Source organism: Sciurus carolinensis, chromosome X (assembly GCF_902686445.1).
Source record: "Sciurus carolinensis chromosome X, mSciCar1.2, whole genome shotgun sequence".
Taxonomy (NCBI): Eukaryota; Metazoa; Chordata; class Mammalia; order Rodentia; family Sciuridae; genus Sciurus; species Sciurus carolinensis.
Window position 1 is genome coordinate 1,336,162 of NC_062232.1, and position 69,946 is coordinate 1,406,107.

General features: G+C 56.6%; 2 protein-coding genes across 7 annotated transcripts in view; both read left to right on the forward strand.

Moving 5' to 3' along the window:
• The first annotated feature begins 9,632 nt into the window (after nt 1–9,632).
• Cd99 (CD99 molecule (Xg blood group)) lies at nt 9,633–37,887 on the forward strand. Of its 3 annotated transcripts, none has more exons than XM_047535808.1 (10): nt 9,633–9,762; nt 22,478–22,507; nt 23,858–23,905; nt 24,488–24,532; nt 25,280–25,348; nt 28,891–28,938; nt 30,077–30,124; nt 31,442–31,555; nt 36,794–36,850; nt 37,850–37,887. In XM_047535808.1, exons 1-10 carry the CDS (start codon nt 9,690–9,692, stop codon nt 37,873–37,875), a joined length of 558 nt encoding a protein of 185 aa, XP_047391764.1. In that variant the 5' UTR covers nt 9,633–9,689; the 3' UTR covers nt 37,876–37,887. The 3 variants fall into 3 exon arrangements, with proteins under 3 accessions (XP_047391764.1, XP_047391765.1, XP_047391766.1); XM_047535809.1 differs by having other exon boundaries at nt 36,797–36,850; XM_047535810.1 differs by lacking the exons at nt 36,794–36,850; nt 37,850–37,887 and adding an exon at nt 33,643–35,597 and having other exon boundaries at nt 9,634–9,762.
• An 11,112-nt stretch (nt 37,888–48,999) lies between these two features.
• The window catches only part of Xg (Xg glycoprotein (Xg blood group)), a 38,223-nt gene continuing 17,276 nt past the window's right edge, over nt 49,000–69,946 (forward strand). The window contains exons 1-4 of one of the 4 annotated variants that reach the window (XM_047536009.1): nt 49,000–49,363; nt 59,650–59,691; nt 62,150–62,173; nt 68,890–68,952. In XM_047536009.1, the coding sequence (XP_047391965.1) occupies nt 49,300–49,363; nt 59,650–59,691; nt 62,150–62,173; nt 68,890–68,952 (193 nt within the window). In that variant the 5' untranslated portion in view covers nt 49,000–49,299. The remainder of the gene's footprint in view (nt 49,364–59,649; nt 59,692–62,149; nt 62,174–68,889; nt 68,953–69,946) is intronic. The other 3 variants (XM_047536010.1, XM_047536007.1, XM_047536008.1) reach the window with 3 other exon arrangements.

Sequence of the window (69,946 nt, forward strand, 5' to 3'; positions counted from 1 at the left end):
GAGGAGGAGCCACGTGGAGACGGAGGCAGAGGCTGGAGGGCTGGGGCCACCAGCCCAGGGCCGCCTGGAGCCCAGGAGCTGGAGAGGCAGGAAGGAGCCTCCCTGAGCCTGTGGAGGCAGCTGGACACCATGGGAAGAGGCTGGTCCTGTCCACATCTTGACCCAGAACCTGGGTAGGGGACCTGGTGTGGACACGGAGCACAGGACTTTCGACACACAGGATTCATTTCTTGGTTCTGGAGAGAGTAAGTTCCAGGAGATTTAAGCTACTAGCTAGGTGGTTTGCTGTGGTGACTCCAGGACATTTCTACGTGGCCCCTGCACCTTGCTGGGGTCCTGTGGTTGGACATACACCTCCCAGGGGATGCAGCTCCGGACCCCAAACTCTGACTCCACCAGCCATGGTCGGGTCCAGCCCAGTGGAGCTCATCTGTCACCTCCCCATCTCCAAATGGCCTCTGTTGAAAGTCTCTGCTCACAGATCCTTATTGATAAAGCCAGGCTTCTCCCTGCCTCCTGGGTCTCCCCAGGACTCTGCTTCCTTCACCCCTGTCCTCAAACACATCCTGATATGGTGTGGCCCTCACAAGGCCATTTCACATCCACCTTTATTTGTGTGGCCCTCCCAGCAAACCACAGGTCGAGGCTGAAAGTGACCCAAGGGGAGGAGACCCTGCTCCCCATTGGAGAATTCACAGGAAATGAAGCAACAAGACCCCGGAGCATCCATGGACCAGGACTCCATAACCCACAAAATGGCGGACTTGGCAATGGCGTGTTCATCACGGAACGGGTGTTTTGCCCAGAACGCAGTGGAGAGATGGCACTGCATAAATGCTCTGCATGGGCTGAAGCATCACGGATCCTCTGGAGATGACAGAAGCCCGTGGCTCAGAGCCCACTGAATTGGCCAGCGGCCAGCGTGGGTCTGTGTGCTCCCTAATGCAGCAGAGACGATGCCTTCTTTGGACTTTGTCTTGCAGTCATAATGTGAGGAGGCCCGTGGGGGAGCAAGGAGTTGGACTCAGGGTTGGAGGAATTCTAGGGACTGATTTTGCAACTTCCCGGGGCGTTGATAATTATTTCAAAATGCAAAGTTTAAAAAACATCACCATGTGTAAAAATCATACCAAAGCCAGTCATGGAACCTGGGCCATTTTTCATTTCCTGCTACGTTTCAAAACCCAAATCCCATCTGATGTCCTCAGATAACACTGTGGTGTTTGCCACCCAAACTAGTCCTGTCCTCCTCTTTCAAGGTGATTGACAACGTTCCCCTGTAAAGGAAAGGAACTCTACTGTGTGGGGCAGAAGCTTCCTGCCTGCTCGGAAATCACAGTGAGCCACTGACTCAGACCCACCAGGGGTCAGAGTGAGCTGTGGGATGGGTGAACGGATGGGTCAGAACGCTGTTTATTTATTTGCTGATTGAGAGAACATTCAAGGAAAATATCCAGGCATCCTTGTCTGATCCTAGAGTGGAATACAGAGGGACTCTTCCAATTTCAAGTTCCAGGCCTACTGCTTTGGGTTCTGCTGCTTGCTTTTGTAATAGTTATGGTTAGAAATTGCTTCATGGAACAATAAGGGCCAAGGGAGGGAAGATTAGATAGATACATGCATACATACGTACATGGACACATGGATGGATGGATAGATGCATGGATGGATGCATGGATGGACAGATAAGTAGGTAGGAAGATACATGCATACATTCATGGATGGATGGATGGATGGATGGATGGATGGATGGATGGATGGATGGATAGATGGACAGATAAGTAGGTAGGAAGATACATGCATACATTCATGAATGTATGGATGGATGGACACATAGATACACAGATGCATAGATGGATGAATAGATAGGTAGATAGATACAAGCATGGATACATGGATGGATGGATCAATGGATGCACAGATGGATGGATAGATAGGTAGGTTGATAGATAGATGCATAGCTTCATGGATGGATGGGTTCATACATGCATACATACACGGATGCATGAATGGGTGGATGGATGCACAGATGCATGGATGGATGGATTCATATATACAGCATGGATGGATGGATGAACGGATAGATATATAGATACATGGAAGGATAGATGGATGCACAGATATACACATACATGAATGGATGAATAAAAAGATACATGAATACTTTGAAGGATGGATAGATATATATGCACATGCATATATAGATGCATAGATGGATGGATAAATGAATGGATAGATAGATAAACAGATACATGGATGGACAGATAGAAAGTTACATGTATACATTGATGGATGGATGGATACATAGATGCATAGATGGATGGATGGACAGATAAGTAGGTAGATAGATGCATAGATACATGGATGGATGGACAGATGGACATATAGATAGGTAGATAGATACGTGTATAGATGGATGGATGGATGAATAGATGATACATAGATGCATAGATGCATGGATAGATAGGTAGATAGATTCATGCATAGATACATGGATGGATGGATTTATACATGCACAGATACATGTATAGATACATGGATGGATGGATGGATATATGTAGGTAGATACATGTATAGATGGATGGATAGATGGATGGATGGATGGATGGGCACATAGATGTATGGATAGATGAATGGGTAGATACATGCATAGATACATGTATAGATGGATGGATGGATGGTTGGATGGACACATAGATGCACGGATAGATGAATGGGTAGATACATGCATACATACATGGATGGATGGATATAGGTAGGTAGATAGATACATGTATAGGTGGATGGATGGATGGATGGATGGATGGATGGATGGATGGATGGTTGGATGGATACATAGATGCATGGATAGATGAATGGGTAGATACATGCATAGATACATGTATAGATGGATGGATGGATACATAGATGCATGGATAGATGAATAGGTAGGTAGATAGATACATGCATAGATACATGGATGAATGGATAGTTAAGAAAGATAGATAAATGAAAGGAGATTTAGTAAGGTATTGACACCTGTAATTATGGAGGACATGAAGGTTCACAACCCATCATCTGCCGTCCCAAGACCAGGAGGGCTAAAGGTGGTCGGTATTTGCTGACCTTCCTAGATGCACTGGGCAGCTGGATAAGACAAAACAGTGGCATCTCCACCTGAGCGTGCTCAGCACCTGCCATAAGGTCTGCAACTCTCTTGGCTAAATAAATGTTCGCTGGGGGAGTGGACGTTACCTGCAGCAGGAGTGCGCTAGAATATGCTTTCACCAGCTCAGCAGATATGATGCTGTGGATCATCCATGAAAGAGAGGGGGCAATAGGACAGCCCGTCTCTGAATGCCCCTTTGTTCCTGACGTGCTGCCCAAGGGACCAACAAGAACAGGCACCTGGGCCAGAAAGTCCAGCCACAGTTTATCTCGAGGGACACTGACCAGCTCTCTCTCACACACACTGGGAACCAGGGCAAGGCAGGATTATCTCTAGGAAGCTACTTTCTTGCCCTGGGACACTTGCTCCCTGACCTTTCAGGACTTTGCCATTCACCATAAAGAGGACACATCTTGTTTATTTTCTTTTGAAATTGGGTGGATCTTTATTTTTGTAAAAAAGACTACTCTGGAGAAGAGGATCATGAAGTCTGAGATAGAGTCCCTCTGTTTTCCCTTCTTCCTCCTGGACAGGCTGGGGTTCAATCTGGAGAGTCCCCCAGTGGTTCCTGGGTGGAAGGCTTGGTCCCCAGCACAGCAAAGTCCAGAGCTTGGACCTTGGGAAAGTAAGTGGATCACCAGGACTCTGACCTCTTCAGTGGATTAATCCACTATGGAATTCACAGCTGCATGGACTATTGGGAGGTGTGGAAACCTTAGGAGGTGGGCCCTAGTTGGAGGGAGTGGGTCTTTGGAGACCTGATGCTGAGGACTGTATTCTGTCCCTGGACCCAACCTCTCTCTCTGCCTCCTGGTGCCACGTCCTGAGCTGCTCTCCTCCTCCAGGCCCTTCCGCCATGATGTTCTGCCTCACCTTGGGCCAGAGTCATGGAGTCTGCCCACCATGGACTCAACCTCTGACACCATAAGCCTCAATAAACCAGGTGGTAACTCAAGGCAGGTGGGGTGTGGCTGGAGGAGGTGGGTCACTGGGGACATGACTTGGGGACTATATCCTGTCCCTGGTTCCTTGGGGACTATATCCTGTCCCTGGCTCCTTGGGGACTATATCCTGTCCCTGGCTCCTTGGGGACTGTATCCTGTCCCTGGCTCCATGGGGTTTAGATCTGGTCCCTGGTGAGCAGAGCTCTCTCTGCTTCCTGGTGCCACGTCCTGAGCTGCTCTCCTCCTCCAGGCCCTTCCGCCATTTTGTTCTGCCTCACCTTGGGCCAGAGCCATGGAGTCGCCCACCATGGACTCAACCTCTGAAACCATGAACCAGAAATCTTCCCACCTCTAAGCTATTTATGTCGAGTATTTTGTCATAGCAATAAAAAGCTCACTCACCTTCTGGGATCCAACTGCGATCCTGTGAGGATGCCTGAGTCATTGTGGATGGACCGGCGGCAGCTTCCTCAGGTGTCTTATCCAGGACTGAGCTCCTGGCCTGGCCATCTTGGTAACCAGGTCTTTTCCCAGGTTGGCTGCTCATTCTTTGTTCCGCGCTCTGTTGCTGCCATCTTGAAATTCTTCATACCTGTTTGGACAGAGTCCTAGATTTTCCTTCTGCATGGGACCCTGTAAACTAAGGTCTGCATGGTTCTTATCTCAGCCAGCAGCCAGCCTCAACCTCAGAAACCAGACTGAGTAAGGGACTTTCACCCCAGTCGGTCTTCTGTTGGAGCAGAAGAGCAGCTCTAAGCTGTGCCCATGTCGGTTCGTGAGCAAAATACACACAGTCGCTATTTTAAACTGTTGTGTCTGGGAAGGTGTGTGACACAGGTGATCAGAACCCTTAGGTATTTTAGAATTAGTAGGCATATGAGTTTTGTCCAAGTACCATTCTTTTCTATTGGGTGTGTATTTGCTTTCTGTTACTGTAAGAAAATACCTGAGGCAGTGACTTATGAAGAAAAGAGGGTCATTTCGTTTACAGTTTTGGTGCTGAAACAGGTTCTCGTTGGCTGAATCACTACATGCCAATGGCTAGTCTCTCTGAGGACGATGCCCCCTGTAACTTAAGGACTTCCCACTGGGCTTCACCTCTCAAAGGTTGAACCGACTCCCATATTCCCACCCTAAGGAGCAAACCTCCAACACACAGCAGTGTGTGTATCTCTGTGAGACAGAGGAGATGATTAAACGGCTTTGTTATCTCCGTGCACAGTGCTGTGTCAGTTTTCCGATGCTATGACAAAATACCTGAGAAAACCAACTTGGAACAGGAAAGGTTTGTCTGGACAGGATCAAGACTCCCACCTGGGTGTGGCCCTGACTCCCCACAGCGCGCTGACCCACCAGAGGCTGACCGTCTTTCTAAGCAGCCTCAAAGGCCAACAGGACTCAGGTTTCCAACGCATGCTTCCGGGAAGTGCCGTCTTTCTTGATTCGGTGCCCGGCTACTGGTGGGGTTTGCTCTGCCCACAAAGTCCTCCGTTGGACATCCCAGAGCTTCTAGATTTCTACAGAAGATCCCATCTGTGGTACGCTCGAGGAAGAACACACCCCGGGGCCAGAAGTCAAGTTTCTGATGATTCATGATGTTACTGTTTTAAAGGTGGGTGGGTCCCGAGCACCAACAGAGACATTGATCCTATGCATGCTGCGATTCTGTGTTCATATACACTGTACTCTGCCTGCAGATAGAGATAGAGATGTACTTTATTATATTTTAGAATATAGATCTTGCATTAATATTATATCTGCAATTATATATACTATTGTACACACTAGATATGCGATATCCAGATATAAATATATACTGTGTCTACAGATAGAGATGTGGATAGACTTTATTATATATAAGATAAACAGTACCTGCATCTGCTTAACACTATATATTGCAATTTTATATATGCTATATCTATACTATGTATGCAATTCTATATATTATTATACTTACTGTGCAAATGCAATCATATCTATTAATATATCATATATATCATAATATATATGATAATAATCATATCTATTAATATATCTGTGTCCATAGAGATTTAGATAGACTTTATTATCTATCTTTTTTAATTTAAATTTTTTATGTTATTTGTCCTAATGAGTTGTCCCTGACAGCAGAAGGAATGGATGCATTTTGACAGATCAGACATAAATGGAGGGTCATCTCTCATTTTTCTGATTGCACGTGTTGCAGGATCACATGGTCATGCAGTCAGATAAGCACACGAGGTCAGCATGTCTGTTTCACCTACTGTCCTTCCTACCCCACACCCCTCCGTATCTCATACTAGACAAAGGTGCCAAAAATACTCGCGGGAGAAAAGATGGCCTCTTTTACAAATAATGCTGTGAAAACTGGAAATCCATATGCAGCAAATTGAAGAATTAAGCCCCTCTCTCTCACCCTGCGCGGACCTCAGCGGACTGTGGATCAAAGACTCGGGCACTAGAACAGAGACCTCGGGCTAGCAGAAGAAAAAGCAGGCCCCGATCTTTACCATGTGGGCCTAGGACCCGGCTTCCTTAACAAGACCCCTGAAGCGTGAGAAGTTAATTATTTATCTGTCTCTTCTATTAGCACTACGCGTATTACTATATTTACTAGGTATATGCAATCGATATGCTTTGCTATATGTGCTGTGCATATGCAGCTTCATGTAAATTCGTATGTACGATGCATGTGCGCTCCTCTGCGGATCCTCCGCGGATCCTCTGCGCGATCCGCACCCCGGGAGCTGCCCCGCTGTTCCGCACACAGCAGACCCGCAGGAGGAACCACCACACGCTGCCGTGGGGAGGTGCCTGGACCTCCCCTGAGCAGCTGCTCGGGCCCCTGAGCAAGGAGGCCCCGGGTCCTAAGCAGAGCAGCTGCGGGGGCGTCGCTCCTCCTCTCGGTCTGAGAGCGGAGTGGGGGGTTAATGCGCCTCCTTCTGCTCCCCGGGCCTCGACCTGGAGGCCTCGCCTGAGCCTCTCACGCTAACGTGGAGATGCAGCCGTTGGGGCTGCGGAGGCTCCATCTCTGGTGGGGACCCCGCTCTGCAGGCCCTGCAGGGCCTTGGTTTCCTGGGGTCTGAGAGGCTGTAAGCCCCAGGGCTTAGGGGTCTGGGGGTCACTCTTGAGAAGGATTCCCATTTTTTAGGGGGCAACTGTGGAACGTTCCAGACGTGGGAAACGTGCTCCGGGAACCCCACCTTCCCACCCTGGGGCTGTATGAACCCGGCCCTGGAAAGGCCCTGGGCTGGGCAGCCGGGTGGGAGACCTTCCGGGAGATGCTCTCGGTTGTCCACGAGGAGGAGAAAAAGGTCAGCGGGAAGTTTTCAGGGACCTTGGCCGCCTGAGAGCATCAGAAACTGCTGACATGCCAGGCACAGGGGCGCAGGCCTGGAATCCCAGGGGCTACGGAGGTTGAGGCAGGAGGATGGCAAGTTCAGAGCAGCCTCAGCCACTTAGGGAGGCCCTAAGTGACTCAGCCAGACCCTGTCTCCAAATTGAAGGTCAAAAGGGCTGGGGACGCGGCTGTGTGGTTCAGCACCCCGGGATCAGCCCCTGGTACTCCCCCTCCAACAACAAAGCGTCCTTATCAAAAGGCTGGCTCGCCAGGATGAGCTGATTCAGCTGGCTGGCACTCCGCGGAGAACTTTATCTTCTCAAGTGCTCTCTCTCTCTGTCGGGCTCCTTGCTGTTCTGCGGTGGCCTGAAATTGGAGCCTGTCACCACTCGATGAACGCCAATAAAAACAAATAAGCAGAGTAGACAGAGCTCTATCAAAATAAACCGTGCTCCGGAGGCAGAACCAGCCAGGGCTGCCCCATTGCCCCGTGGTAGCCCGCAGAGCCACACGGCATGATTGAGCCTGCTGAGGAATCCTCCAGATGCCGTGGGGGTGGGGGGTCCAAACTGGAAAACATGCAAAACAATTCAGCATCCCCCCTCCCCCAAATCATTATTTTGAGCCAAAGAAAGGTCACATTTAAGAAGAAGAAGAAGAAGAAGAAAAAAAAAAAGCCCAAGGCATCTAATCGTGAGGCAGGACAAGAATGAGTCTTTGGAATTTGCCATCAGCATGAAGCCCCTTTTCATTTCTGTTTCACTCTCTAGCTGATTTACCTCATGGCTCCAAAATGGCTGCAGGGCCTCCAACCTTCCCTTGCTCCATGAGGGAAAATCTTGAGGCCTTTAAGGACTACAGTCTCCATTGTTCCCAAGTCTGCAACCGGGGTAAGGTGCGCACTGCAAGAGGGTGAGGGCTCTGCAGGAGGAGGAAGGGTAGCAGGCAAAGGAGGGAGAAGGGGCCGCCCTGGGTGGTCAACCCAGGTTCACTGCAAGACTTCAGGTGGAAAATGGATGCCTTCTTCTGGCGCCTCCAAACCAGGGTCACATGGTTGGGCTTTTATGGGACCATAAAACGATCAACCGGCTCCCCTGGATGCAGGTGTTCATGGCCCGAGTCTCAGCCTCCGGAGATGTGCACCATTCAGACCCCAGAGGTGGGCCCTGAGGCCAGAGCCAGCCCCTCCGGCCAGGTGACAGTCGCGGCCAGCTGGCCAGGGTGGGGCAGGCCCCTGAAGACACATGTCACCACCGCGGGCGGGAAGGACACCTGACGCGGCCTGCCTGCGGTTAGGCTGGGACACAGCCTGGGTCTGGCCAGCAGATGAGGCGGGATTGCAGCGTGTGACTCAGGGATCTGTCACGCGGGGAACCCCACTCCGGGTGGGTGGCGGAATGTCACACCCCCGGGGACAGAGGAACTGAAGCGAACCTGTGACGAGGACCAAGGTGTTTCTAATCCGGGACGGGGCACAGCACTGGCCTGGGATGGGGGAGGTTAGGCTCCGAGCCCACCGTGGGGCTGGCGGCCAGGAACTGGGGCGAGCCAGGGTGGGGATGGCATTTCCTGCCCATCCCCCCAGTGATTGACAGGCCCCATCCCCAGCCATCCTCACCCTTGGGCGCCTGCTCCCGGAAGCCGCCCAGCACGGAGGCCCCTGACAGGGAGATCTTGGGTCCTGCGCAGCAGGAGCAACCGTCCCCGCCGTCCCCGAATCCCCCCACCTCTGCCAGTGTCCCCTCTGCAAGCTCCCAGCCCTGCGACTCCAGGAAAGACGTGGGTGGGGAGCTGCCCGGGCGGCGAGGGGCCCCCGCTTTCCGAGCAGGGCCCCTTCCTGCGCTCCAGGGCCGGGCTGTCCCGGTAGCGGGGCCCGGATAAGGGCTGGCGAGAAGGAGGCTCTAGGGGTGGCGGGGAAGGGCCCGCGACCTTTCCGGGAAGGAAGGAGGTTTCCCTTGGCTACGGGTCCAAGCCGCCTTGGGGACCGGTGGCGGGCGGGGCTGGCCCTGTCCCGGGAAGGACAGAGCGGGGTCCTCCCGAGGGGCGCGCGCGGTGCGGTCTGCAGGTCGCGCGGGCTCGGCGGCCCCTGAGGACTCCAGGCTGGTGCCGCGGGGTCCTGCCCGGGGTTTCCAGCGGCCCCGGGTCGGGGCGTCGGCTGGGCGGGGCGGGGCGGCCCCTCCTCCGCTGCGGCCCCGCCCCGTCCGCTCCCGGGCCGCCCGCGCCGCACTCGCCGCCCGTCCCCGCCGCTCCGCGCACCATGGCGCGCCGGGCCGTCCAGGCGCTGCTGCTGCTGGGGCTGCTGGGGCTGCTGGGGCTGCTGCAGGCGCAGGGTGAGCCGGCCGCGCGTCGGGCGGGGCGCGGGGTGCGCACCTCGGGGTGGAGGCCGGGTCTCCGGCGGCCCCGGGCCCGCGCGGGTCTGTTCCCGGCGCAGTCACCGCGCTGCCTCCCGAGGCTCCCGCTCCGACCGAGTTCCGAGGGGCCCCCGGCGAACTTCGCACGGTCCTCGGCCGGTTCCCGCCGCGCCCCGGCCACTTGGGTCTCCACTCCGGCCGAGGGGCCCGGGGCTTGGTGGGCCGGCGCCGGGAGGCCGCCCGGAGCGCGTCCCCGAGCCACGCCCTGCTCCCGGGCCTAAATTTGGACTCGGCCGGGGGAGCCGCGGGCCTCGGAGGAGCGGAAGGGAGGGTGGGAGGACTTGGAGCCCCGCCGGCGCTCGGGAATCCTGGGCGGGAACCGGCCGCGGGACCACAGCCTGGTGGAGAAGCGACGAGGGGCGCAGAGAGGCGGCCCTACCCGATGGGCAGGGGCCTGTCACTCGGAAAAGGCGGAAAGAGTAGCGGAGAAGGCAAATCCCCACGCCCCCGGCCTGTAGCCCAGCCTCGATCGGGGGAGCCCCGGGCCCTCTGTTCTCAGGGACAATGTGCTGACGGCGTCCACGCTCAGAAAACGTATTCCAGGCACCGTACTGACTGTGCTTCCGTGGGTGGAAGCGAGGCAGAGGACGAACGGAGCCTGCTTCTTCGTGGGGAGCACTCTGGGTTTACCGCTGGCCTGTCCAGCTCTTCCCTGGCTTGTGTCTGGCGTCGCTTTACTGCAGAATTGGCAGAATTGGCGGAATTGGCGGGGCGGGTCCTGCTTTTGCAGGATTGGGGTGGAGAGGGGGCTGCCTCCTCTTGTTTGAGCCCCAAATAAGGCGTTTCGCTGTGTCGGCTTGGAGGGCCTCAGTGATGCATACGGAGACCACGAACCCCAAGGCTGTGATGGTTTCGGCTGTGCGGTTTGGAGGATGTGGTGGCTTCAGGGTGGAGCAGGGACCTGGAGGGGAAGCCGCAGAGGCTGCGGCGGCAAAGCCCAGAGAGAACCGCGCTCTTCCTTCCGCTCCCCACCCCTCTTTCCCTTCGGATCCTGCTGGGGCTGGAGACAGGTTGTTCCCAAGACACGCGCGGGTTTTGTCACGAATGTCTGGCGCCCCGAACACACGTGCCTGTAGAGCGCGCCCTTGGCTTGGTTTCCATGGGGTCGACGAACCTCTGAACTCCAGAAGGGTGTTAACGCCCGCCGCTGGTAACCCCGGGCTCCACGTCCCCTGTGTGGGGACACCCGCGTTTCCAGGCTGGCGCAGTAATTCCAGGGGAGTAGATGCGGGTTAGAGAGAGACCCAAGAAGAGAGGGAAGGTCTACTTTAAATGTAGCACGGTTTCTGATTGGATGACGTTGCCCACTCCCCTCAGGGGGGGGCTTTGGGGTGGTTTTGCCCTCTGGGGTCTCGATTGAATGGTTTTGTCCCAGGGGACACTTGGCAATGCCTGGACACAATTTTGGATTGTCCCAACGGGTGGCGGTAGGAGTTGCTACTGGAATCTGGTGTGTGGGGACCAGAGAGGCTGATCAGCCTCCCAGAGCGCACAGCAGGAGGAATCACCTGCGAACACCCATCGCGCACAGCGGGTGTGGACCTACAACAGGCGTCTGGGGAGCAGCCACTTTCTCCAGTTAGGAGCATCCCATCCCGGGCTCCCAGCTAGCACCAGTCCCTGGCCGGTCCCTGTGACATGGGTACTCACCTTACCTCTGGGAAACAATGATGGTCACTTCAATTCTTGGCAGAAGTGGTTTGGCTTTGTCCTGGGCCTTGGCACAGTGGCCTGCGGGAATGGAAATTCCCAAGTCCCTCCTGCAGGAAGTCTGCTTCTCCTGGTGGTCCCTGTGCACGTCTGGACGGAGGAGACCTGAGGATGGCCAGCGTGTCCCTGGACACGTATGACCCGAGCTTTGGGCTCTGGCCGATAGTTCTGTGGCTGTCCCTTGAACTTCTTGCCCTGGCTGTTCTGTGCCCAGTGCCCGAGCTTCCAGAGAGAGCTGGACCCTGCGGGCCCGGCGGGCGCATCTGCAGCCAGGAGGGTCGGAAGCCGCCCGCAGGGTGAGCCTCGCTCCAGGCGGGACAGGAGCGGAGGCCTCTGTCCTGGTAACTCCACGTCCTGCTTCTGAGCAAACACAGGCCTTCCCGGACCCCTGGTCTTCGTCTCCTTGAGCTCAGCAATGCTTCATGTGTTGGGGTGGGCGACGGGCTCAGGTCTCTCTGCCACGGGACCTGTCAATCACTCAGGCTCTTATCTGTTCATGGAAGCAGCCGGCCACCCAGGGATGGGAGGGCTGCCGACCTGGCCCTGGTGGAGGTCCAGGAGACCCACAGGACACAGCCAGGTCTTGTCACTTCTCACGTGTTCTGTCCCTGAGGCCTGAGTGTCCGTCTACCTCAGGTGAGCAGAAAGGTTGCTCACTTGGCCAGGCGCGGTGGTGCACGCCTGTCCTCCCAGCAACTCAGGAGGCCGAGGCAGGAGGATGGCAAGTTGGAGGCCAGCCTCGGCAATTTGGTGAAGCCTTAAGCAGCTCAGCGAGATCCAGTCCCAAAATCAATCCGTCCATCAATCAATAAAAAGGGCCAGGGCTGAGGCTCAGTGGTAAAGCACCCCTGGGTTCACTCCAAGTACCAAGCTAAAACCCCATTTTTAAAAAATAGAGAAGGAGAGATTGATCCATCCCTGGCTCTTCGTTTTTTTTTTTTTTGTTTGTTTGGTTTTTTTTTTTTTTTTTGATTGATTCCTGTGATTGTCAGGGGAGCCCATGTTTACAGAGGGATCTGCCACAGTCCTAATGGGGACATTTCTCTTTCCTGTGGATAGAGAGACATTTTCCAAATGTCAGAGGATGACCTGTGTTTGAAAATTAACCGCCGGCCAGCAAAACAATCACGGTGCAACTCTGTAATCCCAGCTGGGTTCTGAGCTGAGGGCAGGTGGCTTTCCCCACGCCTCCAGGTCCTGGGTTGCTGCAGGGCTGCAGCTGGATCAGGATGCAGGCTGGGCAGCAGCCGGGTCAGGATGCAGGCTGGGCAGCAGCCAGGTCAGGATGTAGGCTCACCTGCAGCTGGGTCAGGATGCAAGCTGGGCTGCAGCTGGGTCATGATGCAGGCTCAGCAGCAGCTGGGTCAGGATGCAGGCTCAGCAATAGTTGGATCAGGATGCAGGCTCAGCAGCAGCTGGATCAGGATGCAGGCTCAGCAATAGCTGGGTCAGGATGCAGGCTCAGCAGCAGCTGGGTCAGGATGCAGGCTCAGCAGTGGCTGGGTCAGGATGCAGGCTCAGCACCAGCTGGGTCAGGACGCAGGCTCAGCAGCGGCTGGGTCAGGATGCAGGCTCAGCAGCAGCTGGGTCAGGATGCAGGCTCAGCAGCAGCTGGGTCAGGATGCAGGCTGGGCTGCAGCTGGGTCAGGATGCAGGCTCTGGGAGGCAGCAATAAATCTTGCATGTTAAAACAGCGGGAGTTTGAATGATCCGTGCACAGAGATGGGTGGCGGAGCTAAGGAGCTGCTCTGATTGTGACACACTGTGTCCACGTGCTACACTGCACCCGTCAATATGCACCGTTATTATGTGTCAATTATATTCACATATATATGTTTACATAGTCAGAGCTGGGGGAGGTGGCAGAGGCCTGTCATCCCAGCACCTGGGGAGGCTGAGGCAGGAGGATCTCAAGTTCAAATCCAGCCTCAGCCAAAGCGAGGCCCTAAGCAGCTCAGTGAGACCCTGTCTCTAAATAAAATGCAAAATAGGGCTGGAGCGGTGGCTCCATGCTCAGGTGCCCCTGAGTTCAATCCCTGGTGCCAAAACCTAACAAACAAACAAACATGAGGCATGAAAGTAAATAAACAATCATGTCAATTGAAAAATGAATTTCTGGGCGAAGACTGTGGTCTTAAAAAATCAGCTGCCAGTCCTGGAAAACCCCTCCACCAAGGTTAAAAGGGAAGAAAATCATCTTATTAAATAAGTGCAAACCAGACGGCAGGAGGAGTCTCAGTTCTCCAAGCAGGAGCGGGGCCGGCCCTTTTGCGGAGCCAAGCGGACTCCGCGTCCAGGGCTGGGGGGGCCTAGTTAGCTCTCCAGCCGGGGCCTTGGCCTGGTGCCGGGAGTTCATCCTGAGTTTCCCGAGCAATCAGGGAGGCCCCGGGTCCCCAGTGGGCTGCAGAAACCGACTTCCCATCTGGAACTTGGAGCAAAGTTTTGCAACCCGTGTACACGGAGGTGCGCTGGGTGCTGCAGGCGCCTCCTCTGGACATGCGCAGGCCTGCCAGCCTTAGGGCGGAGCCTCCGCAGGAAGTCCCGTTTCTAAATGCACCAGGTTTAAAACTTAGAGGTGCCGGGGAGCCTCCTCCCTGGTTTTCCAGCAGGAGAATGAACTTTGGATTTCAAACCTGGATTCACCCTTGCAAAAGAAAGACCCGGACCCGGCGCTGTGGCTCCGTCCGAGGGCGCTGGCCTCGCGGGTGAGGCCCTGGGTCCCATCCTCGGCACCACGTGAAAATAAACAGAGATCTGGTGTCCCATCTACACCTAAAATAATATTTTTTTAAAAAGACCCAAAAGCCAAACACACATTTCCCCCCCTAGAATTAATCCCTTAGGGCAAACTAAGAGTTTATTTCACTTTGACTTTTGTTTGTTTGTTTGTACTGGAGATATTTAACTGAGCCCCACCCCCAGCCCTTTTTATTTAAAAATTTTTAAAATTACTTTTTAAAATTGATTTTATCTGTTTTTTTCTTGGTACCAGGGATGGAACCCAGGGGGGCTTAACCATTGAGCCACAGGTCCAGCCTTTTTTAGTTTTTATTTTGAGATAAGATCTCGCTAAGTGGCTGAGGCTGGCCTCCAACTTGCCATCCTCCTGCCTCAGCCTCCCGAGCTCCTGAGCTGACAGGCACCGCACCACCGGGCCCCGACTTAACTAAGAGTCTGTCGCAGGGTCATCGCCTCCTTCCAGGAGCAGGTGGGCTGCGTAGACGGGCTGGTGGAGGCGACTTTGGTGGTGGCAGGGTCCTCGGGCTACAGGGGCAGCTATACGCCCTGGCCCTGGACCTTTGGTGCGTTCGCCGCGTTCCCTGGAGGTAGGGCGGCGCCTAACGGCCGCGATGGCCCTGCACTGATAAGGGGCACCGTTTCCACATTTCCAGGGACCAGCGAGAGTCTCTGGGTGCTTCCTGTGGCTTGCGCGTGGGTGGGGCCGGCCTCCTGGGTGACTCACTGGCCGCCCCTGCCCCTCCCCGGGCGTCCCCGGTTCCCCTTTCCCTTCCCCCCCGCGGGAGACGCAGCCCGCTCACCAGGGCCCTTGCGCGGCCCAGCGGAGGAGCAGCTCGGCCGGGAGCTCTGCTAAGTCAGCACCGGGGGGGTCGCTTGTGTCCGTCCCGGGCTGGGGCGCGAAAGGTCTCCGGCCCCGCGATGGCCTCCGAAAGCCTCTGCAAATCCAGACCTTGTGTTCTGCAAGGGGCGTCTGTCCATCTGCAAGGGGAGTCTGTCCGTCTGCAAGGGGCGTCTGTCCATCTGCAAGGGGCGTCTGTCCGTCTGCCCGGTCCCCCCGAGGCTGCAGCCCGCCACGGATCCCCCAGGAGGGCGTTGGTCTCAGCTTCCTCCTCAGGATGAGCTCGAGTCTGCTGAGCTGTTCGGTCCCCCAGGGGCTCTGCCGCCTCCGGGGGTCCCCAGGCCTGGGAGGCCCTGGATTCCCCGTCTGCACGTGGCTCCTGCTGCTTCTGACGGAATCATTATCTCCTGGCATCCTGGCAAACGCTGAGCCGTCCCGGGCCAGATGGAGACCAGGAGGTGCCGGCCATGCGGCGGGAACACGGTGGCCCCCTGAGGGATAAGGGGACAGAGGGGGACAGACGCAAGATACATGGCGTCGTCCTTGGGCCTGAGCCGAGTGGGAATGGTGGAGACCGATGAGACTAGGATGGAGTGTGATCAGAGAGGGAACTTCCGCCATCCACTTCCTGGGATTCTGCTTTTTCTCCAACCCAGCCCTGGCCTCTTGCCTGAAATGTCACTCGGTGAGGCTTATGTGGGTAATGGTGGAGAGATCAGGACTGTTGTGATGGGGCAACAGCATTGGATTTTATTCTCCTTAGCCTGCATCCCCTCCTTCATACCTATCTTTTAGGATATGACCCTTTGCCAGAGCTCAGGAATGGAAGCAGCTCCTTCCACTCCTGCCAGGTCCTTCTTCCTGTATCAGATCCCCTTAGCAAAACCTGTAGATTTAATCCCTTGAATTGCTCCCTACCCATCTCTCCCTCCCTCCCTCTCTCTCTCTCTCTGCCTCTTTTTCTCTTTTCATTTGGCCTCCTCGTTTGAGACTCAATCCTAGCCTCTTTCCAGGACTCGGAAAAGCCCTGTCCAGGGACCCCCTTAAATTCAGGGTTTTTTGAAAGCCCCGCAGTGGGTCTTAATGTGTGGCCTGGTTGTTGTCAGGAATCCTTGACCTTGACCTTTTGCTTCTCTGGTCCTTCTGTGACCCCTGCTGTGTGGATTTCTCTTGAGGAGCAGAAACATCCGTGTGTGGCTTCCAGTTTTCAAACCAGGTCCAGGTCTGTCACGTCACGTTAGTGGGAGCCTTTAAGCCCTTAAGATGTTCATCATAGCCAGACGGGATCCCGGGGCTCAGGAGGCTGAGGCAGGAGGATGGCAAGTTGGAGGCCAACCTCAGCAACTTAGCAAGGCCCTAAGCAACTCAGACCCATTCTCTCTCTAGATCAAATATAAAAAGAACTGGGGATGTGGCTCAGTGGTTAGGCACCTCTGGGTTCAATCCCTGATTTAAAAATAAAATATTTATTTTAGGCCTTGGTGCATGAAGTCATTTAGGGCAGAGGGTTCAGCAGCTCGCTGACGATCACATGGTCAGCCCAGGAAAGGTGCCAGTGGACACTGGCCTTCTGTGGATGGCAGGACCCGGGTGTTGCAGCCGCTGGGCTCGGGAACGTGCAGCTGTGTGAAGTTCAGAGGGGCCTGCAGACCACGGGGCAGGAGGAACAGCAGCCTGGGTGTGGGTGACAGACGGAAGGTGGCGCATGGGGGAGTCAGCACCCCAGGGGAGATGGCGCACGGAACCCAGGAGCAACCGAGCGACCGTCACCCACCAGGGGTCTCCAGCTCCTGAGGAATTATGTGTTCCCGCCCTTGATGTCCTTTTACAGACAAGCTGCCGTCCACCCACCTACCCACTCACTGATCCACCATCCATCCATCCACCCATCCATCCACCCACCCATCCATCCATCCATCCATCCACCCATCCATCCACCCATCCATCCACCCATCCATCCATCCATCCATCCATCCACCATCCACCCACCCATCCATCCATCCACCCATCCACCATCCACCCATCCATCCACCCATCCATCCATCCATCCATCCACCCATCCATCCACCCATCCACCATCCACCCATCCATCCATCCACCCATCCATCCACCCATCCACCATCCACCCATCCATCCATCCATCCATCCACCCATCCATCCATCCATCCACCATCCATCCATCCATCCATCCACCATCCACCCATCCACCCATCCATCCTCCCATCCACCCATCCATCCATCCATCCATCCACCCATCCATCCACCCATCCACCCATCCACCCATCCATCCATCCATCCATCCATCCACCTATCCATCCATCCATCCACCCATCCATCCACCCATCCACCCATCCACCATCCACCCATCCATCCATCCATCCACCATCCACCCATCCATCCATCCATCCACCATCCACCCATCCATCCTCCCATCCACCCATCCATCCATCCATCCACCCATCCACCATCCACCCATCCATCCATCCATCCACCATCCACCCATCCACCCATCCATCCTCCCATCCACCCATCCATCCATCCATCCATCCATCCACCCATCCATCCTCCCATCCACCCATCCACCCATCCATCCACCCATCCATCCACCCATCCACCCATCCATCCATCCATCCATCCATCCATCCACCTATCCATCCATCCATCCACCCATCCATCCACCCATCCACCCATCCATCCATCCATCCATCCACCCATCCATCCATCCACCCATCCATCCATCCATCCACCCATCCATCCTCCCATCCACCCATCCACCCATCCACCCATCCATCCATCCACCCATCCATCCACCATCCACCCATCAATCCATCCATCCACCCTTTATATTGATTGACAGCAACCACAGGGGCAGGTGACACTGCAGCCGAGCTTGCCAAGCCGCCGGGCACCGCGCTCTGCCCTAAGTGGCCCGGGCACCGGGGCGTCTGCGTCTCAGGAATCGCGCGCGCCGCGGGTCTGGGAGCGCGGCTGGTTCTGCGGCTGCAGAGCGCGCACGACTTTCCTCCGCGAGGGCGTCGGGGTGTCCCGGTGAGCGGGCCGCGGCCTCCCAGGGCCTTGCAGGATGAGTAGGAGTTCGTGGACCGCAGGGCCCCCGCAAGTGCTCTGGAAGCAGAAGCACAGTTTAAAAACGCGCTGCGTGTGCAGCCGCGAGGCCTGGGAGGCTCGCTCCGGGGGGCGCTCCTCCGCCTCGCTGGACCCCGGGACCGCCGTCTGACGCTGCGCAGGCGGTCAGCTTTGTACAACAGTGACTCCGAACTACCAGAATTGAGCCGGGTGCGGTGGCGCCGGCCTCTCATCCCAGGGACTGGGGAGGCTGAGGCCGGAGGATGGCAAGTTGGAGGCCAGCCTCAGCCACTGAGTGAGGCCCTAAGCAACTTAATGAGACCCTGTCTCTAAATAAAATATGAAAAAGGGCTGAGGAGGTGGCTCAGTGGTTAAGCCCCCTGGAGTCAACCCCCAGTGTTGAAAAAGAAACAGAAGGAGGGAGGAGGAAGAGGAGGAGGAAGAATGTGCCATAATTAGCTGCACAACTATTCAGTTCCCATTCGGGGCTTCAGAGCAGACTTAGGGAGGTACACAGAAGCCGGTGGGCTGACAACACTTAGGACTGGCCTGGATTTACAAGGCTGTGTCTTGTTTCCAGGGAGCTCAATTGGGGGTCGCGTGTGGCTGGAGATGAACTTGGAAATGGAGTTGGGGTACCACGTTAGGTGCTGGTGCCTACCCAGGAACGCTGAGCCCCGATATTCCCCCCCGGTGGGGTCCTTGAGCTCATTAACCACACCATCCCCACCCCAAACACAGTATCGGCCTCCAGGGGTGAGGCCCAGGTGTAGGTTCACACAAGTTCCCAAGTGCCGGAGATCCAACCCCAGGGCCTTTGCACCTGCTAGGCACGTGCTCGACCACTGAGCTACACTACCCAGGCCTGTCTGTGCTTTTATTTTTAGACAGGGCCTCACTAAGTTGCTGAGGCTGGCCTCCAACTTGCTGTCTTCCTGCCTCAGCCTCCCAGGTGGCTGAGGTGACAGGTGTACACACCTTTGCTTAGCAACACTGAGCGGGAACAGGTGCTGGCCGGCTCTGCTCCTCCTCCTTCCCCTCCTGCAGGGCGTCCTGGAAGTTTTTCGTGGGGTTTCAGAAGGGCTCAGCGCCTGTGAGGCCGGAGCGTGCTGGGGACTGAGGTGCTGAGACCGGGCTTGGTGTGCTGACCGAGCCCGCCATCGCGCATGCGCAGTGTAAAGCGACCTGCTGTTTGCACAGAGCCTACCGCCGTGTCCGGCGGACTAGACAACTGGTCACAGCCGAGGCCAGGCCGGTCCCTTTCAGGCTTGGTCGGGGGAAACCTGGTTCCAGTCACCGCGTTTTTCGGGAAAGCCTTGGCTCCGAGCCTGGTTGCATAGAGAGTTTCTCAGCGTAGAGAAGGTGACGCAGCGGCCAGGAGGCAGGGGAGCCTGCGGCGCTCGGCTGCAACATTGTTGCCACTCAGCGTAGAAACGGCGCCCCGGGAAAGCGGGACCTGGTCTGCAGAAGGGAGCTGCGGGGAGCCAAGCGCAGGCTCGGCGCTGGAGGAAGCGCGCTGAGCGGCCCGGTGCAGCGGCAGCCCTTCTGTTCTGTGCCTCCAGGAACAGGTGGAGCGCGCAGCCTGCGCCGCCCGCAGACCCCAGGCCCTGTGTGACTGATGGGACCTTTGCGCCCTGCTTCCCGCAGCCCAGGCGGTCCCCGGAATGCTTTTGCTCCCGTCCCAACCCCTGCGTGCCTGCAAGGAGCCAGTCTGCAGGCTCCAGATGCCCGCCCCTGGGGCCCGGCGCGCTTTGGAGGTCCGGGCGGCGCCCGCCCCGCCTCTTCTTGTTTTGCGAGTTTCCTGGCCGCGCGGCGGAGGAAGGATCTTTGAATCAGAAGGGCGTGTCAGTCAGGGTGACTCAGGGCCATCTGTTGGGACTCGCCCTGGATGAGTCATCCGCGGGTCCCCGGCACATCTGGAGGTGGGCGTGGGCGGGGCGGCGCAGCGGCAGCTTCTCTGCAAACGGAGGAAGGATCTGACCGACGCCTGGACAGTCCACGGGGCTCCCGGCGCGTCTGGGCGCGGTGGTGCCCCGAGTTTCGCGGTATTGAAGGGGCAGCGGGCAGCCTCAGAAATGGCTGAAAGGCTTGCAAATAAGGGTTTTCTGCAGACAGCACGCAACTCCCCTGCCCGCTGCCCGGCGCTCCGGGGAGTCTGACTCGGTTGCTTTGCTTGTGACGCATGGGGACTTGAGTCCCGCCGCCCCAGGGCGCAGCCGCGGGTTCCAGTGGCCACGTGGATTTAGAGCGCTCTCGGCGTCCGCGGGGGGTTCGGCCCTGGCAAGGCGCGGACGCCTGGGAGCTGGCAGGGCTCTGCAGGACGCCAGGCCCCGGGACTCTTGGGAAGGACCTTCCCTGCGCGTTGGGCCGGCGGGGCTTCCTCCCCTTCCTCTCGGGTGTGCGCGGGGCGGCGCCGGGCAGCAGATCCAGGTCCTACTCCGGTGGGTTTTGTAGGTGACGGAAGAGCCGAAGGTGAGGGCAGGGCTTTGCGTCTGCGAGGAGGAGGAACCTGGGGCAGAAGAGGAGACAGGGAGGCGGAAACCGAGGTCGGGGACCCAGTGGGCCGCGGGGTTTTCTGAAGGCCTTTCTGAGTCTCACTTTGCCGCGTCCCCCGTAAGATGACATGATCTGTGTGTCGGGTACGCCTGCAGCCTCAGCATCATGGCAGCAACACTCCCCATAGCCCAGAAGTGGAAACACCCTAGCATGAGCCCGTAGAGAACTCCGGGCGCAGAATGGAATAGTATGCAACCGTGAAAAAGGCGGGCTCTCCCTGTCTCTGGTGACAGCGTGGCTGGAACTGGAAGACATTGTGTGAAGTGAAATAAGCCGGTGCAGAAAGGCAGAGAAAAGACGTTCCCGCTCTTCTGTGCAATCCACAGAGTTGATCCCAGAGAAACAGGAAGTACAGAGCCGAGACCCGGGGTTTGGGGTGGAGGAAACAAACGGGAACAGAGTCTCGGGGAGGGATCAGTTGGTGAGCTGTGCTTGGAACCCAGCGGGGGGGGGGGTGACGATGTGCCTCGAAGGTGGACACCCCAGCTGGAGTCCAATGTCCTCCCGTGAAGCCCCTGAACTCAGCACTCCCCATGCGCCCCTGAAGGGGCCAGCCTGCTGTGGGGGAGCTGCCACGCCCGGCTGTCCTGCACCACCAGGAGCACACGCTACACCCACGCACACGCACGGACACACATGCACACACATGCACACCCACATGCACACATGCACAAGCACACACACCTGCACATACACACGCGTGTGCACACGCATGGACACACATGCACACACATGCACACACACATGCACACATGGACACACATGCACAAGCACACACCTGCACATACACACGCGTGTGCACACGCATGGACACACATGCAAACACACATGCACATACACATGCATGTGCACACACACGGACACACAAATGCACACACCCGCACGCACACACACATGCACACACATGCACACCCCTGTGCACACGTGCAAACACATGTGCACACACCAGCACACACAAACATACATATGCACGGTGCTCATGGAACCCACAGCACACACCCGGACCACACCCACACAGCTGCCCAAAGGCACACCACACCCACACGCCCACAGAACCACACAACACCTGCACAGAGGCACACACACTGCTACACGAACACGCGCCACACCCACAGAGCTCCACAAACACAGACCCAGCAGAGTCCTGCACCCCTGCACGCTCACACACACACAGCCACACGCCCGCGTCTACAAGAACTCTGTCTACACCTTGTCACCTGCCACCAGAATACACCCACACGCCTGGCCACGCGCACACGGCGCACACGGCGCACACCCACCCGGCTACACAAATGCACACACAGCCACGCAGCCCACCCAACCTCACCCCCGAGCCACCGTGCCCGGAACACACCTGCGCGCACACTCAGCCCCCACGGATGCACGTGCGCACACTCACGAGCGCACACGCACAGGCCCCTGCACGCGTGGACACACACAGTCCCACAGAAACCCACGCGCACCGTGGCCGCGGCCACCTGAGCGGGAGTGAGTGGCGCCTCCCCGGCAGGGCGACCCCAGGGGACTCCGGCTTTAAACCCGCCTGCTCCCCGGAGGCGACGCCCTCGGCCCCACACGGGTCTCCCTGTTGGGCGTGGAAAGCAGCGTCCGGGCCGCGCAGGGTCCAGGCTGCTCAGAGCCGCGGACGGCAGGGCGGGGACGTCCCTGCCCCTCCTGATGGCTGACCTGGCTTCCCTTTCCTTCTAGATCAGGGGTTCGACCTGGCCGATGCCCTCGGTGAGTAGCCGGCCAGCCTCACGGCAGCCGCAGGGACAGGCGGGGACGCGCGGCCACCAGGTCCACCCCGGCGCTGCCCCCGCTCAGGCCCTGCACACGGGGACCTGGGAGCCCTGCGCCTGCGGCCGGGCAGGGGAGGGGGCCACGGCCACCTGCTCTCTCTGTCCCAGGCCTGACGTCCCCTCGGCCTCCCGCTCTTCTTCAGAGACCCCGAGCTGGGGAGAGGCGTCCACCTGGCCCCTTGTCCCTGTGCTGGGCTCGGCTGTGGAGCCGGCTCCTGACCGTCATTCTCTAGGGCGGAGGCTGGGACCAGAGGCTGAGCCCTGCACAGGCTCAGGGAGGCTCCTTCCTGCCTCTCCAGTTCCTGGGCTCCAGGTGGCCCTGGGCTGGTGGCCCCAGCCCTCCAGCCTCTGCCTCCGTCTCCACGTGGCTCCTCCTCTGTGTCTGTGTCTCCTCTTCTGTCTCTTGTGAGGACACGGCCATGGCCTCAGGGCCACCCTGACCAGGAGGAGCTCCTCTCAGGGTCCTGCACTCACTGCCTCTGCAGAGACCCTGTGTCCACACCAGGTCCCCTGCACAGGTTCTGGGTCAAGATGTGGACAGGACCAGCCTCTTCCCATGGAGTCCAGCTGCCTCCACAGGCTCAGGGAGGCTCCTTCCTGCCTCTCCAGCTCCTGGGCTCCAGGTGGCCCTGGGCTGGTGGCCCCAGCCCTCCAGCCTCTGCCTCCGTCTCCACGGGGCTCCTCCTCTGTGTCTGTGTCTCCTCTTCTGTCTCTTGTGAGGACACGGCCATGGCCTCAGGGCCACCCTGACCAGGAGGAGCTCCTCTCAGGATCCTGCGCTGGATGCTTAACCGCTGAGCCGCATCCCCAGCCTTTTTTATTATTTTCAGACAGGATCTTGCTAAGTTGCTGAGGCTGGCCTCCAACTCACGATCCTCCTGCCCCAGCCTCCCCAGCTGCTGGGATGACAGGCGTGTCCTCCCACCCCTGGCCCAGCTTCCATTCTTAAAGGGGGCGGCCCCCTCTCTGTCCTGGGCCACCCTTGACCTTGAGGTCTGGAACCTCCAGGGGAAACGATGTTGAACGTGGTCTCCGGAAATTTCTCAGGAAACGAGTGGTCCTTCCAAAATAAAAGAGACTGTATCTATAAAGCTCAGTTAGAAATAAAGAGGTCAATGCACAGAAGGGAGGCCGGGAGAGCCAGGGCAGGGGAAGCCCTGGGGCCTGAGGAGCAGCCAGCCATGCCAGGTTCGCAGGGTCATGTCCGAGTGGTCACTGTGTGAGGGACGTGGTCGACTGGCCCGGGTTCACTCTCTCTGATTTTTCTCTTTTCTTAATTTCTTTTTAGGGGACGATGAGAAGAAACCAACTCTCCCTCCAAAAAAGCCCAGTGATGGTAAGAAGATAAAGTCCCCGTCAGGCAAAAAAAGAAAGAGGAGATTCTTGCTCCGTCTAAATTCTTAGATGCTTGCATAGGATCTAAGTGGCTGAGGCTGGCCTCCAACTTGGCATCCTCCTGCCTCAGCCTCCCGAGCCACTGGGATGACAGACGTGAGCCTGCCGTCCCACGGAGGCTGTGTGTCTGTAGGAACCACAGTCACCTGTCTCACGGTGTCATGGGGACAGAAGCCGTTAGGTCAGGACAAGGTACTGGGACCCTGAGAAGGTCCGGGCCTCCGTGGGGGGACGTGCTAGGGGCTCTCCCAGAACAGAGAGGCCCGCGCAGAGCTGTGTGCACGCGCGGAGCGCAGTTGCCGACCCACAGTCTGGCGTGCGCGATTGCTGCAGAGATGTGGCGAGCTCGGAGGCTCGTGAGGGAGGCTGGTAGAGGCCCGTCCTCCTGTTCCGGCCTCCGCTTTGGGGTTTGAGCCTGGTCGTAAGCGCTGGGTCCTGCTGCCCCGCCCCGGGTGACCCGCACATCTGTGCGAGAGCCCCGCAAGCGGGACTTTGGAATCGACCCCCTGTTTCTCACTTTTAGGGGACGACTTTAGTTTGGAGGACGCGCTGGGTGGCGGAGGACATGGTGAGTGAGCTCCCGTCTCCCCGTGTTGAAGCCTCGTGCCTTTGCTTTTTACCCTGTGGAAAGGCAGGGCCTCCCTCAGCGGCCGGGGGCTGCGGGTGGTGCGGGCGGCTGATTGCGTTTTTAACTTATTTGTTTAAAACTCCGCGCCCGCTTTTATTTCACCACGATTCCGGGCTGGGGTTTTCCCCCTTTTGTCGATGCTGTGCCTAAAGTCACAAGCAGAAGGACCGTGGAGGAGGTGGCACCCTCCATCTGGGGCCAGGCTCTCAGAGGTCCCAGTCCGTAGACAGCAGCCTCTCGATTCCTGGAGGCTCCAGGGCGAGGCTGGATAGTATGGAGGACGGTGTGGCCGAGGGAAGCCGCGCCCACGGTGACCGGGAAGCAGAGAGAGTCCACTCTCCAGCGGCAGGATGAACACCCCAGAGCCAGGACCTGCCCGCCTCCTCCACCGCACCCCACCTGCTCCACGGCACCCGGTTAATCGCATCAAGGATTCATCCGCTGGTTGGGTTGAGGCTGGGAAGGAGGCTTTGCGTCGTGCCAAGGCCCCGGGGTCGGGCTGCTGCTCTGCCGCCTGCTCGGCATCCAGGGAAAGCCCTGGCTCAGCAGCTGGGGACAGGTGACGGGGGACGTGGACAGGGGTGTCCCTGCTTCCTGGCTGCTGGGTGCAGCCTGGGGAGGCCCAGGAGCTTCCCGAGCCTCGGTGACCACGGGGACCCCGGTGACTCACGGCTGTGTCCTCCACAGATGAACCTGCGTCGCCGAACCAGCCCAGGCCCCAGCCCAGGCCGCAGCCCAACCCGCCGGGCACCTCGGGTAAGAAGGACCCCACCCCCGACCGTGCGCAGCCTCGTCCCAGCGCCGTGCGCGCTCCCGGCCCTTCTCCGCCGGGTCCGCTGCTCCTTGGGTCTGGGAAGCCGCCTGTCCCTCCAGGGGGCTCTCTGGGCTCGGGGTTGGGTATTTGCTTGGCTGCTGGACTTGGGAGACCCCGTGGGACCTTTTCTGGGGGGAGCGGGGGTTTGCAGGAAGCCTTTGTGTCCCAGGAGACCCTTCTGGCACCGCCGGGTCCTCAGGACAAACGGGTGAGCCCCGGTTTCCTCGCCTCAAAGGGTCACCGGAGCCGCAGAGTTTTACGGTTTTTTTTTCTTTTTTGGTGGTTGCCTAGGTATTTGTTTTGATTTTTAACACAGGAAAATATAGATATTGCTCAGAAGCTGGGCTTCCAGCTGAGTCAGACACACGTTTCTTTATTTTGTTGTTTTATTTTTTAATTTTTTGATGCTGGGGATTGAACTCCAGGGGTGCTGAACCCCTGAGCCCCAGCCCCAGCCCTTTTTATATTTCATTGACAGACAGGGTCTCGCTGAGTTTCTAAGGCCTTGCTGACTCACAGAGGCTGGCCTCCAACTTGCAATCCTCCTGCCTCAGCCTCCTGAGGAGCATCTCCATCACCTTGCACACGCTTGTATCGCTTCCGTGTTGGGTCCTGTGGGCATTTTGATAAATTCCAGTCCCCCCACCCTCCTGGCATTTTATGTATCAGTTTCAAGGGAGAAACTTTCAAGGAAAGTATCCATCTAGCTGGGCTCGGTGGCACATGGCTCTCATTCTAGCAACTGGAGAGGCTGGGGCAGGAGGATTGGAGGCCAGCCTAAGGTGGAGGCCAGGCTCAGCAACTGAGACCCTGTCTCAAAATAAAATAAAATAAATAAAAAGGGCCGGGGAGGTGGCTCAGTGGTTGAGCGCCCCTGTGTTCCATCCCGGGTACCAAACTCAATCGATCGATGGATCAATCTTTTGTTCAGCTGTGCTCACGTGTTTTCCTGATAGTCCTTGAAGCAGTTTGCACCTCGTTTTGTAGTTCATTGCTCACGAGTTTTAATCCCATGCTGCACTTATTACATAGTATAATCTGCTTAATCTCTAATTTGGAATATGTGTGCGCACCCACGTTTTTTTGAATACCAGGGATTGAACCCGGGGGTGCTCAACCCCTGAGCCACATCCCCAGCCCTTTTTTTATTTTATTTAGAGTCAGGGTCTCCCTCACTTGCTTGGAGTCTCACTAAGCTGCTGAGGCTGGCCTCCCACGTGGGATCCTCCAGCCTCAGCCTCCCGAGCCGCTAGGATGACAGGCGGGAACCATCAAATCCGGCTTTCTTCATTTTTTTTTTTGTATATTTATTAGGCTTCCCCGACTCTTGGGTGGCTGTTTATTTTCCCCCTTTCATTATAAGTCATTTTCTCCTTGACTCCCTTCTCTCTGGGGAAAAGAAATCCCCTTCTTTTTATTTTTTCAAATTTTCATTTGAATGATTGAAACTCTGAATGGATTTAGAGATTGTGGCCATGTTACCGAAAGCTTGGGAATTCCGTTTCCCCTTGGAATTCACTTCTCCCAACCTCTCTCCTTGTTATCTGGACACACGTATTTCTCAGTTCTTTTCGACTCCTGCTTTCTCAGGAGGAACACGTTTCTGTGTTATTTTCACTGAAGGAGAAAAAAAACACTCCATTAATCGTGAATAATATCAATGACATAATCATTGATAATGATCATTAATAACAAATAATATAATGAAATAATTGCTAATGATCCATAATGCGTAATAATGAAGATAAGGGAATAGTCTTCATTATTATTATCTCTACGTCGCTCACTTTTCTCTTTACGAGTCCGTAACCTGAAGAGGGCTGCCGTGCATTTTCCCGGATGATCCGCGTGATGAGCAGCTCTTATTAAATCCTGATGGTTTTCTCCCCGTTTCTCAGCTTCTCTGAGAAAACGGTCAGTGATCTTCAAAGTTTTTCTGTTTTTTTTTTTTTTTTCTTTTTTCTCCTAATTTCTCATTTCAGGAAGTATCTTTTCCTTCTTTTCTGGTTCTCTTTCTTTTCCTCAGCAGGACTACCCAGGAAACGTCATGACGGGCCCGTGTTGAGGTCCTTTGTCCCCGCTCCCGGGAACCCCGGGGATGTGACCGAGTGTCTAGCTACGTGCTTTTGTCTGAAACGCACCCTCGAATCCGTGAAAGCGGAGTCTGCGTAGGCGTGCTCGGTCTCCTTAAACGGGTGGATGAACTTCGTGTGTATCAGCTAGCTGTTTGCTGCGTAACAAACATCCCCACGTCGTCATTTCCTGTGATTAACCCGTCGATCCCCACGAGTCCGCGCCAGGCTAGCTGATCTTTCTCCTGGACCTTTCTGCCATTGGCTTGTTTGGGGTGGGCTCTGCCTGAGTGACAGGGGTCTTCTTCCAACACTGTCCACTGACTCACCTGGGACCATTCTGAAAGGGCAGGAACACAAACCCCCAGCGGTGCTTTGCTAAAATACCTCCACGTATCCCACTCGCTCACACCGTCGGCCAGAGAGAGCTACGAGAGGAGAGTGCACTGAGACACATCAGACGTGATGGAGTCTGACTTCTCCTGCCTCTGGCTGTTCGTGATGTAGAATCACACAGGTCATGTGATCATGTATGCACACAGGGTAATAATGTCCAGTTCACTCTACTGTCCTTCCTGCCCCACACCCTTCCCTCCCCTCTGCCTAATCTAAAGTACCTCTATTCTCCCCTATCCCCCTCTTATTGTGAATTAGCATCTGCATATCAGAGGAAACATTCAGCCTTTGGTATTTTGGACTTGGCCTATTTCACATAGCATGATAGTCTCCAGTTCCATCCATTTACTGGCAAATGCCATCATTTCATTCTTCTTTAAGGCTGCATAATATTCCACTGCGTAGATGTTCCACAGTTTCTTTATCCATTCATCTGTTGAAGGGCACCCAGGTTGGTCCCATAGTTTAGCTATTGTGAGTTGAGCTGCTATAAACACTGATGTGGCTGTGTCACTGTAGTGTGCTGATTTTAAGTCCTTTGGGTATAAACCGAGGAGTGGGATAGCTGGGTCAGATGGTGGGTCCATTCCAAGTGTCCTGAGGAATCTCCACACTGCTTTCCAGAGTGGCTGCAGCATTTTGCATTCCCACCAGCCACGTGTGAGTGGACCTTTTCCCCACATCTTTGCCATCAAAGGCACTTTTATATGGTGATTTCAGTGCTTCTGCATTTCAGCTGTGGCCTGGTCCCTGCAGCCGGGTATGGAATTTTCCGTGTGTTGTGTGATGTCCGCACTCAGGAAGTTTTGCATTTGGAATCTTTGTTTTTGGATTCGGGATGCTCAGCCTGAGATCGGACATTGCAGAAATGGCTTCCGTGAGGGGGTCCCTCCGTGGGGTCCGGCTGATCTGCATTTGATTCTCGTGAGGTTCTCCCTTCCCTCCAAGACATCGGATGCTCCGGTCAGTCCCAGCGTGACCCAGCTGCTCTCTTTTCTTTCTGTCTTTCTTCCTAGGTGGATTCTCAGACACTGACCTCTTAGACGGGACTTCTGGAAACGATGGTAAGTTCCTCTCTTCGTCCCGCCCGGCACCGGGCACCTGCCCAGCAGACCCTGGGTATGACCCTCGGTTCTCTGGGGCGTCTCTCTCAGATGCACAGACACCCCTTTGGGGCTCTGGCGTTTGCAGGTGCTTCCGGGGCACGGGACACGAGGTCGGATCCCTGGAGGCACTGGCTGGAGGGAGCTCCCTCTGTTTTTGAGGCTCCCCTGCCTAGGGTGGGGGTCTCCCGATCCATCTGCCCACCTGTGTTCTTCCAGACTCCTGAGCATTGCTAATGAAATCCCATGTGATTAGATGGTTGGATACAGTTTAATCACTGTGGAATTTGGCGTCCCCCCAAAATGAAGTGATGTGAGTCGTCCAGATCACGCCAACTGGCCACTGTGACATTGGAAAAGTGTCCTTATAACCGAACACCTGTCAGAAGTCAGCTTATAAAAAGGTTTATTGGGCTGATGGTTTGGGAGCCTCCAGTCCAGGGCTGGCTGGCCTCCTTCCTTTTGGCCTGTGGTGAGATAATCCAACATGGCGGGTGGCTGGTTGGCCCCTTGCTGGCCTGTGGTGAGAAAATCCAACATGGCAGGTGGTTGGTTGGCACCCCTTTCTTTTGGCCTGTGGTGAGATGATCCAACATGGCAGGTGGCTGGCTGGCCCCTTGCTGGCCTGTGGTGAGAAGATCCAACATGGCGGGTGGGTGGCTGGCCCCTTGCTGGCCTGTGGTGAGATGATCCAACATGGCGGGTGGGTGGCTAGCCTCTTGCTGGCCTGTGGTGAGATAATCCAACATGGTGGGCGGTGGGGGTTCAGTGGTGGAGCCGAGCTTCTCAGCTCATGGACAGGAAGCAGAAATGGACGGGTGGAGAGGTTTGGGGTCCTGGGTCCCCTAAAAGGTCATGCTGCTAATGGCCAGAGACCCTGCACCAGGCTCCACCTCCTCCAGTTTCCACCCAAATGGGGACCCACTGGTTGGCCTGTGGGACTTCAGGGAACATTCCGGATGCATGGAGAAGGGAATGGACTGGCCCTTTCCACGGCAGAAGGGATCTTCCTGTCCTTCCGGTTGCAGGGCCGATCTGGGCTCTGCCTCCCGTCCTCCTCCCAGCGCGAGGGTTCAACAGCCTTGGTCTTCTTTTGCAGGACACGGCGGTCCGGACGGTGGCAGCCACAGGAACGAGGGGCAGGAGAGTACGTACCTCGAGTCGCAGCCCTCTTTCTTCTCCTCTTGGGTTCAAGGGACGTGGGACCTGGCGTGGTGTGGTGCTTGCACGACCCCTAAGGATCTGGGCAGGAGCCCTGGCGGCTGCCTGTCAATCACGCTCAGACAGCTGGGCCTCCGTGGTAGCTGCTGAGATCCGGCCCTCGAGGCAAAGTCCCCGGCGGAGTCCCGTGGCCACTTGGCTCTTTTAGCAAATAAGTGAACGATCGTATCTCTCCGTCCATCTGTCCGCTTTTAGTTCTTTATATTTTCTTTTCGACGGACGCATCATAGTCGGGTGGACCCTGGGGTACGGTGTGGTAGGTCCCCGGCAGAGGCGGGTTGCTGAGGTCATTGGAACTCCATGTCCTTCCGCGTCTCTGCTCTCTGCTGGGAAAGCTCGAGACTGCCCGGCTCTGGCTCTCCGCCGAATCCGAGGACCCATTTCCGCTGCCCAGCTGGACGTGGCTGCTCAGACTCCTTCCCCTTTCTTCTCCGTAACGTTTCCCGGCCTCCGGGAACCCCCGTCCGCCCCTCTTCTCGTGTGACATTGGCACTTGGTGCTTCTGCCTCTGAGATAGACGGAACTGTTTGTAGGGGACCCGCTTTTTCAGTTCCAGAGCCCCCCGCCCCACGCCCTCTGTGTTGGGTGGGAGGACGTCCCCGCGCTGGACGCCAAGGCAGGAGCCCGTTGGGCGGACGAGCTCCCGAGTCGCATTTCGCGCTTGAGAAGAAGCCCGGCCCGGCGGGAGGCCCGGCCTGCGGCTCCCTTGACGGGCGCAGGGATTTCTTGAGCGTGCGACCCGGGTACCCGGGAACCCGGGAACCCGGGGCCACTTCGCTGTCTGCGTCAAGGCACAAGAGAGTAATGACCGAAAGGATTTCTTTGCAAAAAAATCAGCACAGGAAAAAGAGGGAGAGGGAGAGAGAGAGAAAGCAACGGAGGGAAGCGAGGAGCAAGGACTTGGTTAGGGAGCAGCCCCTCCCAGAGGAGGACATCTCCTGGGAGGTCCAGGGGTCCTGCCTCTCTCGGGGCCTCCACCCCCCGGCCCAGCTCGAAACTCGACCAGGTGCTAAGGGAACGGACAGGTGTCCATATGAGGCTGCGTTTTTGCCGAGACTGGGAGGTTGTGTTGTCCCCTCCTGGTGGCGTCTGGGGTCTCTTCCTCGGGGACGGGAGCGCCGCCTCTCCTTCTTCCTAGGGGCGTGGCCAGCGGTCCCTGGGGCCACCGCCTTTGCTGGCCAGCTGTGCTGGCCTCAATTCCATCCGCACCCAGAATCGGTGACTTGTCTCTCTTCTTCCGCAGCCAATTCCCAGGGCGTGGTGCCCGGCATCGTGGGGGCCGTGGTGGTGGCGGTGGCCGGAGCCATCTCCAGCTTCATCGCCTACCAGAAGAAGAAGCTGTGCTTCAAAGAAAACGGTGAGGCGCCCCGCTGACGCCCCCGGGCGTCCTTGACAGTGCGAGTGCGCACGGCCGGGACTCCCTGCGTCCGCGCGGGCTCTGGAGTCCCGCCTGGGCGGCCTCTGCGGAGGCCCGGCTCAGCCTTATCACGCGCATGCGCACAGGTCGCTCGCTGCCCCGCCGCGTGTGCCGGGTGCGCTTGGGGAAGAAGGCGCATGGGCTTCGGGACGTGCGGGGGCTTCGCGGTGGGACAGCCACGCGAGGAAGTCGGTGCAGAAGTCTTCCTTCCGCTCCTAGTTGACTCATCACCACTGACCAGTGGCAGGGGCAGCGCTGGGTCAGGGCCAAGGCTGGCTGTCGCCTTGCTTTCTGCCCCGCCCCCGGGGGAATCCCACCCAGAAATGGAGAGCGGCCCTTTCCCTCTGGCAAAACCAGATAAGCAGCTAGGTTCTTGGGCGGGGTCCACATTTCCATGGAGGGTTGGAAGAGTGGCGCCTTCGGGGCCAAAAGTCTGGTGAGGTGTCCTCTTTCCTCTTGGAGGGCTGCCCGTCCAGCGCTGGGCTCTGGGGTGTTTTCTGGGGATTCCGGGGAGCCCAGGCACCCCTCTGTTCTTGCAGAACTCTGGGGTCTGCCAAGCGGCTGGCTGTCAACTCCTCAGTCTCCCTGTGATCTTAAGTCGTTATCCTCGCTTGGCGTTGACTTCACCCGCCAAAGCGCAGCCTCTCCAGGACTCTGGAGAGATTTACTGGGGATCTGAATAGATGCGGCTGACGGCAGATTCCCGCGCTGGAGATCTCCCGGATTTTATTTTATTTTATTTTATTTTATTTTATTTTATTTTATTTTATTTTATTTTATTTTATTTTTTGGTACTGGGGATTGAATCCAGGGGTGCTTTACCTCTGAGCCATGTCCCCTGCCCTTTTTATTTATTTATTTTTTATTTTGAGACAGGTTCTCACTAAGTTGCTTAGGACCTCACTATGTTGCTGAGGCCGGCCTCCACCTTGCCATCCTCCTGCCTCAGCCTCTTGAGTCACTGTCTCTTAACACTTGTATGTGACACTGGTTTTCAAACGGACAAATGCCCCACATTCCAGGAGATGCCACCAAAGATCTATGATTAGAACCAAGAGGGAGAAGACAAGACTTACTCCTCCTAGAAACGGCTGAGAAGTGATGTTGATAGGAAAATTTCGCATTTTCCTGTTAGTTGCATCTTGTGTTCCTGGGGTCTTCCAGAGTCACAGCCTGCTATCCAGCTGGGGGGCAGTGAGACCCGTTGGCTCAGGAAGGACGCACCCCAGCAAGGGAACAAGGTGGTGCTTCTGCCCTTAGCAAGGGGCACTGATACCACCGACCAGTAAAAGGACCTGTGTTGACCTGGAGAGCAAACCAGGTTCCTTTCCTGCAGACTCCAGCAGCCTCCCACGGGGCTGCCCCTCTTTCTGGGTTCAGGCACGTTTCAGTATTTGCCCCTGAATTTGAAAGTGCGTTGAGTGCGTGTCTCGGATACGGTGGTTTTAGGGACAGAGACAGAGGGCACTGTGGACTTGGGATGGCAGCGTCTGCACAAACCCTTGCTCTCCGTGGAGGGAGAGTGGATTCCAGTCACCGCTGTGCACTGCCAATTTTGTTGTCTGCTAAACTAACCCCGGGGCTCCTCTTGGGCCAGTGAGGTAGAGGCAGGCGTTGCTTGGAGACAGATTTACCCAGAGGCTTTTCAGCCTGGCGTTTTGAGCTGACCTAGGAAGACCTCGATGGCCCCCGGGGATTTTCCACCCCTTGATTTGTTCGGATCTGAATGTGCAGCTGTAGGAGCTTCGTTTGGGCGGCGGCCACTCACGGGATGCTTGCGGGTTCGTTGCTGCAGCTTGTGGCCTGGGTTCCATGTCCGCGACATCTGTGTGGAGGGGCTGCGGCTTCAGGGTCCCAGTTGGAGACCACTAACCCGGCTGGAGTCCAATCCATTCTCACCCGGGCTTGCTTTGCGCTGGGGCCAGGCACCATCCCGGCGTGTGGCGCCACGCGCCCCAAGCAGACCTCTCTCCAAAGGTCACTTTATTATTATTATTATTCTTTTCTTTTTCGTCCCTCCATTTCAGATGCCTCCAAGACCTAGGGAGGAGCAGAGCCCCCTGTCCAGTGGAGAGCGTCCTGAGGACCCTCGTGCGGCTCCCAAGACGCAGCCTAGCCTAGCCAGCCCGCCTCTGTGTGCGCGTCCCGCCCCGCTAGCCACTTTCCTCACCGCGGGATCCCCACGCCGATTTCAGGCTTAAGATTCTGTGCGTCTTTGCGCCTCCCGGGTGCACGGGGCTCAGGCCGCGCGGCGCGATGCCCCTGCCCGCGGAGGGAGCCAAGTGAACAGAGTTTCTCTGAAACTCAAATGAGTCAGGCGGCCGGCTCACACCCGCTCTTGAGATGCCTCCGCAGCAGGTCAGGAGGGGAGGCCCGGCCTCCCTTTCCACTGCAGGGAGAGGTCCCCGGGCGGAGTACCCTGCCTCACCGGGACTTTGCCATTCATTCATGAGGATGTGACCCCTCATCGCACGATACTCGTTCACCCAAGAGCCCCTCCTCCCTCTGTTTCCGCGCCCCAGTCTCGAAAGTTCTCTCCTGGGTTTTCTCAAGTAGCTTAACCTCTCAGTTATCAGAAAACCAAATGCTCCGCCCAAACATGGCACAATCAGAGCCATTGAAGGTCACCGGTGAGGGGCGGTCCACCAGATCTTATTGTCGCCTGAGCACGGGGCTTCTCTCTGTCCTTCAAAGCCAAGTCCTATCTTCCCAGAGACCCTCTGTCCCTTTTCATCTTGTCCTGGGGCGCACAAAGCGCCCCTCTTTCCACCGCTTGCTCAGAGGCTGCCCTAACTCCCCGGCGGGCGCTTGAGTGGCAGGCTCTGGGTAGGATGGGCGGTGGCGTCGCAGCGAGGTCGTGCGCTTTAGGTAGTGGGCGTCCGTGTGCATCCGGGCAGCCGGTGGTGGTCGCCTTGAGAGCCCGCGGCTCTTGGTCCAACGCCTTCTGGGTTCTGATCCGATGAGGCCGGTCCGTGCCTGAGCACCGGGTGGAGACTCAGTGAGCTCCAGACAGTGTGGCCGAGTGATCAGCCACTGCTAGTCCGCGGTGCCCGGGCGCCATCTAAAGATGCTCCCAACCCCTGTCCCAAACGCCCCCCCCCCGCACGCGTGTGTGTAACGCGTACACCCGAACCCTGCAGCGCGCACGGCCACAGAGCGCATGACTTCGCTTTTCCACCCTGCTAGCTAACCCTAAAAGCAAGCACCGAACATTTTTTTTAAAGCTGCTTTTCAAAATACCCTGCACCTGGTCTCTGACGGACGTCAGGACGCCCAAGCCGACTCCAGCTGGAGCGGAGGGCGCATCCCAGGGGTCTCTGCAAATTCCGCCTCCAGGTTCACTTCATGGACCTTGAGCTGCCTTTGGCTCCTGGCAGACTTAGTTTGCAGTGAACTGCGGGTTGATTTTTGTTTTTTGTTTTTTTAATTTTTAACCTTAAGCGCCGCCTGACTTCACGCGGTGTTTCCTGTTACATTTCCCATTTTCCTATTTTTCTTCGGCGTTTTGAAGGCGCTTGCTGGTCCTCCGTAGTGCATGCGGACGTGTGGGCGCTGCGCTTTTACAGTCTGCTCTGCAGCGTCCGCCGGTAGGTCAGGGGCCCACCGTCTCTGGTCACCCCCTGGGCGCCTCTCTGAACCTTCCTTCCTGGGATAGCGCCAAGTCTCGTCTCAAGCGCTTTGGCCTCTTCACGCGGGTGCGGTTTAGGGGTTGGGGGTGCCGGTGGCAGATCGTAGGGTTCCTTTACGGGGCGCCCCTTTCTGTGGCTGCTGCGCTCTTGCGCCGGGCGCCTTGTAACCCGAAGGTCTTCTAACCTCGGAGGGCGCGTGCGCTGAAGTTCTGGGAGCCAAGGACACAGATGGCTCGCGAGGCGGGGAGCTGGGTGGCTTCCTTCTGGGTTCAAAGCGTGCTGCGTGTAAACCTGCCCATTAGCGACGATGCAGAGAAGAAATAAACACATGCTACCTGCGATCCTCGTGTGCGCTCTGACTTCTGTCGGCTTCTGCCCCCGTCGGAAAGAAGCGTTTGCGGGAGGTGGGGTGGGGGAAGTCATTGGCCTGCAGGGGAGTTTGAAATAGGACTTGAGAGATCACAGCAAGACAGATGGAGGAAAGATGCGGGAGGATCCAGCTTGCTGGCCCACCCACGTCCCGTTAGCTGTCCTTCAGGTCCCTTGGTGACCAGGGAGGTCTTGATTTTTTTATTTTTTTCAAACTCCAGGAATTGGACCCAGGGGTGCTTAACCACTGAGCCACATGCCCAGCCCTTTTTATTTTTTATGTAGAGACAGGGTCCTGCCCAGTGGCTCAGAGCCTTGCTAAGTTGCTGAGTCTGGCCTCCCAACTTGAGATCCTCCTGGCTCAACCTCCTGAGCTGCTGGGATGACAGGCGTGCACCCCCACGCCCGGCACCAGGGTTTGCCTTCAAGCGCAGGCGGGTAGAGGGGCTGGAGCAGCAGCTTACAGCCCAAGGATGGCCCTCCGGGAAGGAGCAGGGAAGAAAAGCCCCCCCTTCCCAGACTCTGAAAAGATGCTGGGCCTCTGTGTGGTCTCTGTCTTTATTTTTGATGGGTTTGGGGGACCAGATAGGAGGAAGTGTCCTGTTACCCTAGAAGGTGCAGGCGGCTCATTATTAAAGTGTGGGGTGATCAGCTTTATGTATTCTGCCTGGGATAACGTAATTTCCGGTGCAGGCTGGATCAGCCTTATGCGAAACGCTGGGTTTCAGGGTTCTGGTTTGTCTAGTGGGGGAATATTTATTTGCACAGACGTCCTCGAGCAACCCTGATGCAGAACCCACAGATCTGGAAGAGGCCCCCAGTCCAGAACGGGGAACTGTAGCCTGGGGAGGCTGGGTTCCGGCTTAGGGTTGCTCAGCCGCCACCTGAGCACTGAAGGAGAGGACCGTGCCGTGGGAAAGACCTGCCGGCTTCCCCTGGTGGCCCTGTCTCTGCACGGTGCACGCTGGGCCGGTTCTAGTGGAGCAGCCCCTTCTGAGCGTTGGAGTCGGGGGCTGGTGCCGCTTGCCTGCTCCTGGAGGGTCTCTGGACTTGGAGACATATCCTGGGGTCCAGCCAGCCCTGGCGTCCACCCGATCCCACCAGGGGTCTGTGACCCGTGCGTCTTGGGCGCTGCGCGCGCTGTTCCACCGAGCCTCTTTGCGTGTTTTATTCTCTGCAGCAGAACAAGGAGAGGTCGACTTGGAAAACCGCGCAGGCACGAACGCAGAGCCACCAGGTAAGGCTGGGCAGGTGTGGGCGCCGCTGCGCCAGGAGGCCCCACCCCGCCTCCCTCTCCCGCCCACACCCTCGAATTTCGGTTTTATGGCGTTGGGTGTGTCCTTCCGCTTGGGGCGGCTTCACTGTCAGTCAATATATTACAGGCGCGGGGCTTCAGACTTCTGGTGACAATTAATGGTGCTTTCAGTTCCTCTTCCACTAAGCACTGATGAGTGTTCCAAGTGGCCTTCAGTGGACACGTGTCCCAAACTCAGAGCCCGGCTGGTGCACACTGAGGATTAAAAAGACATCTCTGATACCTCGTGAGCAGCGTTTGCTGTCATCTTAAAAAAAAAAAAAAAAAAGGTCTTTCTAACAAGTTGAATGTGCCCGAGCATGGTGGCCCACGCCTGTAATCCCAGGGTCTCTGGAGGCTGAGGCAGGAGGACCGCAAGTTGAAGGCCAGCCTCTGCCATTTAGCAAACCCCTAAGCAACTTATAGAGAGACCCTGTCTCAAACTGAAACATAAAACAGGCTGGGGAGGTGGCTCAGTGGATAAGCACCCCTGGGTTCAACCCCCCAGAACAACCACCCCCACCAAAATATCCCCCTTCCTTCCTTCCAAAAGCTTCAAAGACGGACATGCAAAGTAAGCTTCTGAGACATAAATGAGTGTCTAGAAAACTCTCAGCCCCAGATTTTCAGAAATTGATACAAGCCTCGGAGCCTGATTTAGAAAATAACTGAGGCTGAAATTGCTCAAGGCGTTACTTTCTACCCTTTCTGAGAAAGCGCTGGTGGGAAACGGGCCACCTCTGCTCCCTCCGGGCGGGTCCTGCCGGGTCTCTTGCAGGTGCCCTCGGCCACCGTGGGGCCTCCAGAAATGGCCTTCTCCGTGCGTGTTCGACTCCGGGGTCTGAGCGCCCGTGGGGCTGGAGCCCCGCCTGGGGACCCTCAGGGAAGCGCTGCGCGCTGGGCCGCGGGAACGACGCCCTCCCCTCCCGTCTCTCCGCACAGTGCAGCGCACGCTCTTGGAGAAGTAAGGAGGGCCCAGGCGTGGTCCGCGGCCGCAGCAGGGTGACGCGGGCCGCCAGAGACGCCTTCGCAAGACCAGCTGGGGAGGGCAGAGGCCGCCGTGTGTGCGGGGAGCCGGCCGGCCTCGCCCCCGGGACTCCGTCCCAGACCCAAGGTGCCGCAGACCCGTGTTGCCAACGACGAGCAAGCGTGACATCCCCTTGCGGACTTGTCTCGCGTCCCTGGGGTTCCCGGGGATGTGAGAGGCTGACCCTTCGCGAGTCCCCATCATCCCAACCTGGACCCTGTCAGCTACCTGGACGCTGGAACTCGGGGCGGAGGACCAGCCATGTGCACCCAGTGGACGTCGGAGCGGAGCTGACCCTTCCCGCCACCAGTGGCCCGCCCGCCCCCGTCGCCTGCACGCCCCTAGGGCGGGTTGGGGTGTTGCTCTGTAGTTTTCTCCAACTAATAAAATGAAATTGGGAACCACGGACGGCTACTGCTGCCCCTCGCCACCAGGTGGGAACGCGTGGGAGCCGCAGGACAGACAGGTGGTCACCCTGGGTGTGCACCTGATTGGCCGTTTGCTCTCTGCACCCCTTTCCTCTCCATCGGCCACGTGGGCACGGGTACTCCCCTGCACTCAGATGCTCCCCTGCACCCAGATGCTCCCCGGCAGCCAGATATTCCTGGACAGCCAGACACTACCTTGTGTCCAGGTACTACTCCCCTGCACCCAGATGCTCCCAGGCAACCAGGTACTCCTGGACAGCCAGATGCTACCTTGTGCCCAGATACTCCCCTGCAGCCAGATTCTCCCAGGTAGTCAGATACTTCTCTGAATCCAGGTATGCCCCTAAATCCAGATACTTCTCTGGATGCAGCTATATGCCTACATATCTTGTCACTCCTTTGCATCTAGATAGCCCTTTGCACCAAGATCATCCCCTGCAGCCAGATTCTCCTGTAGCCACATACTACTCTGCACCTGGGTATCTCTACATACCTTGGTACTCTCGTGCAGCCAGATACTCAGGCAGCTAGGTATTTCCACACAGATTGATATTCTTCTGCACCCAGGTATCCCTACACACGTTGATATTCCCCTGCGCCCAGACGCTTCTCTGAATCTAGGTAGGCATCCAGATACTCTCCTCCATCCAGATGCTCCTCCACATAGAGGAACTGCCCTTCATCCAGATACTCCTTGTATGCCGGCACACTTAGGCACCCAGATTCTCCCCTGCTCCCTGCTGCTCCTCCCATCCAGACACTCCTTGGCATGGAGATCTTTTCTTGTGTCCAGATACTCCCTGGTACCCAGATGCTCTGCTGGGTGGATTTGCTCGCCCTTTCTGTAGTGTGTGCAAAGTCAGACCCCTCGGACGTGGGGTCTGGCTGAACATGGGGTGGACCTGCTTTGTGGCCAAGATTGTCCTCAACATACACCTTCTTGCAGAGCTGCAGTCTCTGAAAACCTTCCCTTCCCCGCGGTAAGTGCGGACTTTTCCACGATGAGAAGCGTCTCCTCCAGGGTGGCTCACCCATGCCCAGGCTTCCAAATGCCTGCTCTTGTACCCAGATGCACCCCTGCACCCAGATACTCCTCTGCACCCAGATACTTCCCTGCACTCAGATACTCCCCTGCCCCCAGATGCTCCCCTGCATTCCAAGAGTGACGGGTGACCCTCATCTTGCAGCTTCCTACCAGCAGGAAACGAGCCTGTCTTCCTGTGGCGGCCGGGGGAGTGAACAGGAAGCTCTGGGCTTGCCCGGCCCACAGAGGCGGCTCCGTGGTGGTGGGGCTTCCTGTCCCCACGAACCGTGGCAGCTGCTGCACTCAGGGAAGCTGGGGTTCCCGGGTAGCTCCCTGCCCACAGGCCTGGGGGCGGGCGCCACACCTGCGGCGTCCCCTGACGTGGGGAAGTGGTGGCTGGAGTTGTCCTCTGGAGCTCTAGGTCTTTGCTCAGGGACTGCCTGCCCTTGGTGGGTGTCTCCCCATCCTCCCCCACTGGTGAGGTCGGGCCCTCCCCACGCGGGGACCCCTGACCCAAGGGACAGGTGTGGGGCTCCTGCAGGTGCTGGTGAGCAGTCGGTGGCCGAGCCTGAACGCACTGGACTCACCCCCTCCCTCTGGGCTGCAGTTGCTCTGTGATTTACCATGTGGTTCCGTCCTGCTCAGTCACTGCACCCAGATGCTCCCCTGCACCCAGATGCTCCCCTGCATCCAGATGCTCCCCTGTACCCAGATACTCCTCTGCACCCAGATACTACCCTACATCCAGATATTATCCTGCACCCAGATACTCCCTTGCACCCAGATACTCCTCTGTACCTAGATGCTCCCCTGCATCCAGATGCTCCTCTGTGTCCAGATACTCCCCTGAATCCAGATGCTCCTCTACACCCAGACACTCCTCTGCACCCAGATGCTCCCCTGCATTCAGATGCTCCCCTGAACCCAGATACTCCCTACATCTAGATATTATCCTGCACCCAGATACTCCTCTGCACCCAGATACTCCTCTGTACCTAGATGTTCCCCTGCATCCAGATATTCTGCACCTAGATACTGCCCTGCACCCAGATACTCCTCTGCCCCAGACACTCCTCTGCACCCAATACTCTTCCCCAGGTACTCTCCTGCATCCAGATACTCCTCTGCACCCAGATAATCTTCCCCAGATACTTCCCTGCATCCAGATACTCCTCAACCTCCAGATATTCCCATGCACCCAGACACTCCTCTGCCCCCACATATGCCTCTGCCCCCAGATGCTCCTCTGCACCCCGATACTCTTCAGCAACCAGGTGCTCCCCAGCAGCCAGAAATGATCAAGAAGTGGGAACTATCATAAGATGGACATGGTTGGCTACACCTGTTTGGGAACTTGGGAGGCCCACAGGAGAGTGGGCGTGTCCCTGGGCTGGACGGCATGGCTGTCGGCGCCACGCCCCCCACCTCCTGTATCACGTGAGTCGTCCCCCCACCCCACCCCCCGCTGTGGTATCGCCAGCCCAGAAGGAAAGTCAAACTTCGAGGTTCAAAATGCTGTTTCCACTGAGGGTGCTTCGCTTTGGCGCCAAGGTACCGGGGTAAATCTCACCTGCAACCCGCAGCATAAGGGAGGACCGTGTGCGCTGGGTGTTCCGGGTCCGTGAGGCCGGGAGAGAGGCTGAGGGCCTCGGGTTGTGCGGACCGCTAATCGCGGCACTCCACGGAGAGGCGCCCCAGGCCTCAGATGCACCCCCAACGCCTCCTCCAGCAACAACAGGAAAAACGTGTATTTTTGCAGCGCATCAATGGTGGCTCGCAGAGGACTCTGTCTTTTCAAGAAGTAGGTCGACCGGGCTCGTACTTGTGCAGCGTGAATGCCGGTCTCCGTCGAAGGTCCCTTTAACCTTCGCATTGGCATAAAAGTATGTCTGGCCTTATCAAAGGTCAGCTTTTCATTTGTTTGTTCATTTGTTTGTTTTTGTACCAGGGATTGATCCAGGGGCGCTTAACCACTGAGCCACACCCCCAGCCCTTTTGATTTTGTATTTTGAGACAGGGTCTCGCTAAGTTGCTAAGGTTGGCCTCCAACTTGCGATCCTCCTGCCTCAGCCTCCCGAGCCGCTGGGATAACAAGCATGCACCACCGCGCTTGGCTAAAGGATAAAAAGATGTCAAACATGTGACTCATGGGGTCATTGAATATCTGGACAAAAGCAAGCATGAGCGTTCCTTATTTTGCAACTTGTACGTAAAGTTCTCAACAGTCTAGAGAGGAGGAGACTTTTTATTTAAGAGCTAGCATGAGATGTGAGAAAATATTATATGAATTTCCCAAATAATAGCATGACTTAATCTCTCCTCAGGAGCTCTTGGCATTGGAGATAATCTTAACTTCTTAAAGACCAAGTCCACCTTCTCTGGGATTTTCTCTGATTTATTCTGCAAGTATTTACAGAACTTTTTGTATATACTGGATGCTCTTGGTGAGCAAAAAGACCCTCTCTCTCGTTCTTTCCAGCAGCCAGAAGCCTGGTAGCAAGCCTGTTAAGCCGTGGCCCAGAATTTCCTACCACGAAGCTACAACTGTGAACACCCCTGGAAGTTCACTATGGCGAACCCATATGTATCTGTGGGCACATTGTGATGAACCTCTGGCTTTGTTAGGCCAAAAGGCGTGTGAGACCTGTTTATGGACGTTGCCAAATCGTTCCATAGACGCCCAGCAAATTTGCAGTACCTCAAAGGATTTCCTTGTGGATCTGAAAACTTTCGTGATTAGCAACGTCTTCGGTGGAAAACAATATCCAGTCAACTGTCTCACCTTTTCACATTTGTCTTAGGAAGGAGGTTGTGCGTTAAAAAGTAATTAGCATACGGTGACTGGAAACCGAATACACCCTGTGTTCAGGTGCGTATGCCTTCAGCTTCTTTTATTGATTTATGGGAACTCTTTACATATTAAAGACAGGTCCCTTGGGTTGTAACATGGATTAGCAAATGTAATTTTTTTAAACTTTAGTCTTTGAAATCTTTAACTTCTATTTTTCTTCTCATTCTACTTTTTATATGGAGTGAAGAGAAGAGTTTCATGTGTACCAAGTTTATTTTTCCTTATAGGATAATTCCATCATCCCAAACCATTTAGTGAACCATCTATTTTTTCCCTCACGGATTTGAAATACAGTTTACATCAGCCACCACATTCTTAGACTTCCCAGCAGTGCGGCAAAGATATTTCTGTAATTTCTCAGCCCTCACGAATCACTCTACTTAGAAGGGAGATCAAGCTACATGATATTAATTATTATAGACTGACAAATTTTAATATCAAATGGAACTAAACACTTTCCCCATTAGGCTTTTTGGAATTTTCTTGTCTTGTCTTTACTGTTAATTTAGTTTATTTTAGTACCAGGGATGGAATCCAGCTGTGTTCAACCACAGAGCCACCTCCCCAGCCCTTTTGATTTTTTATTTTGAGACAGGGTCTTGCTAAATTGCTTAGGGCCTCGCTAAGTTGCTGAGGCTGGCCTCCAACTTGCAGTCCTCCTGCCTCAGCCTCCAGAGCAGCTACAATCACAGGTGTGAATCACCATGCCCAGCAGGGTTTAATTTTTATATCTGAGAATCGGGTTGCTCTTTCTAAGAAAAAAAATCCCGGGAGTGTTTCTATCAGGAGAGCATTAAATGAAGAGACTAATTGAAGCATCTTTGTAATCTGCAGACTCTCTGCGTAGAAAGTTCTCTCCTTTTACGCGACTTCTTTCATATCCCTCCATTGCATTTTGTCTGTCTTTTTCACCCTGATTTGTGGTTTTATTTTGTATAGAAGAATGACTGATTCCTGTTCACTTCCATGGCTTGATGATCTCCTGCGTTCCCTTGCACGTGTATGAACACACACGCACACACGCGCACACACACGCACACACACACACGGGATAGATGGGAATCCCCTGCCTCAAGCGTGATCATTTATCTGCAGTGCCGGGAGCTGAGGTCTCTTTCGTTCTCTCTCCAGCCTCTTATCGGAAAGACGGGTGCCCCCCATCCACAGTTTTACTTTCTGAAGTTTTGATTGATACCTGCCATCAACCACGACCCCAAATGCTCAGATGGAACATTCCAGAAATAAATAATTTGCAAGCTTTAAAATGGGAGCCGCTCAGTCCTGTGAAGAGATCTGGCTCCCTGGTGCCTGGGAGGAATGGCCGCTCTGTCCAGTGTGTCGCCGCGGTGTGCGCTACCCGCCTGCGACTCGCTAAGGAGCCACCTAGGTTCTCAGATTCGGGCTACTATTAATCTAATGAAGAAGAGCTCCCGTGCTCCAAGTCATGAGGCCAGCAATTCCAAGCTCCGATTCCAGGGCCCTTCAATGACATCTGCCCTGCACCCAGCCGGCCCGTGGAGCCAGGGACCAGAGCAGAGCCCGGGCGATTCAAGGGAGACCCAAATGCGCGCTCCGGGGCTTCATGCAGAAGGGCTCCCCGGCTCTGCTGTAATCATGGAAAATGCTTCATGCAGCGGGTGCCACGTTACCCTGGGTGGGCACGCTAGCGACTCGCTTGCCTTCTCTCTTCTGCAAGGATTTCTCACGTCAGCATTTCACCTCGTGGTCGCTGCTGCTTGGGGCGAACTTGTCTTAAAATGGGGCTGAATTCCGCTTACAGCAGAACGGACCACCTCACGCTGAGCAGCGCCACGGAGCAGCTGTGCCCTGGCTGGGCTGCAAACTCCACTTCCATCAGGTTCCAAGGAATTTTCGTCACCCCACAAGGAGACCCTGGCCCCAGTCAGCAGCCATGCCTTGTATTTATTTCCACAAATGGCGTCAAAGCTACAGGGATTTGTTCTCTCCCCGTTCTGAGGACCAGGAGTCTGAAGGTGTGCACTGGATGTCAGGCAAGTTTTCTCTGCTGTGACTGAAATACTTTGAAGCACAGCTTAGAGGAGGAGAAGTTGATTTGGGGCTCATGGTTTCAGACGTTCAGTCCACGGTGGGCGACTCCATGGCTCTGGCCCAAGGTGAGGCAGAACAAAATGGCGGAAGGGCCTGGAGGAGGAGAGCAGCTCAGGACGTGGCACCAGGAAGCAGAGGGAGCTCTGCTCACCAGGGACCAGATCTAAACCCCATGAAGCCAGGGACAGGATATAGTCCCCAAGGAGCCAGGAACAGGATATAGTCCCCAAGGAGCCAGGGACAGGATATAGTCCCCAAGGAGCCAGGGACAGGATATAGTCCCCAAGGAGCCAGGGACAGGATACAGTCCCCAGGGAGCCAGGGACAGGATATAGTCCCCAAGGAGCCAGGGACAGGATATAGTCCCCAGGAGCCAGGGACAGGATATAGTCCCCAAGGAGCCAGGGACGGGATATAGTCCCCAAGGAGCCAGGGACAGGATATAGTCCCCAAGGAGCCAGGGACAGGATATAGTCCCCAGGAGCCAGGGACAGGATATAGTCCCCAGGAGCCGGGGACAGGATATAGTCGCCAGGAAGCCAGGGACAGGACATAGTCCCCAGGGAGCCAGGGACAGGACATAGTCCCCAGGGAGCCAGGGACAGGACATAGTCCCCAGGGAGCCAGGGACAGGATATAGTCCCCAAGGAGCCAGGGACAGGATATAGTCCCCAAGGAACCAGGAACAGGATATAGTCCCCAGGGAGCCAGGGACAGGATATAGTCCCCAAGGAGCCAGGGACAGGATACAGTCCCCAAGGAGCCAGGGACGGAATATAGTCCCCAAGGAGCCAGGGACAGGATACAGTCCCCAAGGAGCCAGGGACAGGATATAGTCCCCAAGGAGCCAGGGACAGGATATAGTCCCCAAGGCCCACCCCCAGTGACCCAGCCCCTCCCTCTGCAGCCTACATCCCGCCTACCTGGAGGGACCCCCGGGCAGTCCAGTCAGACCAGGATGGACTGCGGAGGTGACGGCTCTCAGGGTCCCGTCACCTCACCTCTGAGCCTTCCTGCAGGATCAGGAGCTTTGGGACGGCCTCTCGCCTCCGATCGGCAGCGGGCAGGCCTGGTCCCCAGGCGGTGGGAGCCTCCGGCCGCGCCTCCGCGTGCTTCTGCTGGCTGCCATCGCTCCTCCTGTCTCTGGGCTCACCCGTGCACGACCCCGAGCGCTGCGTTCACGTGCCGGTAGCTTCCCTGTGCGCCTGCTCTGTGCTTGTGCCTCTGTCGGAAGAGCCGCGGTCCCGCAGGACTAGGGTCCTGCCCTCCTGCCCCGCGACGGATCCCCTCTTCAGGGATCTCCTCTCCAGAGACGGGCAGATCCAGAGGTCCTGGGACGGGGACGCGGCCCCCAACAGCGCCCTTCCTCTCCTCCTCCTGCCCCCGGAAAGCGACCCTTCTGCCTCCCGTCGGTGCGGGTGAGCATATTCCGGGCGTCTTAGAGAAACAGAGCCCAGCACGTGAGTCCACTGGTGCCTGGTGTCCCCCACCGATCACTGGGTGCTCCGGGTCCATCCACGAGAGGAAAGTTCCATGAAGAGGAGGGAGGGGACAGGGTCACCTGTGAGCTACAGGTGCAGGAAGCCCTCCCTTCGGTCCCCAGCCCACCGTACCCCAGAAGTCCTGTCCCACCCAGGTGGAGCAGCCCCAGTTCAAAACGCCCAAGTCCGTGGGTCTCCAAAACCTGCAGGTGTGGAGAGCTGACGAGCTCGGAACTTGCAAGCCTCCACACCTGCACACACACACACACACACACACACACACACACAGACACACCCAAATCCATAGGGAAAATGACTCACGACTACTGGAAAATAAGATGCAGCCCGGGACCGAGAGATGGGGCCCGGCCTCCTTTGCAGGGAGACCTGGAAGGCCTCGGGGGCCACGGAGAGTCTCTCTTTACGGTGTCTACCTACTGCATTTCTTTTTTCGTAGGAAGGATTAAAAGTGAAGCGACAGAGGGAAGCATTTGCCAAAGTCGAACCTGAAACCCGGGGCTGTTGATTTCCATCCGGGGCAGCCAGGGTGCTGGGCAGTCCATGAGTCCAATCTCAGCTCGGGCACGTGCTTCACCCGCAGAAATGACAGGCCACGATCATAAAGCCATCACCTTTTATGAGAACGCGGTACCTGCCGTCAATCTCTTCCTCTTCACCGCCGTCTGGTGGCTCCCAGAAAGCTCCGCTTTTGCTAGAGAATCGTCTTCAGAGAGAATTCCTGCTTCCCTTCTTTCCGTGGCAGGCCACTCTGTCAGGGAGAATTGAAAGGCGCTTTGTTCCGCTGCCGTCCACCCCTCAGCCAGAAATATCACATTTTGTCCAAATCCAAATCTTCTTGGGAAATAAAAGGAAAAAAAAAAAACTTAAAAACAAAACTCTGCATGTAATTATAATGTCACGAACGTGATGTGTCATTTGTCTTCTCGCTCTGACAGTAGTTTGGTGAGACCTGTCCTTGTGCGGGTAGGACTGGGACTCTCTTCGGTAGCAGGAGAAAACTCCTTTTGCTGCTTCCGGACATTTTTCTTTGTTTCGAGGAAAGGGAGTCGTACGAGCGCTCTGCTGCTGCTGTAACAAGTGACCACACGCAGGCGTGGGATCCCCCGCTAAGCCGTATTGCTCTGCCTGGTCATCAGACGCCCAGGAGGCCGGGCTTCCTTTCCAGGGATCATCCCCGGGAAGGATCAGATGGGCTGAACCTGGCTTTCAGTAACTCCTCTTCCTCTGTGTTCCACTCTTCCAAGCTCATTCTGCTGCAGAACCAGAAGAGACACGAATAGAAAGAAGCTCGGGCTGGGTTTCCTGCAAAAGTGGTTACTTGTCCCCAGGTCTCCCCAAGGATTTTCAAATCCTTGGATGCTCAAATCCCTCCTGTGCAATGACACAGTATTTGCATGTGACTTACCCGTGTTCTCCTGCATATTTTAAATCGTCTCCAGATGACTCATCATACCTAACGCAATGTGAACACTGGGTGAATGTTTATTGTATTGCATGGTTTAGGGAAGAATAATGATAAAGTTTGCACATGTTCAGGACAGATGCAAATTTTTAAAAAAGTTTTCCACCTGAGGTTGCTTGAACCCATACGGACCTCCACTGTATTCCAGTTTGGCTTGGGACCTCGACAACCCGTAATATCAAAGTGGGTAAAAATCCGTAGAGGTTGGTACAAATCCGTGCTCTGTTCTGAGGTCCTGCGAAGCAACGGATCTCTGTCAGTCCTCCCACGGCGTTTGAATCTACCCCACCTCCAGTCCCTCCTTGGCTGAATGGAGAGAAGGAAATTTCCAGAATGCAGGAGACACCCTGGGATGCTCGCTTGACGCTCCTTGGTCGCCATCTCTCTGTGCTATAGGAGACGGGCAGAGAGTCCAGATGTGTTCTTAGTCAGCTTTGTGTCACTGAGACCAAAACACCAGGCAGGAACAACCTGGGGGAGGATTTCTTTTGACTCCTGGTTTCAGGGGATTCAACTCAGCAATATGGCGGAAGGGTGTGATGGGGGAAAGCTGCTCATGGCAGCAAAGAGAGAGAGAGAGACAGAACGGGAGGAAGAGGGAAAGAAAGGAGAGAGAGAGAGTGTGTGCGTGAGGACCAGGGACAGGACACAGTCTCAGGATGTCACTCCTCCTCCAGCCACGCCACCCGCCTGCCATTTCCACCAGTCTCCATTGTCATCAGCAACCCACCGAGCGGAGCAAGGCAGCCCATTATGGGACTGGCCGTGCAGCCCAATCCGTTCACGTCTGACACCGTGGACAGTGTGACACACAGACCTTCCGGGTCATTCTCCTAGAATCGGTCAGACGGAGGTCCCAGGGGGTTCGGACTGCCGTAGTTAAGTACTGTTGTCTGGGTGACTTTGATGTCTCACGGTCCTGAAGGCCACAAGTCCCAGGTCAGGAGGGAAGGACCCTAATCAGGGTCAGCGCCGAGGCCGGGCTATAATACACGCAGAGTCTGGGAGAGGTTTTAAAGCTACCGCCTTGATTTCAAGACCGTAGGACATTTCCAGAGCACCTTCTTACTGTGTCCCCAGATGGAAGGGGCTGCCTCAGTCCTGGGCCCTTGAGTACAGAAATGGCGCCTGCAGGAACGGGCCCCCACAGTGGACCTGGCTGCCCTTCTCTCTATCCATTCTTTACCACCAGCCTGGGGTCACCAGACTCTTCAGAAGACATTGTGATACCGGCTGTGTCCAGAATCTCCCAGGTACCCCGAGGCCTCCCTGTGCATGCCCAGCCTCCAAAATTACTAAGCTCCCAACCCGCATTCACGGTGCTTACCAACACACATCGTTGTGTTCTCCATTACGCACGCTCCACAGATACGTGTGGAGTGTTTGTTGATTGACTCCGTGAACGTATCCAATAAGGCAGGCCCCCGAATTTACAAAGCTGGGCTTCTGACTCCCTCTAATGGCTCCCGGCTGCTCGTTCTGCTGCCCACGAAGATCACGGAGGCTCAAGGGGTTTCTTTACGGTCGCAGGGTTGGGGGATCGCCAAGGCCACGCCCCCACCTGCTGTGCACGCACGCGCAGGCCTTTGCTTAGGAGCAGCGCGGGGTCTCGGTGCCAGAGAGATCTCAGCAAAGGGCAGGTGCGGGCTGCAACCTCCAGGGCGCAGGAGCTGGTGCATTCGGAGCAGGTGTGCAGGATGCTCCTGGGCACGTGGTACCGCCCCGTCTCCCCGTGGCCTGCGCAGGTGCCGATTGGCTGGGGCAGCCAGGAGAAGCTGGCCCGCGGCGTCCCGGTGCGTGTGGGCACTCGTCCTACGAGCTCCGCGCGGCCGAGTTTGGAATCTGAGCTCCGAGCCCCCTTGGGCTTTTGGCAGAGGCAACGGTTCGCTGGACTCATATTTTCCACGCACACACATCGCTCTCTTCCTGCCAAGCTGGGGAAAGCAGAAGTCAACAAGGCAGGGCGGGGTGGCCGGATATCACAGCTGGGACAGCGTGGGACGCAGCTCCCGCGGACCGCGGCCAGCCATGGAGACCCGGCGGGGGCTGCCCTGGATCCTGCTGCTGCTGTGCGCTCTGACGCGCGCCCGAGGTGAGCACTTGGCACAGGGCGATCGCGCTGGGTCCTTCGCTCCTGCAAGTTGGGATCCTACGAAGAGTGCGTGCCGGGTTTTACTAGGAACAGCCAAAGCGGGCTGTCTCCCAGACTCTGGGATCTGATGGGGCATCTGATTGTGGAGGTACCCCGGGAAGGACTTACTGTGGACCTCGGAATTGACCCGAGTGTCCTTCCAGAGAATAAGGGGCCAAGCGGGGGATTGTAAAGAGTGAAGAGCCGCGTTCAAGAATGAAAAGGCTTCATGGAGCCGTGTCTGGGCTGGCGTTTCTCGTTCAGCCTGTTTAGGGACGGGGTGTTATTAAGACAGGAGCTGGGTGCTTATGGGCGGGGGAGATGCCGGGGGCAGATGCTGGTGTCCGGAGCCCTGGAACTTCAAGGAGACACCTGCCCAACCCGAGGCCACCTTTAGATCTCACCTCCGTGGGCACCGTGGTCTAATGACAGGACTTTTAAATCTAGAGTTCCTGGTTTCAATTTTAGGGTCGCGGTGAATTTGTAGACGGTACAGAGATGGGGCATACACAGCCCGCCGTCCCCTCACATCCAAACAGATACAGTGAAAATACTGGGAAAAAGTAGCTGAGTCTGTACTGAGCAGATGGAGCGTTTGTACCTAGTCACGGTTTCCTAAAGAGTAAAGTGGAACTAGGATTTCAGCCTGTGCGTTGAATTAGAGACCCTGAGTCCTGTGGATGCAGCTGAGAGTCTACACTGCGTTGTGCCAGGGTTATTTGCAAACACTTACCTGGTTGCGTATGAGGGACTGAGCACTGCCGCCTTTTGAGACCCACCCAAGTCCTGGAAGGAGCCCCCGGCAGAGACCAAGAAGGACCGTTTCCAATATTTCATTTTTTAAAAAAGAATAATTGGCAGTCTAATTCCTTGGCCTGAATTTTTGTTGAAAATGAAGGCACTGCTTGACAGCAAGGCATTGATTGACAAGTCACCTCTCTGCCTGCCGTCCGTCTGTCTATCCGTCATGAGCTCAGCTAACCAACATTTCTGACAAGAGAAAACAGAGTTAGTGATCTTTACGACTTGCTGTCTGTGGTGAGTTAGTTTAGGGGTGGCACACACGGAGTGTCCGTGCACTTGCTGGTTCTCCGTGGGCTCTGGGACAGGCTCCAAGATTGACAGATGGATACGCAGATCCCCCAAGGGGTTTGTGTATTTGCCCTGGAGAAGGGTCTTCCTAACGGGCAGGGGGTTGCTTCTGAGGAGACGAGAATCTTCTACAACCAGGGAGGATGTAGATTTTGCAGACACAGCATCACTAAGTGACTGGCTTTAAAATAGCTAGCGTGGTCGGTGAGCGGCAAGGAGGCCCGGCAAACCCCCTTCTGTCAATCAATGCCGTAATTCCGGGGTATTCTCTCCTTTCCCTTCTGCTGCCTCTCGCACCATGGCGGTGCCTGAGTCTCAGTCTTAAAGACTCTCCTAATACAGAACCTCGTCCTCCCAAAATCAAAACGGTCCTTGCTCTTACCCTGGAGGAGATGTGAAGGGGCACAAGAAAGAAAGGGAGGTGTGGACCAGGGAGCTGGGTCCTGGGTGGTCAGCGCAACGCCTGGACAAGCGGCTGGAGATGCAGCCGGCTCACTCGATTCCCAGAAGCGTGCTGCGCGTCTTGGTGACGGGTGGCCACGGAGCCCTCGAACGTGCGCAGGTCATTACTGCAATGATCGGATTTCTCTCGGGCAAAACCAGACAACGGTGCGGTAGCCGTGTCCCTGAAAACCCGGGGTTCCAGGCTGGCGGGTGGCCTGGCCGTCCCCTCTGTTGGATTAGTGTCCAGGGGGCTGAACGCGGGAGGGTAAACCTGCTCTTCCAAAGAAAAGCTGCAAAATATGAGGCCCGGAAATGGGAATCCCAAATGGCAGAGCAGGGTGTGTGGTCCGTGGACATCATACCTCTCTGCCTGCCGTCTGTCTATCTGTCCACCTACCTTTCTATCTTCTATCCTTCCATCCAGCTGCCCATCTGACCTCTCTACCTACCATCTATCCATCCATCCATCCTTCCTATCTGTCCATCTATCTAGCCATCTACCTCTCACCTACTCGTCCATCCATCTTATCTATTTGTCTATCTGTCTACCTTTCTATCATCTATCCATCAATCCACCCACCCAACCACTGACCTATCCATATATTCTAATTATCTATCTTCTACCATCTATTCATTCATCTCTCATCTTATCTGCCTATCATCCATCATTCATCCAATTTATTTCTCCATCTATCATCTGTTTATCCATCCATCCATCTTGTCTATCCATTCGTCATCCATCCATTCATCCATCCATCCATCATCCATTCATCTGTACAACCATTCAGTCCATCCATCCACCCACCCAATAATCTATTTATCCATCTATTCTAATCATCTATGTACCATTTATTCATTCATCTCTCATCTTCTCTACCTACCTATCATCCATCCATCCATCTTATCTATCTTTGTTCATCCATCCATCTCATCTACCCATCCATCCACTCACCCTCCACTACCTGCCTACATCCACTCATCTACTCTTATGATCTCTCTCCATCCATCCACCCTTCCTTCCTTCCCTCATCTCCCATCCATCCATCCATCCATCCATCCATGTCACCTACTCATCCATCCACTCACCCTCCCATCTACTCTTATGATCTCTCCATCCATCCACCCTTCCTTCCTTCCCTCATCTCCCATCCGTCCGTCCATCCATCCATCCATCCATGTCACCTACTCATCCATCCACTCACCCTCCCATCTACTCTTATGATCTCTCTCCATCCATCCCCCCCTTTCTTCCTTCCCTCATCTCCCATCCATCCATCCATCCACCCACCCACAACATGGCGGGCTTCCACATTCAGATCCAGAGCCGTTGTGCATCATCTCCTGATCCAACGTGACGAAGAGTCTGTGCCTGTCGGCATAGAGCTGCTTTCCTGTATCCACACTGCAAAAAAGAAAAGAAAGAGGAACCGTTCCAAGTGCTTCCCGGTTCCCGACAGCGGCGCCTACGTTTTCGGAGCACGTCCTGTGTTCGTCCACCTTCTGTTGACAGGACGGACCTCTGAGGCCGGGCACTTTAGAAAGAAGAGAGGATTCTTGAGCTCAGACTCGAGAGGCTGAAGGTGGGGCCAGCCGGCTCTGGTTCTGGTGAGGTCGCCCGGGGCCGCGTCTCCGGGAGGACGGAGGACGGTGGCGCCGGAGGCTGCACGGGTCCTACCGACCTCCTCGGGGTGGGCTGCAGGGTCCAGAGGAGGCCGGGCAGATGCCGGGCGGGCGGGTGTGTGTGCAGAAGTGCTTTCAGCCTGGGTTGTGGTGCGGTTGGTGAGCATGGTGGCATGGTGGCCTTTGCACCAACCCCTCCTTCCTGCCCGGGGCTTTGCTCGGGTGTGGATCTGTCGGGACGGACCTGTTCGGGGGCGACTCCTTTCAGTTCCGACAGCCTGCAGGGCTCGGAGGGTCTGCTAGGGGTGCACACGCAGCCTCCGGGGAGACTTCACCCGCCGGTCTGTCCTGTGTTGATGCTCAGCCTCCGCTGTGCAGAGGGTCAGCAGCACAGAGCTGGCCCCATGTCTCACTGCGGGACCCCACCTGGCAGAGCTCTGGCCGCAGAGGCGGTGGGCCAGGAGTCCAGGAGACCGCGTGTTCAAGGGCACCCAGGTTGGCGTCCAGCCTCCCTCGGAGACATGATGACCGAGGGCCCGGCCTCTGCTTTAACTTCAGGCACCGTCTCAGGGAGGCAGCCTCTCTGGGGTCCCAAATGCTTGGTGCAGCGCATTCGGGTCCCACGTGCTGTCTCCCAGGCAGGGGTGCTGGGGCTAGCCGTTCTCAAACACCGAGGATGGCTCACCAGGGACCAGAGACCTGTGCCACCAGTAGGGGCGGGACAGCTCCTGGTGTCTGGGGTGGAGGCCAGGATGCTGGAGGATGTGCTGCAGAGCAGCTGAGGGGCCCCTGCAAACGCTAACAGGCCACAGCATTTAGCCCAGCTCCTGTGGTTAATGTCCGTGATGCAGGCTGAGAAGCTGTACACCACAGGTCCTCGCGGTCAGCCTGTCATCTACCACCCTCCCTCCCTGCCTACATATCCATCCACCCATCCATCCATAGGTCCATCCTTCCATCCATCCATCCACCCATCCACCCACCCATCCACCCATCCACCCATCCATCCATCCATCCATCCATCCATCCATCCATTCATCCACCCACCCATCCACCCATCCATCCATCCATCCATCCATCCATCCACCCATCCATCCACCCACCCACCCATCCACCCACCCACCCGTCCATCCACCCACCCATCCATCCATCCACCCATCCATCCATAGGTCCATCTACCCACCTACCCAACCATCCACCCATCCACCCATCCATCCATCCATCCATCCACCCATCCATCCACCCACCCATCCACCCACCCACCCGTCCATCCACCCACCCATCCATCCATCCACCCATCCATCCATAGGTCCATCTACCCACCTACCCACCCATCCACCCACCCACCCATCCATCCATCCATCCACCCAACCATCCATCCATCCACCCAACCATCCACCCATCCATCCACCCACCCATCCATCCATCCACCCACCCATCCATCCATCCACCCATCCACCCACCTACCCACCCATCCACCCATCCACCCATCCATCCATCCATCCACCCATCCACCCACCTACCCACCCATCCACCCACCCACCCATCCATCCATCCATCCACCCAACCATCCATCCATCCACCCATCCATCCACCCATCCACCCAACCATCCATCCATCCACCCAACCATCCACCCATCCATCCACCCACCCATCCATCCACCCACCCATCCATCCACCCACCCATCCATCCATCCACCCATCCACCCACCTACCCACCCATCCACCCATCCACCCATCCATCCATCCACCCAACCATCCACCCATCCATCCATCCATCCATCCATCCATCCACCCACCCATCCATCCACCCACCCATCCATCCACCCACCCACCCATCCATCCACCCATCCACCCATCCATTCATCCACCCACCCACCCATCCATCGACCCATCTACCCACCCATCCACCCATCCATCCATTCATCCATCCACCCATCCACCCATCTATCCATCCATCCATCCATCCACCCATCCATCTACCCATTCATCCATCCATCCACCCATCCACCCATCTATCCATCTATCCATCCATCCATCCATCCATCCATCCATCCATCCACCCATCTACCCATCCATCTATCCACCCATCCACCCATCCTCCCATCCATCCACTCATCCACCCATCCATCCACCTACCCACCCATCCACCCATCCACCCATCCATCCATCTACCCATCATCCATCCATCCACCCACCCATCCATCCATCCATCCATCCATCTGTCCACCCATCCACCCATCCATCCACCCACCCACCCACCCATCCATCTATCCATCCATCCGTCCATCCATCCACCTACCCATCCACTCGTCTGTCTCTCCTATGTATCTTTTCTCTCTTATCTATTACCCATCATGCATCTTTTCATGAACCACCTACCATCGATATTTGTATCTACCATATATCTTTCCTCTACCCATCTATCACCCAGGTTCCTATCATCTACATATCATCTATTTAATCCATGAATCCATCCATGACGTGAACACCAGTGGTTCTCAGCAGAGGGAGGACTCTGACTCAGCAGACACTTGATAATGTCTGGAGACAAATTGACTTGTCACACCCTGGGTGAGGCTGCTCCTGGCACCTGGTGTGTGGAGCCCAGAGAGGCTGCTCCACAGCCTGCAGTGCACAGCACAGCCCAGCACAGAGAACCTCCAGTCCCAGATGCCACAGTGCAGAGAAAACCTGCAGGATAGAGTCTCTGTCTGTCATCTGTCCATTCAGTTGTCATCTATCTGTCTATCTATCTATCTATCATCTACCAATTCTGTCTAGGTGGCTGTCACAACCTGGGCGGGGTTGCTCCTGGCTCCTGGTGTGTGCAGCCCAGAGAGGCTGCTCCACAGCCTGCAGTGCACAGCACAGCCCAGAAGGAGACCCCCAGCCCTGAATGCCAGTGTTGGAGGATCGGCGTGTGGGCAGCTTCTAACCAGGGAGGGGAGAGGCCGAGACTCGCACTCTTCACCCGGCAGAGCAGGCGGGCGACCACTGGGCTGGCGGGGTGGATGTGTGGCTCTCGCGGGTCCCCCAGGAAGGCCGCCTCCGCGTAGGGAACACCCGGGCTGGAGGCCCTGGGCCTCCTCATCCCAGCACACTGAGCGGGGGCGCCTGCGCGTCCCCACGTGTGTCTGCGTCCCTTGCAGTTGCGGGTCTGGGGCTGTCGAGAGCCTTGCGCTGCCTGCGTCCCTCCATCCACGCGGCAGGCCGGGCGGCCGAGTCGGGCTGACCCGGTTGTTCAGAAACCTGCCACGTCTGCAGAGAGCACCGGACGCCTGCAAGCCCTTTCCTCCATCGGCACAGTGACCTGTCTGGAGGGAGGGTGGGGGGCTTTCCCAGGGGACCCCCGGCGATCCTGCATCTCCGGGGTGTCCGCACACTCCTGCGTCGCCCCAGAGAGCCCCGTCTTCACGTCTACCCATCCGTCCATCCACCCCCCCACCCATCCATCCAGGCCTCCTGGCCTCCCGGTTGGACATTTTCTTGGTGGTTTTCCTGGTGCCCGCAGAGCCAGGCAGACACAGGGCTGAGTGGCCTGGAGACAGGATGGAGTTTTCTCAGGAACTGCAGGAAAGGCGGAGGGCCAGGCTCTTTTCTCTGCTGGGCCCCCAGGTCTGGGCGTCTGGTGGGTCCCCAAGATTTTTTTTCCCCTGAACCTCAAAAGTTGGGAGTCGGGGGCGGAACTTCCGGCAGGCCTCGTGTCAATCAAGATCCGCTGGGAGCTGGAGAGACCCCCTGGCCGGGTTTGTAGGCTCCCGGGAGGGCGCACCCCAGCCTTGCCAGGGGCGCGGGCCTTCCAGGGGTAGAGGCAGACCCAGGGCGCCTCCGCTCCCCACCGCGCACCTGCAGAGCGCTGGAGAGGACGCTGGCCCGGCTTTTCCAGCAGGACTCGGGCTCTGCGGGACTTTGGGGCGGGGGCACCTTCTGGGACCCCGCGCTGGCACGCACGCCTGCGGGGGGTGTCTACGCCAACCAGGCGGCTCGGATCCACCCTCCACCCTCCAAGTCAGGCCGGCAGTCAACACGGGGCGGGAGGAATTTGTTACTTTGTTTCCTTTCGTGTCTGCAGAGCTGAGAACCCAGCCCGGACCCCCGGGCCGGCGGAGCTCCCCAGCCCAGCCGCTCTGTCTGTGGCATGGAGGGCGCGGGGTCCGCAAGGGCGCAGAGGCGGCTGGGCCGAGGTCCGCTGGTGCTGCAGGAGAAGCGGGTGAAGTCCGCCCGAGAGAGACGGCCGCTGGCCAGGGCAGCTGCTTCTGCAGGGGAGGCGGACGAGGGGGCGCGGGGCCTGCACCACACAATGGCCGGCCGGCTGCGTGCGCGCACCGTGACCGTGGCCGCCGCGGTCGGCTGGCGCTCAATTCCCCCGCGCGGCTCTGCGGCAGGGCCTCCTCCGCCCTGGCTTGGGAAAGGCCGCTCTTTTTGTGTTGTTTGTTTTCTTTTTTCTTTTTCTTTTTTTTTTTTTTTAACCCAGCCTGGGGCCTGTTTCTCCTTCGGATGGAAGTAAACGAGTCCCTGGAGCCCGGGAGGCGACCCAGAGCCAGATCTACTGCGCTCTGTTCCCTGAGGGTCAACGGAGAGGTCGGGCCTCGGGGTGGCCCCTGGGAACCGGGGTGACATCTTGCAGGCCCGACGTGTGAACTGGGAAGGGACTTGGTTGCCGGCGTAGGCAGGTGAAGGAGCGAGCTGGAGGCATCCTGTCCGCCTAGGAATCCCGGCTCCACTTTTGCAACCGGGGCGCCATGTGGCGCAGGGGCCGCGGGAGACTCGCCAGCCCAGCTGACTCCCCGCTCCGCCCTGGGGCCTAGGGATTCCAGAACAGCAGGGTTTCATTAAAAGCCACCAAGCGCTCGCTAAGCAACAAGAAAGCAAATCAGAAACAGACTGTCCCCCTCCTGCCAGAGCAAAGTCAGCTCTGAGTCAGGGCTGCAGAGTCCCCTGCCGGCCCGGGGACTCTGGGCTGTGGGCCCCTCTCCCGAGGACGGCGCGCCCCACCCCCACCTGAGAGCAAATTCCTGCCGGTCTTGCAGAACCGAAAACTCTTGCAAGGCCTGGCTTCCGAGGGAGGCTGGCTGTTTATGTAACCAGGAGGCTCGGGTGAGACCCACACCCTCCCCACGTGCGCGTGAGTCACATCTGGCAGAAACGCCTGCTTGCAAAGCAACTCTCAGAACCAGGCGAAAGCTAAAGCCCACAGTCCGCCATTCCTCTGGGCCCCGCCCTTGTCCCTGCCTGACCCCAGGGTCACCTGCAGCCTTTCAGAGCCGAAGGAGGCTGTTGAGAAGGGAATCGGAGACAGAGAAGGACCGGGCTCTGGGTCCTTCCAAGGCACCTCATAGCTGGCTCAAGACACCCCTGCTGCATGGCAACGGGCCATCTGGGGAGCACACCCCGCCTGGCCTGGCTTTTGCGATAACAGCCAGCCTCCTCCCTCGACCTCCTCCCTTGGCCTCCTCCCTCAGCCTCCTCCCTCAGAGCTGTTGTGAAACAACCTGTCAGAGGCTCCTCATGGAGCGAGATAAGACCCACGTGGCTAGGAATGTGGGCCAGGAGTGGCCTCGTGAGCACCCAGGAGGGAGGTGGCTGCCTAAGAGGCTGGGAAGAGTCCCCGTGATGTGGTGGCAGTTGTTTGTACACCGTGAAGGGAGGACAGAATCCAAATTCCTGAGCTTTGTGCATGACCCAGATGTGTGACTTGGGGACAGGGGACAGGTATCTGGGCAGGGAGGGAGGCTCGGTGCCCGGGAAGCTGCAGAGGGAGAGGTGCCTGAGGAGATCTGGGGGTTAAAGCCGTGGTAGGAGTCCTGGGAGGCCCTCTCCTCTTCTCCAGCCTCCTGGAGACCAAGACAGCTGGGAATGAAAGCGGGGCCTCATTGTTCTCCATGTGGACCAGCTTCCAGGGTGTCTCGGGGATGCAGAGGGTGACTGGAAGGGACCTGTAGGGTCCCAGCCTTTGGGAGAAGTGACCTGTCACCGTGCCACCAGCTTCAGCCTCCAGCAGAGGCCGGGTGCGCCTGCGCGGAGGCTTCTGCCCTCAGCTGCGGACGCACCTGCTCCTCTGCACTGGCCCGAATCTGCCCACGGGGTCCTGTCTGAGGCCATGGCAGGGACCGTGCACCCCTGAATGGCAGCTCTCTGACCTTCCCCCATGGCAAGGCCACCCGGGAACGGAGACGTGTGGCTGGGGACACACCGTGCGGGCTCCCTGGCCTCCTTCTGGACCTGATGGCTGAGCCCGAGTCAAGTGCAAAAGCTGCCTCTGCCTCTGTGGCCCTTCGCCTGCCCGCGCCCCGGGCTTCTCGCCTGGGAAACATGGTGTCGGCGATGCCAAGGTCCTGGGGCAGCGGGAGGGTGCCGTTCTTGGAATGCCGGCCACAGGCCTAGACAGGCCCCACGGTCCACCCAGTCGTACGGTCACCTTAGGTAGCCCGGGGGTGGCTCCAGGGGCCGCGGAGACTCCAGTCCCATGTGCAGAATGGCCCGTGTGTGCCCGTAACGCTTCCATGTCCTCTTGCCCGCTTCCACGATAAGTTTTAAATCAGTGAAAAAATCAGCTAAATTCAGATTTATAATTCCTCACGCGAGGCAAATGCAAATGCCCCTGATCGGGTCGCTTTGGGGCACCAGGACCTCCAGACGCGTCTGCGGACGCTCAGGGGCGACGCGCCTTGTCCCGAAACGGTTTCCCTCCGCGGTCGGTGGGATCCTTGCGCCCCGAGACCGGGACTCTGACGCGCAGACGGCGCACGTTTTCCACGGGGACCTGGAGAGAGCAGAGGCCTAGCTCGGGGTCCCGCCTTGTCCCCCCGGCTTGATGGCACCGCCCCGTGACTCCTCTTTGGTCCAGGGGCTGCTGGGGAAGCTGGGTTGGGGGCTGGAATTATCATCAGCTCAGGGAGCCGGGTGGAGGCCCCTGAGCTCGGGGAGTTTGCTCCTCCAGCAGGCCGCACGGTGGGGTGATCTTGGTGCCCAGAGGGACTGGCGCACCTAGGAAGTGGCATCCAGGCAGGAACGCAGGGGACCCTGCCGCTGTTGGCTTGTCACCTTTTGCTTCCCAGTGTGACGTATGCCCTCTCTGCTCCCAACAGCTCAGAGAGACTTCGACTTGTCGGACGCGCTGGACGATCCTGGTAAGTACCAGTGTGTTTCCAGGGGAGCTTGGCCTGGTCCCGGCTGGGTGGTCACTTCGGGCGGTGCCGGGAACCCCTGGGCGCTGAGATGGCTGCTCCCCACCCGAGAAGGCAGACAGCTCAGGAAAACCCGCAGACACCTTCTCCAAGTCTCTTTGCAGAGGTCTTCTCTGACCCTCGGTCTCCACGCCCGACTTGCTACGTCTGAGCCTGTGGTCAGTTCTCATCCCTTCTGGGGAGACCGCAGGACCCGCACTGGCCCTGAATCTCCGTGCTCACTCCCTGAAGGTTCTGGTGGGCCAGGCAGTCAAAATGTGGCTTCCCAAGTTCCTGAGAAGGTTCTGGAGGTCAGGTTGGCATTCGGATGGAGTCCGAGTTCTGTGAATGGCAGAAAAGAAGGCAGTTAGGAAGCAGGTTGGCTGGGAGGCAGACGCGGGGGAGCAGATTTCTATGGAGAGAAACATCCAACACCAGCCGACACCCAGGAAGAACCCTCGGGTCTGGGCACTGCCGGGCTGGCCCTCTGCCGCCTCTCTACCCCCACTTCTGTCTCTGACCCCGGTTTTCCCGGAGGGCAGGTAGGAACTGTCCTCGGGGCGATAGGAACAGCTCAGGGCTCCTGCCGAGGTGGTTTGGCAGGGCTCCTGCCAAACGTCTTCCCACGGACAGACACGAATGGACCGTTGTCAGTGGAATAGTACTCAGTCATAAAAAGGCAGACTTAGGCTACCATGTGGATGGACCTGGAAGACGTTCTGAATGAAGGACGCCAGACCCCAAAAGTGACATCATGCATGATCCTGTTTTATGTGAAGGGTGCAGAATAGGGAAATCCATTATGTGAGCTGCCTTTTCATTGTGGGGAGCAAAAGACCTCATGGAACAACGTAGAGGAGGGGAAGTTGATTTGGGGCTCAAGGTCCCAGAGGCTCAGTCCATGGTGGGCGACTCCATGACTCTGGCCCAAGGTGAAGCAGAACAAAATGGCGGAAGGGCCTGGAGGAGGAGAGCAGCTCAGGACGTGGCACCAGGAAGCAGAGAGAGCTCTGCTCACCAGGGACCAGATATAAACCCCATGGAGCCAGGGACAGGATAGAGTCCCCAAGGAGCCAGGGACAGGATATAGTCCCCATGGAGCCAGGGACAGGATATAGTCCCCAAGGAGCCAGGGACAGGATATAGTCCCCAAGGAGCCAGGGACAGGATATAGTCCCCAAGGGAGCCAGGGACAGGATATAGTCCCCAGGGAGCCAGGGACAGGATATAGTCCCCAAGGCATATCCCCAGTGACCCAGCTCCTCCAGCCACACCCCACCTGCCTTGAGTTACCACCTGGTTTATTGTGGCTCATGGTTTCAGAGGTTCAGTCCATGGTGGGCGACTCCATGGCTCTGGCTCAAGGTGAGGCAGAACAAGATGGCGGAAGGGCCTGGAGGAGGAGAGCACTGGGCTCATGATGGACAGGAAGCTGAGGGAGGGGAAGGGGACCCAGGGAGGACCCTCCCCCTCCAGCCACGGCCCATTTGCCGACAGTGGCCACCCGGTCAGTGCAGGATGGACTGACGAGGTTCCAGCTCTCGAAACCCAGCCGTCTCACCTCTGAACCTTCCTGCCTGACACTGGATTTCGGAGACACCCCATATCCAAACCATAGCATCCACATAGACGGAAAGTAGATTATCGGGGCTCAGGCGTGGGGGGGGGACGGGAGTGCTGTGTACCTGTTCCCACTGGGGCCCCAGCCACGCCTTAGCCGGCTAATGGCAGACGACTCTTCAGACTGAACTTCTAGTAAATACCCTGGTCCTTGAAAGGACTGTGGTCATTGGACACCAGTGGGACTCCCATCTGCTCAACTCTGTGAGGACCCCAACCTCATGCTGTCCCCACAGGCCCACCTACACCCACAGCCAGGTCACTGAGCAGGATGGCGCCTTGAGCACTCCCCACCTGATACCCACATCCAAGAATCCTGACCTCGCAAGGCCACAGATATCCCCACACCCCCTTTTCCTGGCACCCGTGGGCATTCAGTAAACGTTTGCAGGGTGAATAAATGAGTGGGGGAGAGAAAGTGAGAGGAGGCGCCATTTGGAGAGCCAGGGATGTCTCACTATGGTTTTTCCCCACTTCTGTCACGTGTGGTTCCACAGGGGTGAAACCTCCCGTCCCAAGGTGTGTGGCACCCGGCGAGCACGCTCACCTGTCTGGGATGCTCCCAGCCGGATTGGCCATCTCGTGGGCACCCACACAGCCCAGGGCAGGCCAGTGGGCATCTACACGAGGGAGTTTCCTTTTTCATGGCTGCACAGTGCTCTGTGGGAAATGCGCTCAGACTCTTTATGGCTTTGCATTTTATTTTCATTTTTTTTTTTTCACGAGCGCATCAGGGGCCTTTGTTTGAGCTGCTGATAAATCTTCACTGCTCATTGAGTTTATCTTCTCTCTTTGTTCACAGAACCGACCAAGAAGCCGAGCTCAGGTGAGTGGCGTTTTTTGGGCGTTGCTGAGGCTGGGTGCTTTTGAAGGGATGGGCGAAGGCAGTTTATAGGGCTGTGGGGGTGTCGGGAGGAGGAGGAGAGGGGCCTGTCGTACGCGTTGTGAGCAAATCCCGGTCACGAGGGAAATGCCAATCAAAACCACAGGGAGAAACTCCCTCGTTATCCACTAGGACGGCCAAAATTTAAGGGCTAGATAATAACAGGTGTTGGCGAATGCTTGGGGGCATTGGAACGCTTTAACGTGGGCTCTTAAGTGACACGGTTGCTCTAGGAAGAGGTTTGTAACTGGCTTGCAGACTTAAACAGAGCTGGTCAGGCCAGTGCATGCCTGTCGTCCCAGCAGCTCAGGAGGCTGAGGCAGGAGGATCGCAAACTGGAGGCCAGCCTCAGCCATTTAGCAAGACCCTAAGCAACTCAGCAAAACCCTGTCTCCAAATAAAGTTTAAAAAGGGGTGGGGATGTGGCTCAGTGGTTAAGCACACCTGGGTTCAATCCCTGGTACCAAAAAAATTTTTTTTATTAAAATAGATGAAGGATGGTAGGATCCAAAACCCCACTCCTAGGCATATACCACCCAGAAGTGGAAGCAGGTGTTCAAAGAAAACACTTGCAAACGATGTTCGTTGAAGCACTGTTGGTAAAGCAAAAGGGAGACGCAGTACCGTGTCCATCAGAGGATGAATGGATCTGTACCATGTGCTTCTTCCGCATTGTGGAATATTACTCAGCCATGAAAAGGAATAAGGTGGTCCATTCCTGCAGTGGAGTATTACTCAGTCAGGAAAAGGAATGAAGCCCTGTCACCAGCTACAACATAAAAACAAGGTGCTCAGTGAGAGAAGCCAGACCCAACGGGCACAGACACAGGATCCCATGGATATAAAATGTCCAGAAGAGAGAAACCTAAAGAGATGGAAAGTGGGCTATTTGGTGGCCACGAGGAAGGTGGAGTGACCTTGGGTGGATTTCAGGGTCGCCTTTGGGGATGACAAGGGTGCTCTGGCACAAGTTAGAGGTGACATTGACACAACGTCGCCACTGAATCTCGGCTCACAAAGGTTTGATTTTGTTTAGAAAGTCACCATGGCTCACGCTGCAGTTCCGGAGTCGAACACTGGGGGCGGTAGTGAGCGTTGAAGGGCCAAGAGGTCCGTCCTAATGCTGTTCAGAGGGTCACCATGGCGCACCCTGCAGTTGCTGAGCCATCCACCGGGGGCGATAGTGAGCATTGATGGGCCAAGAGGTTCCTCCTAATGCTGTTCAGAGGGTCACCATGGCGCACCCTGCAGTTCCTGAGCCGACCACTGGGGGCGGTAGTGAGCACTGAAGGACCAAGAGGTCCACCTTAAAGCTGTTCAGAGGGTCACCATGGCTCACCCTGCAGTTCCTGAGCCGACCACTGGGGGCGGTAGTGAGCACTGAAGGACCAAGAGGTCCATCTTAAAGCTGTTCAGAGGGTCACCATGGCGCACCCTGCAGTTCCTGAGCCGACCACTGGGGGCGGTAGTGAGCATTGAAGGTCCAAGAGGTTCAGTCCATGGTGGGCGACTCCATGGCTCTGGCCCAAGGTGAGGCAGAACATCATGGGGAAGGGCCTGGAGGAGGAGAGCAGCTCAGGATGTGGCACCAGGAAGCAGAGAGAGCTCTGCTCACCAGGGACCAGATATGAACTCCATGGAACTAGGGACAGAATATAGTCCCCAAGGAGCCAGGGACAGGATATAGTCCCCAAGGAGCCAGGGACAGGATATAGTCCCCAAGGAGCCAGGGACAGGATATAGTCCCCAAGGAGCCAGGGACAGGATATAGTCCCCAAGGGAGCCAGGGACAGGATATAGTCCCCAAGGAGTCAGGGACAGGATATAGTCCCCAAGGAGCCAGGGACAGGATATAGTACCTAGGGGATGTCCCCAGTGGCCACCTCCTCCAGCTGTACCCACCTGCCCACAGTCACCACCCAGTTAATCCATTGAAGTGGATTAATCCACTGTTGGTTTACACCTCTCAGAGCCCAGGCATTTCACCTCTGAGCTTTCATGCATTGTGTCCCCCTGTGATCTTTTAGGGGACCCTCACATCCAAACGGTCACAGAACAACTCTGGAACTAGGAAGAATATAAATAACGTACATATGAAACCAGCGTGTGGGTCTCTGAACCCACACTGGAGAGCAGTTCCCTAAATAAGAGCAGGTGGCCCTTGGGGCTCTGGGTCAGAGCACCTGCTTGGCAGGGTGAGACCCTGGCACAGTGCAAGAAATGAATAAATAAATGAGGGCGACCCTGAACGGAAAGATTGACAGATTCCATGACATTCAACTGAGCGCCTCTGTTTTATGCCAAAAGCTTAAAAAAAAAAAAAAAAAAAAACCCACGCTGAACATTAGGAAGGGACACTTTCCAGCCTTGACCCCCCTAGGATTGGGAGACCCTCTCTACAAAACCTCGCCTCCTCGAAGGGGCTGGGGCTGGGGCTGGGTGGCAGAGCACTCGCCTAGCACGTCCGAGGCTCTGGGTTCGACTCTCAGCACCGCGTGTCAATAAAACGGAAGATCCATTGACAACTGGAGAAAACTGTTTAAAAAGAGGAACGAGCCCCGCTGAGGACGAACCATGCACCTGATGTTTTCCAATCAGGAAGAGAAGTGAAGTGATCGGAAGTGACCGTTGTTGGTGACAAAACTTCAGCGGGATGTGCATAAAAGGAGGATCCCGACTCTGATGCAGGAAACTGATAACTGAACCACTAGCCCCACCCCAGACCCCAGACCCCAGCCTGTGTTGGAGACGGCTCGCAGAATCCGGGGACAGCACTGTCCCCCGGGAGGTCCAGACAGAAGACGGACGAGCTCTGTGAACCCACAACACAGGACAGCCTGGTTCCCGTGGAAGGAGATACTGGCTTCAAGGAAGACCCGAGGGAGGACCGGCGCGCTTGAGTTCTGCCCCATCTGCGGGTGGAGAAGATGGAGACCATGAGTCAAATGGCAGCTCACAGCCGGGCGATGAGGGCACCGCCCTTCTCCTCACGACGCAGGAGAGTCTGGCGTGGTGGACGAGCGGCTCTAGATCTTGTGGGGCCCAGAGGCAAATCGGAGAAATGCTTGAAAATTAAAAGTGACGTATATAAAAGTGGTGGTTGACAGAGACTCAGATTGTTATGTTTATGGTTTAGAGGTGACGTGACCCCCCAAAGCTCGTGTGAGACCAGGCAGGATGTTCAGAGCTGGGTGATTGGCTTACGGGAGGTGTGACCTGCTCAGTGGATTAATCCACTTGACTGGACTAACCGGGTGGTGACTGTAGGCAGGTGGGGTGTGGCTGGAGGAGCTGGGTCACTGGGGACATGCCTTGGGGACTATATCCTGTCCCTGGCTCCTGGGGATTATATCCTGTCCCTGGTTCCTTGGGGACTGTATCCTGTCCCTGGCTCCTTGGGGACTCTATCCTGTCCCTGGCTCCCTGGGGACTATATCCTGTCCCTGGCTCCTTGGGGACTATATCCTGTCCCTGGCTCTATGGGGACTATATCCTGTCCCTGGCTCTATGGGGACTATATCCTGTCCCTGGCTCCTTGGGGACTATATCCTGTCCCTGGCTCCTTGGGGACTATATCCTGTCCCTGGCTCCTTGGGGACTATATCCTGTCCCTGGCTCCTTGGGGACTATATCCTGTCCCTGGCTCCCTGGGGACTATATCCTGTCCCTGGCTCCTTGGGGACTATATCCTGTCCCTGGCTCCATGGGGTTTATATCTGGTCCCTGGTGAGCAGAGCTCTCTCTGCTTCCTGGTGCCACGTCCTGAGCTGCTCTCCTCCTCCAGGCCCTTCCGCCATTTTGTTCTGCCTCACCTTGGGCCAGAGCCATGGAGTCACCCACCATGGACTGAGCCTCTGAAGCCATGAATGAAATTACACTTTTCCTCCTGTAAGATGTTCTCGTCTGGCCTTTTGATCGCAATGACGTGAAATCTGCGGAGTACAATGATGGGACAACAGCCCTAGGAGCCGTGGCTCAGAGGACTTGGGAGGTCCCTCGGTGACCGTCTACTTGCTCAGCGTTGGTGGTGCCCCAGCTCCATCCGCAGAAGCACAAAAATTAAAAATGAAATAAGTTCATGAGGGAGAGAGAGAAAGAGGGCAGTGAGCACAGAGCAGGAAAGCTGGAAGTGAGCTTTGGTGAGACTGTGTCTTGGTACCTGAGAGCGGTTGCAGTGGCAAAGAAAACAGGTGGGAAACCAGTCACCCGAGCTCGGGGCTGGGGCGAGGGCCGTTCCCAAGGGTAGTATAGGGTAAATGTCCACCTAGGGCCACGTGTCAAGTGAATGCTGGAGCAGCCCTGAGTATGAGGAGGACGGTTTAATTTGGGGGGGACACAGGAGTCTTAGTACCTCCAAGTGGTGAGAAAGTACAGGTCTGTACAATCAGAAAAACTGGATGATGTTTAATTTTGTTTTTTCAACAGGAATGCTTCACCATGAAGCCGCACACCCAGCCCTGTTTATTTTTTATTTAGAGACAGGGTCTCACTAAATTGCAGAGGCTGGCCTCCAACTGGCGATCCTCCTGCCTCAGCCTCCCGAACTGCGGGGATGACAGGCGAGCGCCACCACACCCGGCTGATTATGTCTGTTTTTTTAACAATAACAACTATCAAGTGTGGTCAAAAAAAAAAAAAAAAAAAAGAAAGAAATTCTGGCAGGCATACGGCCAGCTGCGGTTGGGTGTAAAACACACACAGATAACTTTCATGAGAAAAGATCCCCAGCCCAGATACTCAAAGAAAGGTCATTTTAAAACACTGCGCGAATTTAAACTGTATCCACCCGGCACGGTGGCCCACACCTGTCATCCCTGGGGATGGGGAGACTGAGGCAGGAGGATCCCAAGTTCAAAGCCAGCCTCAACCAAAACGAGGCCCTAAGCAACTGAGTGAGACCCTGTCTCTCAATAAAATCCAAATAGGGCTGGGGAGGTGGCTCACGGGTTGCGTGTCCCCGAGTTCAATCCTCAGTACCTACAAAAACAGGAAAAAAAAATTTTTAAACCCCAGAAAAAGTCACATATAAGTCACAGCACCCTTTATACCAACATGCAGTTTTATCTGCCGGTGAGAAACAATGAGGTCGTTTTATGGAGGGCTATTTTGAGGCTGCTGCGGGCACGTCTGAGCGCTTATGTTTAGTTCTCCACTCCGCGGAAGGACTTGACGAGATGGGTGGGGACGCAGCCCGGTCTCCCGCCCGTGTGCAGCGGGGCGAGGGCGGGAGGAGACGCTGGCCGGGTGTCTTTGCAGCATCAAATGCTCCTTCATTAGAGGCCTCGGGATGGGCAGGATGGACGTGGGTGTATCAAGGACCTCACGTGGGCGGGAAGAGCGAAGCCTGGCTCCGGCTGCAGATGGGGATCCCCGGAGGTAGACGACACGGTGTCAATGCCAAGTGCACCCGGGAAAATCCATCAGGGCTTCCGGGCACAGACTTAGGTCGTTAAAGCTCTTTAAAAAAATCCTCCGAGAGGCGCAGGATCCTGCTTCATTCCGACTTTTTACCCGGGGAAACGGGTCCGGGAGCCGGCAGTTAGGACGGTGGGCCCTCCCCTTGTGCGAGTCAAGCAACTGCCCTGCTGCATCAGCAACCGGGGAAGGCAAAGCAGACCCGCACTGAGACCCAGCTGGACCGCGCCTGGGTATCCACCCTGCAGAATGAGAGTCATCTTGGGACGGTGATCCATGCACACCCAGGTTTACTGCAGCTCCAGTCACAAGGGCCAACCAGGAACCAGCACAGGTGTCCATCAAGGAATGCCTGGATGAAGAACACGTGGTACGTGTGTGCAATGGAATATTATTCAGCCATGAAGAAGGACGAAGTCATGCCATTGGCAGGAAAATGGGCGGAACTACCGACCGTGATGTTAAGTGAAATAAGCCAACCTCAGGAGATCAAGGGTCGTGGGCTTTCTGTCCTAGGAGGAAGCTGGAGACGGAGAAGGAAAAGAAGGGTCAGAGAATCTCAAGAAAATCAAAGGGAGATCAGTAAAGAGGCCCGAGGGGATGGTCCCGGGGAAGGATACTGGCCAGACTCTGGTTACGTCATGTGCGTGTATCAATGCGCGACAACGCATCCCGTTGGCAGCGGTGAAGCTCCCATATAAAACGTGCGAGCGCAAAGGACGGGCGTCTGGCGGGAGCACATGCAGATGCCCGGGCCTTGGGCGGCAGAGGCCGGCAGCCACTTAGAGGCAGGGCTTTGGCGCGGGGTCAGGCACTGTGGGTCGTACGGGAAGCTGTGCAGAGGCTGCTGTGCCAACCCTACAGCGTTTTCTAGCAGAGACGTGAGCGTCTCTGGGCTGGGGGACCCATGGGGTGCCTGGCACCAAATCCCAGCCCGAGGGAACATGGGTGCCTTGCAAAGAGAAAACAGCCCCAAGAGCTCTAGTTGCCATGTCTTACCTGCTTCTTCGGGGATCGCTGGCTCCATTTTGCATTTTATTTAGAGGCAGGGTCTTACCGAGTTGCTCAGGGCCTTGCTAAGTTGCTGAGGCTGGCCTCCAACTTGCCATCCTCCTGCCTCAGCCTCCGGAGCTGCTAGGATCGCAGGCGTGCGCCACCGTGCCTGGCCTGAGGTGGGTATTTTGCAGGCTGCCCCTAAAAGGGTCTTTGGGGGTCTTCTGATCATGCCTTCGTGTTCCCCACAGATATCTACCCCAAGCCGAGGCCCCCTTACGGCCCCCAGCCTGGAACCTCGGACCACGGAAGCAGTGAGTTGCGCCCGCGAGCCCGCCCGGGGGTGCGGGGATCCGAACCCGGAGCTTCCAGAGACGAAGCCGCGGTTTTATTTTCCTTTGGCTGCAGGGTGCCCGGGGGTGCCTGAGTTCTGCTCCCAGAAGTGGAGGGTCCTCTTCCCAGTGGTTTTGAGGTTTCTCAGGAAGGTTGGCTCTTCCCGCCCCGCGGGATTCATTCCGCCCGCCCCTGAAGAACATGCCGGTCCGGCAACACGCAGAAGCTTGCTGGCCGTTCTGGTCGAGAAATTCGATAGCGATTCCATAGCCCGAAAAATTTAAAATGTAAAGCCAGCTAAGTCGCGAAGCTTCTGGAACCTCTTCCGGCTTCGGATGCTCAGGGGCCCAGGAGCATGGTCTTTGCGTTGAAATAAACCCATTCACGGGGATGGGACTCCTCTTGCAAAGGTTCCTGAAAAATGAAGATAGAGGTTGGACTTTGTCTTCAAAAAGAACCAGCCCCGGGGGCATGGGCCTGTGATCCCAGCCAGTTGGGAGGCTGGGGCAGGAGGATCGCAAGTTGGAGGCCAGCCTCAGCAGTTTGGTGAGGCCCTAAGCAATTTGCAGAGACCCTGTCTCAAAATAAAAACATAAAAAGTCCATGGGGCTGGGGATGTGGCTCTGTGCTGAAGCACCCCTGGGTTCCATCCCTGGCACCCCAAACCAATAAGTCAGGGAAGCCAAGGAGGCCGTGAGGCCGTTACCTCCCCCCAGCCTTTCTAAATCTGCGGTCCCGCGGGGCGCGACTGTTTTGGGAAGCCGGGTGGAAATGCATCATGGAAGAGGCTGCTGGCTAGCTCTGCAGGACAAGCCCAGGTCCCTGGGGCTTTCCGGGCCCAGGACCTGTGTGGACACGGCCCTTCCCAGCCCCGCGTGACTCAGGCGCGCCAGGATCTGGGCGGCGAGGGAGGGCCCGGGTGACTCAGAGCTCCATCTTCTGAGTCGCGCCTCCGGGAAGAGCAGTCCTGCTCTC

What these genes read in the sequence shown, in the direction of transcription:
- Cd99 (XM_047535808.1), top strand. Translation starts at nt 9,690, where the DNA reads ATGGCGCGCCGGGCCGTCCAGGCGCTGCTGCTGCTGGGGCTGCTGGGG. An exon ending in GCTGGGTGGCGGAGGACATG is followed by an intron (nt 24,533 to 25,279) that starts GTGAGTGAGCTC and finishes TGTCCTCCACAG; the next exon opens with ATGAACCTGCGTCGCCGAAC. An exon ending in CACGAACGCAGAGCCACCAG is followed by an intron (nt 36,851 to 37,849) that starts GTAAGGCTGGGC and finishes CTCTCCGCACAG; the next exon opens with TGCAGCGCACGCTCTTGGAG.